Below are 72,089 nucleotides of genomic sequence, written 5' to 3' on the forward strand. Positions count from 1 at the left end.
GCTGCATGGCTAATAAAATGTGAAATTGTTTAAATAATAACACCATACTGTTTAAATAAAAATGTCCCTGCTCAGTATAACGGCAATTGTTTGACTCAAATGCTAGGGGAAGTAATCTGTCTCCACCTATTGTGTTTTGAAGAGGGAGAAATGGATGGATAGGAGGTGGACGGGGAACAGGGAGGGTTGGAAGGGGGAAGAAGGTGCAGATATGAGAGGGAGGGGCAGGCGGATGATGACCAAATATTTTGGTTTTTCCAACGCTCCCTTCAAGCGTTATTCTGTCATCGAGCTGCTGTTTGGTGTAAATAGGAACTCTAGGTCGTGCAGTGCCACTACCATTACTACTGCACCCTATGAAGATTGCCACCTTGACCCAGTCTGCTTACCTTAGGCAAACCCTATTCAGATGCCACTACAAAGTCACTTTTGTTAAGCCTGTTGCATACAGGCGACATTGAAATTTACAGAAGTGTCTGTTTTTCAGCTATAATTGGAGCATTTTGGATTTTTCAAGCAAATAACGGATCCTGTCCACTAAAATTCATTTATAAGGGGCGTTAAAAAAGAAACGACCTACAGTCTGGAATGCGAAAACCGGTGACAGGATGGTGGCGTGTGTAACGAGGTGTGGTTCCGACCAGAGCGTGGAAGTTCACAGCCTGTCGCTAGAGGTTCAAATGGAGTTGACTATCGTCATTCAGCGGTTCCTGGTCCATCAAATGGTTCAAATTCCTCTGAGTACTATGAGACTTAGCATCTGAGGTCATCAGTCCCCTAGACTTAGAACTACTTAAACCTAACTAATCTAAAGACATCACACACATCCATGCTCGAGGCAGGATACTAACCTGAGACCGTGGCAGCAGCGCGGTTCAGGACTAAAGCGTCTAGAACCGCTCGGCCACAGCGGCCGGCTGTCGCTAGAGCGCACATGTGCATGTCACGTGACTATACAGAGCTAGCAGCAGCATCCATAAATCGTCCAACGCTGTCAGTCGCAACTCAAACAGTTACATGGCGACGTCTACAGAAGAGCAAAGAGGTGTTGTTCGTTTTCTGACAGCGGATGGAGTAGGAGGAACAGATATTTATCGACGAATGTCACAAGTGTACAGTGAACACTGCATGTCCCTTGCAAGGGTCAAGGTGTGTCACAAGCGCTTCAGGGAAGAAAAGGTGTCGTTAGCCGATGGTGCACAGTCTGGAGCACCACACTACATTCCCGATGACGTTGTCCAGCTGGTGGATGCACTCATTACTCAGGACCGCCGAGTTACAGTGAAAGCCATAGCCGCCCTGGTCGGATTGAGTGGCAGAAGTGTTCACACCATCATGAAGGAACGACTGCACATGCGCAAAGTGTGTGCCCAATGCGTGCTCCACAGTCTTCAACCACACCAGGAAGTATGCCGAATAGCCCAATGTCTTGCTCATCTGAAGCACTATGCTCGGGAAGGGAATGCATTCGTGGCATGAGTGGTGGCTGGAGATGAGTCATAGTGTCATCACTTCGAATCAGAATCAAAACGACAAAGTCTCCACAGTGGAATCATCCAGGGTCACCACCACCAAAAAAAGCCAAGGCCATCCACATGAGTGCAGGAAAGGTTATGCTGACATTCTTCTTCGACCAAGATGGCCCCCTTCTGGTTCACTTCCTGTAGCATGGGACAACAGTGAATGCCCAGCGTTGCTCACAAATCTTTACCACCCTTTGCCAAGCGATCAAATCAAAACGACCAGGCAATCTCACCTGTGGGGTCATTTGCTCCACGACAGTGCAAAAGCTCATACGCCCAACACAGTCGCGGCACTCCTGCAGAAATTCAAATGGGAGGTTCTTGGCCATCCTCCATACAGACTGGACCTCTCTCCCTGTGATTACACCATTTTTGGTCCCCTTAAAAAAGCTCTGAGGGGCAAATGATACTCCTCAGACAACGACGTCCAGCTGTACATGCAAAACTGATTAACATCACAGCCCCGGGAATTTTATGAGACAGCCATTCACCACCTTATGTCACAGTGGGACAAGTGTCTCAACAGCCAGGGCCAATACTTCTAACATACAGGTACTGGTTTCTGTAATTATGCCTCTGGCTCCTTTATTTTTGAATGCCCCTTATAGAAACCATAGAAATAATGTTACACCCAAGAATTTAAAAGGACACAGGGTATTTATGGGAAAAATAACGATTTAATACCAATAATTCCACATCCTTAAGCTCCATAAAAGAAGTTTAATACAGTGGTGTTCAATATCGGTAGAGACCAGCTTACGAACATTTTTCTGAACGCTGCTACAGTAATTTACCCTGTTCCCTTCCTTATTCCATACATCCCCAGCAAGCCCTTAGCAGTGGCAACTGATGTTTGATATTGTGTTGTTGGGACAGTTCTCGCTCGCAGATGACAGATGGCATGGAGCATCAGATGGTGTATACATACAATACTTTAAACATCGCCCCATAAATTTACTAACCAACAGAAAAAGATTATTTAATCATGTATGTATGTTTGTATTTATGTATTAAGCCAGGGACCTAGAAACGATGGAGAGGCTTCGTCCCGCTGTAGCCCTCAGCGGTCCACAACCCCGCAACAGGCCACAGCAGTCCACTCACCCCACCGCCGCCCCACACCGAAACCAGGGTTATTGTGCGATTGAGCATCCAATGAACCCTCCTGGGAACGTCTCATACCAGACGAGTGTAACCCCAAATGTTTGCATGGTAGAATAATTATGGTGTACACATACGTGGAAATGATGTTTGCGCAGCAATCACTGACACAGTGTAACTGAGGCAGAATACAGGGAACCAGCCCGCATTCACCGAGGTAGATGAAAAACCGCCTTAAAAAACCATCCACAGACTGGCCGGCACACTGGACCTCGACACTATCCGCCAGGCGGATTTGTGCCAGGGACCGGCACTCCTTCACGCTCGGGAAGCAGTGCGTTATACTATGCGGCTAGCCGGGTGGGCTTCTTTAATCATTATTTATGTGGTTCTGAAATTCCGATTGTGTCTGTGCAGAATGGAATTCCAGTTGGCAACGGGCTGTAGATCTTTGCTGATATTATGGACACTTACACTACTCGTCCTCGCTTCCTGACAACATGCCTACAACATTGGGAACTGTTTCTGTGTTTACTAAATTGTATTGTACAAACACCAGAAGAACATCATACACTTTGCCCTCTTTCAGCCTTTGTACTGGCTTACCCAAGTAGTTACAGCTACAGTTTAAAGCGTCCTCTGAGCCACAGTGCAGCTCGGTTTTATTTGCATCAACAAGTCATTGCCAAAAGCGAATCAAGGGATAAGTGTCAGAAAAAAATTGTAGGAGGGACTAAAGATTGAAATCCATACCAGATATGTAATCTGATTCTTACCCACTGAGCTACCAGCGCACAGTGTAGAATTTGTACAGCTCTGCAGTGATAAATATTAAGGTTGTTACGCAGGTTTCTCTGTGGTATCCTACTTTATGTAGTAATTTTCTTAAATTTTAGCGTCGTGAAACTTCCTCTGATGTTGAATTTCTCTTAAGTCGAGTTTATAAACTTTGCAAAAATATTTCATTATGTTTGTATATTAATGTCAACATAAAAATAATCTAGTAAGCACATGTAGTTTGTCTTAATTTTTAACTAAGTGAAACCTAGAAATTAGAAGAGTATCTTATTTTTATTATTATAGTATGGTATATACTTCTGAGGTTTACATGTCTGTTTATAACAATAGAAAATATTTTTGTTGACTTTCATAGATCTCACTTAGTTGCTACAGTGTATGTACTATGGTTTCTTCTGTGAACTAAGTATTGATTGATCTTTGTTTCTTTTAAGGACCACCCATAATACTGATTAAATGTTTTACGAAAGGAATTTTTGATCATTTCCCTGATGGATTCACGGGGAACTGAGTGTTACACTGAGTTACATGAGATGCATTCATTCAAAATTCTTAAGTTACACACATATATCACTTTACAGTTACAGATAAAATCGTTGTAGCCTAAACTAGGACATAATACTGTCTTCTGTTTCACAAACGTGTGAAGCAGAGGCGAGTAACAGAAAAAGTATGCACTAAACATCTGAAGCCCTGCTAGCAGAGATGACTTACATAGCACGAAGGTGCTGTAAGCAAACACCACATACACACTTATGTGTAAAGTTCTCGGTGCTACACTGCCAGATTGTTACATCTTTTTGGCACAAAATTTCCACACTGTAGCTCGCTGTCATCTTTGGGGTCTGTCTGGCATATTGAGGTGCCATGGGGTCTGGTCTTTCTGATATACCCGGTATATATATAAAAGGAAGGAGTCATTACCATGTTTGAAAGGATGCACGGCAAGATTACACAACAATCAGGCAGCTTACTCACGAGAACATTATACACTGTCAACGCCTTCCAGACATGAGATCGGAGACACATTCATGTCGTATACGAACAGTATTTCATTATGTGATCATAAACTTCGCTGCGATGCCACAGGAAATCAGTAAGTGGCCGCGCATTTCGAGCTTTGCAACCAAATGTGCCTTGCTTTTTACAAGATGAGGAGCCTCAGAGTTTAGTCTGTGGGCCATCCTTGGAGTTGTCCCGAAGTCCGAAGTAGTTTTTTGTTTATTTATTTATTCTTGTGGCTTTTAGTCAATTGACGTACGGGAACGAAACGATCGAGACATTATTTGTCACACCGTTTAGATGCACTAGTGTCGTTCGTCTTTGTACTGCGTCCTTGTGAGGTGACAAATTTTATCAAAGTCGATCGAGTCAGCAGTTGTGGACGAGCAGTTCATCCCAGATGTAACGTTGCGCTCCTGAGAAAACAAAAAACAATGGAGCTTCTGTCAGTCTCGTTCTTATTCGGGAAGTAACTCGTTCCTAATCCATTTCACCGTATCTCGTTCCCGCCTGATCTCGTTCTGTTTCGCGGGTCACTATTCCTCGCTCCAGTTCCACTGTTCCTCATTCGTACTGAGTTGTAGTTCCTTTCGTTCATTGCGTTCCCCTCTCTTAATCAATCCAAATTGTTTTCAGAATCACAACTTGGAGTTCTAAGTGTATGCCGCTCATCATCCAAGAACGGTAATTTATAACTGTGTTGTAGTTATATACTAACAGTAAAACAAGAAATCCCAGATTGCTTAACTCGCTTTTCGGCATACAAGACCGTGTTTTTGAAAACAAAGTGATCATTACCTCCACTTTGGCTTTCACAAATAATGTTTATCAATGGAAATGTTTCAGTTTGTAAATACAAGGTTATTAACGAGAATCTCCAGGGTTTCAGAAGACGACTGCACGATAACCGCAAACCATACATAAAAAGGACACACATCAATGGATGGAGAAGCTCTCCAAGTTTCGATTCGTAATACCCCCCGCAGCATACCTGCACCAGGAGCAGGTATGTCAGAACATGTTGGCAAATCATCCGTTTCGCATTACCGCACTGAATTAGTTCGTGCATACGGAAAGGACAACCAATGAACAGATTTCCAAAGCAAGCTACTGTCGTGTCTTCTCGGGCAACTCGTGTCAGCAGATTCAATATATTGCACACACGTATTGACTTTTGCCACGACTCAAACGGTGCCCATATTGGGCATCTGTCATGTGAGTTAGAAACTTGGAGGGATGCTCTGTCTATTGGCACGTATCTATTTTCTGCAGATCTTGAAGTTTCACACAGTTGTCTCCTGAAAACCCAGTGGCATTTATGTGCTTCTGAGGCACAGCTGACAATCACTGGAAGGGATTAAAGTGTAATCGTGCTCCCTAGTGACCATTCTCACCTCAGTTTTGTTCGCTCATGCCATCAACATTTTTAATTCGAATTTTGAAAGTTTTTGATCCCTCTTGTTCTTGACATAAAAACGATATTCGTCAAAATATTTCAATTTTTAAAATTACAACTTTTTTAGTTGCTTATATTTACTTGATAGTTGGAGTAGAATGCGTGTCACAAAAGAAAGAGATTTTTTCTTGACGTAGATGAATTTTATTTTAAAAAATTCTGCATGAGAGTACCTAGCGATGGTCAGGGATAATGAGGGAATTGTGTGTGGTTCCCCACCCTTAATAACATCTAACTACCGCCATGCACTGCCACGCAGACAGATGTACAATAGCCCGCATCTCGTGGTCGTGCGGTAGCGTTCTCGCTTCCCACGCCCGGGTTCCCGGGTTCGATTCCCGGCGGGGTCAGGGATTTTCTCTGCCTCGTGATGGCTGGGTGTTGTGTGCTGTCCTTAGGTTAGTTAGGTTCAAGTAGTTCTAAGTTCTAGGGGACTGATGACCATAGATGTTAAGTCCCATAGTGCTCAGAGCCAGTTGAACCAGATGTACAATATAAATCCAGTACGAGTTAGAAGGTAGAATATGTAAGCAAGGATATGCAGAAACATTGATTGTGAAATCTCAAAACTATTTCGTCGCTCACAGCGAAATTAATGATTTACACCCTGCCCCTCCCACCCGACTCACGTGCTGCATGCGCTGTTATTGCTGGGTACAGGACTTTTCCACTCCGCCTGTTTCAAAATCTATACAACATCCCACAATTACATAAAAAATGAACGGTGAACGGCAAAAATGAACAGGTGCCTAAAACTACCTATCACGAAAGAAGTAGTTCCCCAAAATCAACTAGTTTGTGCATCTCTAATATAGACGCGTGTGGTCTCAAAAGGTTCCTACTATAAAGGTGACCTCCACTAATAAAAAAGAACACAAATTTTCGATATCTATCTCATTCGTTTTCCGTCACATTTCGTGCAGAGCTTTCGCGTTGGAGAGCCAGAACTGACTTGGTCAGCTTTGATGAAACTTGTCACAGCATAAGGGTACTATTCAAAGACAAAAAACCCTCGTACAAGAGCACATTACATTAAGTGACTCCTTAGTAATTCTAGCAGTCTCATTTCCTATGTATTGAGTACTGAGTAACCTGAATTTCTACCCTGAATAGATAACAGATTTCTTAACACAATGTAATATCACATATAATAACTTCCATATGAGAAGTGAACAACTGGAATCACAAATATTCATAGACCTTCAACATATACAAGCTTCAAATTAAGAAAAAGTTTTAAACATGTATATAAATAATTTTTAAACTTATTTTAGAGCGCTAGTAATAGTACAACATATAAGATAGATCTGTGTGCTGATATAATTTACATGATAACATTTCATAACATAAAATAGTATAATGATTAAAATTTTGTTAAGCTTATGTTACTTTCAGATAAGAGCATGGAAGGAGGTCTGTACACCTTGTATTTGCAGTTTGGTGAAAGGATATCATTGATAAAGTTACCCTATGACATTGTAGTACTTAGAGAAAGTCAGGATGAATTACAAGCCTCACTGATTAGACCGAAAAGTTCAATAAACACACAATATGGATAGAGTAAACCAAAGAAGGAAGAAAGTCATTAGGAATAGCAGGAACGAAATTTATGATAAACTTAACACCAAAATCAGGTACTACGTAATAGATGAAGTGAAGGAGGAAGAAGATACAAGAAGAAGACTAGCAGTGGAAAATGGAGTAGTACTTGTCAAAATAGCGCTGCTAATATCAGACATAGACATGGAGAAAGATATTTTTATGAATGTACATACTGGGCACAGCATTGGCGGTGGAAATACAGAAAAATAAGAAGACCATTACGTTTGAGACATAGTGTTACAGGGGATGTTGAAAATTACATGAACAAATATGATCAGAAATGAGGTGGTACTCAAGAGTTTCCACAGAATCAGCGATAGAAGGAATATTTGGAAAACACTGAATTAAAGAAGGGACAGGATGATAGTACAGGTGTTAAGGCATTCACGCTACTAGTGTTAGATATTAGAACATATGTAACAAATAATTCAGGACGTTTGATGAAGGTGCTAATCTGAGATAAAGAGATTGACGCTGGAGAGGATACTGTGTCGGCCCCGACAAACCAGTCAGATGACTGACTACACAAACGAAACACATACACCTTGCATCGATGTAGAGAGCTTAACAAATATTTTTTTCTGTCTTTGGTTTAATGTTAATAAAATAAATTACGTGCAATTTTAATTTCCAACTGAATTTTAGTTGCACTCGGACAAATCTGAGTTCTTTATTTGAGCCAGAGTCAGAAAAATGGCTACTTTGTCTCTTCGCCTTCTTCGCCCTCGAAGTGCCGTGTGATTTCGATGAAGGTGCGGCCCCTGGTCTCAGGCAGGAAGAAGAAGGTGAAGACGAGGCCGGCGAATGCGCTGGCCATAAAGAGGAAGAAGGCGGTGTACATGCCCGTGGCATCGCTGATCACCTGGAAGAGCTTGCTGAGCACTGCGAAAAGGACGGATTGCAACACCGACACGATTGCTATGGCCATACCCTTCACATCTGACTGGAAGACCTCGCCCACGATGGCCCACGGCAGTGGGCCCACCCCTAGGATGTTGAACACCTGTGCAGGCAAAGACTCTCATCAGTCAGAGCCGTGTTGGACCGTAGAAATTAATGCGAGGAAGGAGAAAGGGGGGAGCAATATCCTACTGTTATCATTTCTTTAAATAACTGAATCGTTCGGCTTGAAAATGTATTACAGAACTGCGTTTAATAGGAAGAATGAGAAATGTAGGTGACATACCCAATCAATGTTTTAAGATAGATTATTTTCATACTTAAATGGCATAAATATTTCAATAGTGTGAGCAATGCACATCTTTCCTATTATTAAGGGAGATAGTACGTCAAATGGGCCGACTTGGTGTAGGAGAGGCACCACAGGACATTTTAATTTCCAGTGTCAATACTTTACAAATAAATTCATAAAACTTTCTCAGAATGACCAAGAAGGATTTATGATTCACATCATACCAGTGGAAGTTCAAAAACATAACAAAATAAATTTTTTTACATGCGAAATTTCATCATTTTTTTCACTTACTATTGGCTGCATTTGTTGCTATAGGTACACATTTTTTCATAAGTAAGAGAGATTCTTGGATGAATTTTGCACAGCATACAAAACGTACAGGTGTACAAAACTCTAAAATTTTCCAAATCTGTTAAAAAATGAGGTAAAAAATGAGATAAAAAACTATAAAATTTTAGTTTTTCTAAACATGAAGTTTAAAATGTAACAGCTCAGTCATTTTTTCATGAATTAAATAAATTCTAGAGTTTAACAAACCTGTAACTATGGCTTGTATGCTGTGCAAAATTCATCAAAGAACCTCTCATACTTATGAAGAAAAGAGTACCTGTAGCAACAAATGCAGCCAATATTAAGTGAAAAAAATGATGAAACTTCAAATGTAAAAAAAATATTTTGTTACGTTTTCGAACTTCCACTGCTATCAGTGTGAATCGTGAACCCTGCCTGGTCATGCTGACAAAGTTTTATGAATTTATTTTTAAAAGTAAAGACGGTGGAAATTAAAATGTCTTGTGGTGCCTCTCCTGCTCCAAGTCAGCCCGTTTGACGTCCTACCCCCCTTAATGCAAACATGAATGCAATCTTTTTGATTCAACAATTTAGAATTGTAAGTTTCCTTTAATTTACGTCTAAGGTCACAAACTTTTTGTTATCAGATTACCGGTTTCGGTCTATAATGACCATCATCAGAACTGTTTTATAAAAACTAAGTCCTAATGTACTGCAGCCATAATGGTATCGTCAAATGTTAAATGAAAAATCAGCACCAGCATCGTCAAATATATATATATATATATATATATATATATATATATATATATATATATATATATATATATATATATATATATATATATCATCTGTTAACAAAACGTTTGTGACCATAGACGTAAATGACTAGTTATTTGCAAAAAATATTTTATACATATACTAACATTTTAGATTGACACTGAAAACAACAAAAAAATACACAGAATGAGAAAATACTATTGGTTAGCGATAGAAATAACCAGCAAACAGGTGACACATTATTACAGTTAAAGTGGAAAAATATGAAGACAGCAATATGAGTTCACTATCGCACACCGCAAATCACAGTAGCACAATTCTGGCCTTATGATACGAACCATTATCCTGGTGGATGATGCCATCGCCTTCAGGAAAGAAACGAGCGGTGTGCTACATTAAACTAGAGCCTGCACCAGCTTTGTATTCTGTCGCTAGTTTTGCCATAGATGGCTACACATCCACCTTTATAGAGTGGACAACTCTCCAACCTTCATGTTCTGTGATGACACGTGGTCTTTCAACACCTCCTTGCATACTCATGGTTTCATCGCCCTTCAATTATTTTCCATATATACTTACGGCCGTAGCACGAGACAGTCATTCCCAGGTGTCTGACTCTATCTGCCATTTGCCAAAGCCGCTAATGTCAGCGGATTTCCGTATTTGCAGCCCCTGTCGTTGCTAGAACGATTTCCCATTCGTCTTGGCACCGCATATATACATGGTGCCGTCACATGTGATACCGTGTCAAAAAACTAAATAAGAACCTTTTGCAGCACAGACATGCAGTAAGGGAGTGAGCCAGATTCTGACAGGGATGTGCAGCCATTGCGGTTCCAGTGCTGTGACCTGCTGCGGTAGATTTCTCGGTTGAGGATCCATGGCACGAAAAACCCAATCAAGGTGGTCCTTTAGATCCTCGACTGGATTTAAATACAGAGAGTTTGGAGACAGGGAAGTACAGTAAGCTCAGCCTGGTGCTTTTCAAACGACGAACGTATACTGCGAGCTATGTTATAAGTTGTATTGTCCTGTTGGTAGATGCAATCATGCTGAGGAAATACAAACTGCACGCAGGGGTGCAGATTGTCCCCGAGGATAGATGCATACTTGTGTTGATCAATTGTGCCTTCCAGGATGACAAGATCACCCAAAGAAAGCCACGAAAATATTCCCCAGACCACAATGCTCCCTCCTTCAGCCTGGATGCTTCCGATGGTTGCTGCAGTGCTTTACACGCAAACGGCCATCTGTCCCATGGAGCCTTAAACGTGAGTCGTCCGAAAATGGCCACCTCTGTCACCACTCAATGAACGTGCAGTTGCAGTATTGCCGTACCAGTTCTAGCCTTCGTAGCCAGTGAACAGCAGTCAGGATGAGTACATGAATCAGGTGCCTGCTCCAGTGGTCAATAGAGCAGCATTAACTGAACAGTCATTGAAGATACATTGTTGGTAGCCACTTCGTTCGTCGCGTGCGGGGGGGGGGGGGGGGGGGGGTCAGTTGCTTAATAGGTGCACTTCTATTTACCCGTTTACATCTCTGTAACCATCATTCACCCCTGTCATCTATGGACCATGGTGCAGTTGCCTCAGCGGCGGTTCTGGATACCACAATTTTACCATTCATGTTGTACTTAAACACGGCAGCATGCGAAAAATCTACAATCGTAGCTATTGGTTCGACAGCTAATTTTCATGCCCTTTTGGACATCAGACAAATCGTTCCATTTCTGCAATATGACAACACTATTTTCCACATCCCCCCCGACACGCTTTACATACCCTTCACAGCTAGTCCTGACACCTGCCGTCAGTGATTGATTATTGCACATTGACATCAAGCATAGGTGGTGGCCACATTACTGTGACTCGACCGTGTACTTCCAATACTGCAGTACCACCAACAGGTGGTATTCAGTCTGTCGGTGGGTAGTGGTCATAGCGGGCAGTCTCATCAGTATATACTGTATAACATGTCCTTGTTCTTCAGAATATACTAAAGGAGCTCTGACATGTAAGTCATAATGTGGATTCAGATAGCCATCAGTGGATGAACGGTAGACTACTGCTGTGATTAACTTGTACAGTAGGGGGGAAGTTGTGGGAAATGGGAACGGATGTCGGGCGGATGAAGTCCAGCTACGTTTATGTTGTGCTGGCAATTGCTGCCGCAAACAGCGCGAGAGCTGTCCCAGTCATTTTCTGCGGCTCAATAACGGCTGTACCAGCAAAGTAAGAGTTTGGTGATTTTATTCCGACTTTGCTCTGCAAGGATTTGCATCTGCCATAACGGCCGTTGCACCAAGGAGACGACATAATTTCCCGTGAAGAGCTTGACAACCAAACAAGCCCAAGCTACGAGGGCTATCTACAAAGTACATTACGTTTTGGAATTAAAAATAAATAAAGTATTGGAAAATTTGTTATTATATACAGATGAAAGCCACACTTAAATACTACTTTTCTACATAGTTGCCATTTAAATTAAGGCACTTATCGTAGCGATGGACGAGCTTGGAAATTCCTTCGTCGTAAAATTCGGCCGCCTGCGCCTTCAACCACGTTGTTACCTCTTCTTGAAGCTGTGCGTCGTCATCTAAACGCTGCATAGCCAACCACTTCTTCATTGCCGGGAATAAGTGGAAGTCGCTCGGTGCCAGGTCGGGACTGTACGGCGGATGAGGAAATAACTCCCACTTAAAAGATTCGAGAACTTCACGAGTGGCATTTGCCGTGTGGCCCGGGCGTTGTCGTGAATCGGCAAGATCTTTGAGCCCAACTTTCCCCTGAGCTTGTTTTGTATTGCTCTTCTGAGGTTGTGCAGAGTTTGGCAATACCTTTAAGAGTTTATTGTAGTGAATATTTCCAGGAAATCCACAAAAATCACACCTTTTCGGTCCCAAAAGACAGTCGCCACGTGGTTGAAGGCGCAGGCTTCCGAATTTTACGACGAAGGAATTTCCAAGCTCGTCCATCGCTACGATAAGTGCCTTAATTTAAATGGCAACTATGTAGAAAAGTAGTATTTAAGTGTTAATAAAAAAAAATTCCAATACTTTATTTATTTTTAATTCCAAAACGTAATGTACTTTGTGGATAGCCCTCGTATATACCGATTGCCAAAACCACAGTATTTCACCGCACTAGGCAATGCTAAATTTGTATTATTTTTGGAAACATTACTGGAGAAAGTCAGTGGTTACAATGTAATATTTGAAATTTATCATCCAACAGTTTAGATCGTAAAGCACCTTTAAATGGAACAATGGAACGACATCTACTATCTCCATAGAAAGCATCAACATCGTAATAATTTTTTTAGCGTGCCCGTAGGGGGCAACCTATATACAATGAATGTCATATTTATTTGTTTCTTTTACAGTCCTTAGAATTTTTATTAGACGATAGCTACATTAACTAGCTTTTTCTTCTTCGTCACAAAATTATTCTACGTAATTTTGACGTTCTGTTTGCTAATAAGTACATATTTTTTTTAAGAAAGAGTTTTACTGCTCTCTCTAGCAGTTGACTATCGTCATTCAGCGGTTCCTGACCCGTGCAGGACCATTGATCATCAATATGGGTATATCTGTGATTTGTAATTTTATAACTAATTTTAAATTCTTTTGATGTATATCTCTAACTTATATCCTGTATACAGGCCTGAAGATGATCATGATCATGTGATGATCAAAACTGGTGCCCTATTTATAAAGGTGCTTTGTGACCTAGACTATTTTAAATTAATATCAGCTAAATTCGTAGTGTACTAGAAATGTGTGAAAAATTTCTGGTGTATAAAAGGTTCATATTTCAGATTCCACGAGGATTCAAATGTCATATATTTGCCATTTGTCAACCCCTCCCCCTTGCTCACGCCTATGACGACTCTGAAACATAACACATTATTAGTGACTATGTAGAGAGCAGCTAGAGAAAACCCAGTCCTAATGTCACTATCATCAGCAAGACTACCTAGGTTCTTTGTTTAGGGATATCTTTCAACTCTCATTTAAATTACCTGTTATGTGACGTTTGTTGCGTGATGCTGTAGCATTTCCATATCTGCTGTCATCTGGGCCCAGTTTAAGGTTCCACTAGCAACCAGATTGCCAGCATGGGCAGAGAGCGTTTTTTCCCTCTACAACCAATACAAGTAAATGGGCTACCGGCAAGGTACGACCACTCATGACGCCTGTGCACCGTGCTACTTAAACATTGGCCTATTTTGTGGAGTATTTGCAGTTCCAGAGATTTAACTTTGGGTGATAAGAGCTCCGACTGGAGTGACTAAGTCCCATGGCATGAACTGTCAACTAACAAGTATTAATTTGGCCGTCTTAATGGCCGTTGAGCTCTGTAGTTGTGAATTGAATTACTTGTACAAATAGGGCCGAATGCTGCGCTGCATAATTGCAGCTAAAAGTATTAATGCTACGCATATAAAGCTGGAAAAAGAAACCACAAACTGCAGGATAAAAGGCAGCTGTTCCGTTCAAAATGCAAATCGTAAAAACGCTATACTCACGAAGGTAACAATGTATAACACTCATTGAAGGTGGGTGAAGGTCCTAAACGCGTCTTGGCGTAAATAAAACTCACAAAAAAGTGACATATTGCTGAACACCATTTGATCAAAATTACACGGTCACCTATTACTAGACATTAATTGGAGTGTGTCCACCCTTCGCCTTTATGATGTCTTGAACTCTCTCTCTGCTGGGGAAACTTTTAATGACGTGTCTGAGTACCTGGGGGGAAATGGCAGCCCATTCTCCATCAAGAGCCAAAACCAGAGACTATAATGCAATACGGAGACAGTTAAATACGGACTAGATGTTTTCGATTGCAACACTTTTAAATTTCTATAGAGTATTTCTATACAGTATATCTAGGTACATGACCATGTTGTACCTTCGAACAGTTTTTCGAATTTGGAAAAACCTTACTTTTCTGGAGTAAATTTTGTAACTTCAGAAAAGGACTGCAGCACACATAAAGTGAATAATATTTATCATAAATACAATGTACTTGGTTTATTATGTAAATCTTTAGGTACTATGTGTTAACTAGAAATATGAGATGTTCTGTAACCTGCATGAATAATTTTTTGTAATGATTTATTTACTCTGGGTTAATGTAGTTAGGGAAAGTTAGGAAAAGCGAAATCATTGGCAGAGAGTAAAGGTCTGTGGACGCGAGTGTGATGTCAGAGCAGAGCTTAGGAGACATACGACTACTTGTTTGTGAGATGTACAAGTGAGCACACGCAAGTGGATTGCACTGGGCCTGTGTGAAGTGCAGTTTTATTACCGAAGTACCAAGAGCATAACGAGTGTGGGCAAATGTAAGAGGCTCCAGTAACAGCAAGATCCCGTTCCATATTTGGTCACTGTGGATCAAAGTATGCCCGCGATATTGCCTGGAGTAGTAGCAGCATTGTAACAACAACAAAGATGACAGCTTAACATCAGTAACGAGCTGTGAGGTGGTTTTATTTGCGTTCACGTTAAAAACTTTGTGATACATAACCCAGTGACATTCTCAATGAATTTTACATCACTTAATAAGTCTTATACGTAAAAACTGCAGGTACTTGGTCTTGTCAGTAGTGCGGTAATGGGGCTCCGACGCCAATTTTGATACCTAATTAATTGATCAATTAGTTACTTCCACCCCCAGATGACGTCATGGGTCTTCCCCAGCTGGCATGTGGGTCCCCACCCTTTCGCCCTTCCCTTCCCTCCCCTTCCTCCATCTGCTCTATCAGCGGTAATTTCGAATTTTTGCGATAAATACAAAAGATTGTGGGAACTTAAAAAATGATGGGAATTTCTTCATCCCAAGTCTTTGCTGATGTCCTACCCACTGCCTCCACCCAAGAACTGGTGACAAATTAAAAAAGAGAGGTTGCCTTCCCTGAACTCGAATCGCAGTCCTTCTGGGTGGAAAGACCAAGTGCAACACCCTGCACAGAGGAACAGTCGAACTGCAGGAGTGGGAGCTTAGGTTAGTGTATTTTATTTATTTTGGGTAGGAAACTGAAGTAAAGATCAGTCCTAATTACACATCTATATGCATAGTGCTACACAAGGAGCACATAAATCAGCAATACAGCTCAAAAACTGGCGATATCTTACAGCTGGTGTTATCCTGCTGCGAAAAAAGTTCAGAATACCACTCGAGACTAGTAGCAGACATAGGATGATTCGTTCACCTACAAGCTGGCGGGAAAGAGGCTGGAGTGGAAGCTACTGTCTTTATTTTTGGCGGGAAATGTGTAGAACTGATGAGATGTTGATGTAGGACAGAGAGTAGTTTAAAAAGTGTATTACCTGTAAGCATATAGCCGAGGACTGTGTCTATTGCTGTTTGACATCGAAATTCGCTACAGACGCCTCCCACTGCATTGCTCAACGAACATCCCGGTGCTAGAAATTCAAATAAACAGTGCTCTCTTTATTTTTCGAGAACTTCATCCTGTGCCATTGCCCCCGAGAGGCCACTATGGTATAGCTGCTATGTAACTTGTACATAGTAAGAAGAGATAGGGCAGCAAACCGTCACTGAAGTGTCGATAGGCCACACAACCACAGTTGTTGGAAAATGCTTCACTGTTCTGATTAGACATAGAAATTGTCGTGGAAAAAGTTAGCACTCTTAAACAAAGGGTCATAATGCAATACATGCACTGGGAGATTGAGAAAAAATCATTGTAATAACTACCGCAAAAACAGACCCCTAAAGATCGCACCAGGACAGAAGGGCGGTAGCTGCACATGGGTTCAGGGCAATGTGCGCTCATGGACTAACCAGCTTAGAGCCAGTCTTACCTCACCACCCCTCCCCCCCCCACAACACCTCATCCCCCATCTCCTCACCATAGGTGAGGATGCAGGCCTGTTCTTCCCTGTTGCTCATGGTCTACAAAGAGATCCATCCGGTGGCACTGATATACTGTCTTCAGTCTGCGGAAATCAGTCACAGATGCCTCCTGCAAGCTGTTAAATACATTTCTCAGAAAGACTGCCCCCCTCCCTTGGAACAAAACGTAATTCTGAGAACTCTCCTGAATGTTTTTCTAATGTCCGCTGATTGGTAAACGGGGACCCTTTTACCGCCTCTGCTGGCGCTGCTATACCTAGGAGCACGGTCTTCAGACCACTGCATCTCCAGGAGAACCTGTGGCTGGGGGTGGTCAACACCATCAATGTCGACAAAAGCTACACATACAAAATAGGTTGTGATGCCAGTGAGCCACAGAACAAAGCGAGATAAATGACAACTATCCCGACCATTTGTTACTTGTCTAACAAGTAAGTGCAGCTGCGGCAGCACCCCTCTGCCGGACCTGGCTGCTTCCGGTGGCGTCCACCATTCGGCAAGAAACAATTCACTGTAACATCTGTATTGAATGTCAACGCACCTCTTATGAGCGAATGTCTATTTAAAAAAACACAACTGTGATCACAATAAAAAAAATAGTTTTGTTTCAACGAAAATAGGAGCAATCCATTTTCTTTTAGTTTTATCAGCAAAATTGGTACATTAGACAGCATTCCTCATGTTCAAATTATAAATTGTCATGCACAGGGGCATTACATTCATTTCAGACAGTTGTCTTATCAATGTTGAACGGCATCTATACAGTCATTCTTTTACATTCGAATACAAGATACAGTTTACATCTCTCTCTCTCCCCCGCCACCGCATATCTCTCTCTCTCTCTCCCTCTCCCTCTCTCTCTTTCCCCCCACCTCCCGTTATTTTGTGACATCAAACTACGCGAAAAAAAAGCTACTGCACTGCCTTCAATACAGATGAGTAAACAGCAACGGTCAGAGCTCTACAACAATGCATGTGACAGATGTATTAACTTAGCTCTCATCTGCTACACATGTCCCCTCTGTGTGAAATCGAAAAAAATATCACTATTTTGCTGCAGAAACTACCGATCACTGCAGAATGTCCTCATCATTTCGAAACTTTCATTGGAGTAAAGAAAACGAGCATTTAAACTCAGAAGAAAAAAATACATATACAGTCTAACGAAATGTCTATGCTAAGTGATTTCTTTCAGTTCGATGGACCGAATTACATACTTTGGGAACTTCACTGGCGTTTAAATCAGTGTCTGTAAATAAACTGCCATGCATATCAGACACACGAAATAACATTTCAGAATACAGTCCTTCACGTTATCTGCTCACATGTTGGAAAAACAATTATTTTACGTTCAGCAACTGCAAGCTATAATTCAAAAGTATGTCGTTGTTTCATACACTATGGCATGTCCTGTTTTACCAAGGCAATGGTATACCGTCCTGGCGTTTACGAACTGTGAAAAATAAATCATGAGAGCATGCCTTGTGATGGAACCACCTAACATCACAAAGTAGAAAATCCTATAATGCTCCACCGATACATCAAAAACAAATACCACCTGTGTGCTGACATCTGACATTTTTGCTCCACAACTCGCCTCTACCGACATGTGAGTAAGATTTCTGTCACCCAGCAGATTATAATTCGCAATAGGAGCATATTCTTGTGTTGTAGTTTCGTAAGCAATATGGTCATCACAGAACAGCCCATTTCGCGCAATCTAATAACATGTCGTGAAAAACACTATCATTTCTACGTTCTACAATGAGCTATAATTAACTGATGGCTACCTTATAATTATAGGTTATAAAATATGAAGTAACACAGGAACACAGGTCGTGCAATCATACATATTTTTAAAAATATAATCATGAGAATAATTATAAAACAGTCATGATTCTGTGAGAATAGATACAGTCGATTTCTATTAGTTTTATGAGGAAAATGGGTGAAGTTTGAGAGTATTCTGCATGCTCAAAATACAATTTCTCGTGCACAAGGGCAATATATTCATTTAAGATGTATGAAATACCGATACTTATCAGCATCTACACAGTCATTTGTTACGTTCAAGAGCACTAATAATCATTATTTTGTAACATTTAGAGTAGTTAAAAAAAGGAACTACAAACTATCTGTACTCAAACTTTAACTAGTCATACCACTCCTTGTAATAGGATCTCCCATAACATTTTACTGCATCTCTCTCTTCTGATATATTGAAAGACAAATACCGTCTGCATGCTGACATTGCCCATATCTCATATACACGTATTGGTCCACTGGAGCAAGTGGCCAGTGGTCAAAGTCACTTGCACAGACCGTTGTAAAGTTTTTTCGCCTGTACTGGCGCCAAAGAAAGCAAGTGTTGACAGATGTGAAAATTACCGAACTATCAGTTTAATAAGTCACAGCTGCAAAATACTAATGCGAATTCTTTGCAGACGAATGGAAAAACTGATACAAGCCAACCTCGGGGAAGATCAATTTGGATTCCGTAGAAATGTTGGAACATGTGAGGCAATACTGACCTTACGACTTATCTTCGAAGAAAGATTAAGGAAAGGCAAACCTACGTTTGTAGAATTTTTAGACTTAGAGAAAGCTTTTGACAATGTTGACTGGAATACTCTCTTTCAAATTCTAAAGGGGGTAGGGGTAAAATACAGGGAGCGAAAGGCTATTTACAATTTGTACAGAAACCAGATGGCAGTTATAAGAGTCGAGGGGCATGAAAGGGAAGCAGTGGTTGGGAAGGGAGTGAGACAGGGTTGCAACCTCTCCCCGATGTTATTCAATCTGTATATTGAGCAAGCAGTAGAGGAAACAAATAAAAAAATCGGAGTAGGTATTAAAATTCATGGAGAAGAAATAAAAACTTTGAGGTTCGCCGATGACATTGTAATTCTATCAGAGACAGCAAAGGACTTGGAAGAGCAGTTGAACGGAATGGACAGTGTCTTGAAAGAAGGATATAAGATGAACATCAACAAAAGCAAAGCAAGGATAATGGAAAGTAGTCGAATTAAGTCGGGTGATGCTGAGGGAATTAGATTAGGAAATGAGGCACTTAAAGTAGTAAAGGAGTTTTGCTATTTGGGGAGCAAAATAACTGATGATGGTCGAAGTAGAGAAGGTATCAAATGTGGACTGGCAATGGCAATAAAATCGTTTCTGAAGAACAGAAATTTGTTAACGTCGAGTATAGATTTAAGTGTCAGGAAGTCGTTTCTGAAAGTGTTTGTATGGAGTGTAGACATGTATGCAAGTGAAACATGGACGATAAATAGTTTGGACAAGAAGAGAATAGAAGCTTTCGAAATGTGGTGCTACAGAAGAATGCTGAAGATTAGATGGGTAGATCACATAACTAATGATGAAGTATTGAAAAATAAATGGAAATGTCGTGTGGCTAGGGCCTCCCATCGGGTAGACCGTTCGCTTGGTGCAGGTCTTTCGATTTGACGCCACTTCAGCGACCTGCGCGTCGGTGGGGATGAAATGATGATGATTAGGACAACACAACACCCAGTCCCTGAGCGGAGAAAATTTCCGACCCAGCCGGGAATCGAACCCGGGCCCTTACGATTGACAGTCTGTCACGCTGACCACTTTCTTTTTTGTTGCGTTATTTTTTTTATTGTTCTCGTTTTGTTCGATTCATTTGTTCGGTGCGGATGTCCCATGACACCCGTTCAAGTTCAGTGTTGAGCCGTTGATTCAGTTTTTTTTATTACAGAGGGCAGCTAACCCTCTGACCGAGCACGCTGAGCTACCGTGCCGGTAACCACTCAGCTATCGGGGCCGGACATGAAGTATTGAATAGAATTAGGGAGAAGAGGAGTATGAGGCACAACTTGACAAAAAGAAGGGACCGGTTAGTAGGGCATGTTCTGAGGCATCAAGGGATCACAAATTTAGCATTGGAGGGCAGTGTGGAGGGTAAAAATCGTAGAGGGAGACCAAGAGATGAATACACTAAGCAGATTCAGAAGGATGTGGGTTGCAATAAGTACTGGGAGATGAAGAAGCTTGCACAGGATAGGGTAGCATGGAGAGCTGCATCAAACCAGTCTCAGGACTGAAGACCACAACAACAACAACAGCAACAACAACTGGAGGAAGGTCGCATCCCACAGACTATCAGTCACAAGAGAGGCTACCTGTGTTGTTCTGTCATAAGCAGTTTGATACGTTGTTTTTCGGCTGTAACACATCCAAGCAGTGTACGACTACAGCTTTGTACTTTGTTTTTCTACCATGACTTCGAGAGCTGTGTCAGGTGCTAAATTGGATATCATATGGTGTAAACTATGGTGCTCCCACACCACACAGGATGGTAGAAATAAAACACAGGTTATTGACAAACATGTTGAAGACATTGCAACATATGGTAACTGGAAGAGTTTTAGGGGTTGTGCAGCATTTCCAAACAGCTGTCTGAAGATCATGACCTCTACATTTAATCTCATCTTCCACAGTGATCGGATAGCAGATCTCTTGGTGTTCCATTTCGAAGAGCATTGTTTCCTTACACTGTAGCCATGCATATGATATTGTTCCAAAGTTGACAACCCCTGGAAGGTGCTGTTCACAACATGCATGGGTAGTAGAAATAAAGTGGTATTGTTATCTTGTTGGCAAAAAAAAAAAAATAATAATTTGGCGGGCATCACAGCATATGGAAATACGATGAGTCTGTAGCATTGAGAAACATCTCCAAAAAGCTGTCCAGAAATGATGACCTCTACATTTAATCCCATATGCCACAGTGACAAGTGGTAGATGTCCAGTGTTCTGCCAAGACTCGCTCCATGTCAAACAAGTGGTGTCAGTCAGTCATTAGGTGGTAACCAACAGTGTACAAGTGGACAGATGGCATTGTAAAGACACTGTTGATGTGGGATGAGGTACAGTAATAAGCACCGCAGTTGATAGTGCGATCAATTTTACCAGTTTTTCCATAATTTCAATGTCAGCCAATGACACAGCAGAATGCATCCCAATTCCCATATCTCCACTAAACCACCCCTAAACTACCTCACGAGTACCATATACTACCCTATGACTCTCGATAAATGAATGTGCAGTATGCCCATCGGTTCACAAACACCAAAGTATATCAGAGAGCATCCTATACCAGCGCAGTTAGGTGATCTGGCTCTGAGCACTATGGGACTTAACATCTATGGTCATCAGTCCCCTAGAACTTAGAACTACTTAAACCTAACTAACCTAAGGACAGCACACAACACCCAGTCATCACGAGGCAGAGAAAATCCCTGACCCCGCCGGGAATCGAACCCGGGCGTGGGAAGCGAGAACGCTACCGCACGACCACGAGCTGCGGACCTTAGGTGATCTACATATTTCTAGAACATGACCAGGGGGTCACAGAGTACTCTCGTGTTCATAGCACAAAGCTGGAGATTGAAAGATCTCCCTGCATTGTCCTTAACCAACCCTCCCTGCAACACTGTCGCCATGTAACTGACAAGACGTAGGAGCATACTATACCAGCTACCTTCCACGTCTCGTGAAGAAACAGAGGAAACTTATGCACCAATCTTACTTACAGCACCCAACAAGTGCACAAGATCTCTCCAGAAGTGTGCATGTCAAGGAGATTACCACACCTTATTGGTATATACTGGACATGAGTGTCGCGAGGCAGTGCCAAGAAAGTACCAGCACGAGAGAAATGATCGCCTTGGGCTACATGGTTCTGCACCTAAAAATGCTGTATTGTGAAAGCCATATGGTTTCTGAAGTATTAGTCGTGTGGACTGCAACACTCTTAATACTCTAATGCAGGACATACATGTCCATATCTGACGTATGAGCACATGTTTTCTATCCCAATCACTATGGCGACAAACTTCAAGATGGTAAAACTACTTCCTTCTACACTATTCAGGGGTCCTAGGAAGTGATGGAGCTGTTGGTGTATATCCACCGCTCGAACTGCTTATAAACCAACTAGAATCAAGTCAGGATACTGCTGATCTGCCTCTTAAGAAGCTGACAGATTTTATAAGTCTTTTTAAGTCGCGAAGGTACATACCGTCAATCACATTTCCCGTGTAAACCGTGCTTATTCGTAGTAGTAGGGGTTTTGGCGGATACAGCCATGCCTCACTAGGAAATAGAGTGTGAAAAACGATATGAATAGTCAATACATTGAGTTATCACCCACGCCCTGCTGCATGAAAATGCACATAAAGAAACAGCGACATCTTACAAGGGAGTAAGCAGGACAATCTACAGCAAGAGGAGATGTAACAGTCTTATTGTTTTTTACAGTAGCATAACCACGGCCCTTGTAGCTTTCCTCTTGCAGCAAACACATTGCATTAAGCTATTATTAAAGAAATGGCTATCTAATACTATCTTTACATTGGCCTGTGTACATCGTAAGCTGGTATTTTCTGGAACTTTCTCAAATCTCTCTGAAAGTGAAGGATCATGACAAGAACTTGGGCGTGATTGTCTGCAACATTGTCGATGTCCTGGACAAACATAAACCGAATCATTGCTGCCATCATGCGAGATATTATGGTGCACTGCAAGAGCATGCGCAGGTTCTGAGCTGACTCAATTAGTTTGTCAGTGGTGTGACGAAATAGTTTTGATTTTTGCAGCGATTATTTTGTATTAGTGCCATGGAGAGCAGTTGCCGAGTATGCCCTTCGAGCGCAGTCTGTGTGTATTGTGAAGGGACTCACGAGAAATGCGACTGTGGCGGCGAGGGGCAGCCACTGCACAGCGGTGAGGTCTGTGCGCACCACGTCCTTCAGGTAGAAACAGGTGCCGAGCACGGCCATGGTGGCGCTGCAGCCGGCGAGTGAGAGCAGCATCAGCGGCCGGCGGCCGGCGCGGTCTACCAGCAGCGACGTGGCAACGCTGGTCATCGTCTGCACTGCTGCCACGATTATAGCACACAGGTCTGCATCAAGCGTCACGCCCGACTGCCGGAAGATGTCTGTGGCGTAGGCCAAGAGCACAGACAGCCCCGCGAACACCTGCGTCACGATCAGCACCACGCACACCACCAGCGCACGCCGGCTGCCACGCCGAAGCACCAGCTGGCGCAGCAGCTCCAGTTGCGACCGCCTGGACTCTGACCCAACAATGCACTGTCAGCTCCCACTCAGCTGCACTACTGTCACAAAATTTCACTATTCGACAAAGTTAAAGGATCACTTTCTCGAAAGCCTGCAATTGTCTTCCATTGTGATAAATAAGTTTGAAATTTGTCTCAAAAGTGCCTACAATCTCCCTCTGTGATGTTGCACAAGCGAGGCAGCCCACGAGCTCCACGATGGTTCAAACAGCAATGTGTCAATACACACCAGAAAAAGGTCACATCTCAGAAGTTCATGTTAGCTGTAAGGTAGGTTAATTATATCACTTTGGCACCAAATTTCACCAAAATTCTCCCCAAAGCCACCGTGTATGTATCAAACACCATCGAAAGGTCGTTACAGTTCATCTTATCCACATTTCACCCCTTTGACGCCTCTGCAATGGAGTTCACAACCATGACACCCAGCTTTGAAATCACACGATGTTCTTATAGGTGGCCGCGAAAAACATTTTAGGCACGGAAAGGCCTCAGGGAGTGGCATAAAGGGCGTCAATGAGACCACCAAAGCCCCTGGCGCTGACTCCCTCACATTTCACAGTCTAAAACGACAGTTCGCAGTGTGATAAGCAATGGGAAGACATTCTTGATTACCTTTGATACTGCAGACTCCCTTGGATGTTGCAATCGTTCTGTAAGGACATTTTGGAGCTACATCTCCATTGAATGTGTTCGCACTCCTTTCGAGTGCAGTGCGATGGAAATTTTTGCTCTCTTGCACAGGTTGTAACTACTAGACGAAAGCATTCGACGAAACTTAAACATGATATGAAGCACCAAAGTGTACTTAAGCTTTCTTGTCTCTCCTGTTTCACGCTCACCTGTGGTGGGATCATGGTGAAGTCCAACATTAACATGTGCGTGAATAAAATAACAGAGTCCATCCCTTAGTATGGCAACACCTTCAGTGTGCCAACCATGCACCTTTGTTGAGTATGTTGCAAATGTACCTGTCACAGAATTCGACACCAATTCTGCCTTGTGACTGCTCTAGCGCCTGAAGGCAAATTCCGCCTAAGGGGTGCCGAAGGGGTTGCCTAACTATCAGGTGCTAGAGTAGTCACAAGGGTGAATCGGTATCGAAATTTCTGTCAGGTATATTTGTAATTGGGGGGGGGGGGAGTTATAGAGAGACCCTTTGCAGTTTTATTCATGCACTTATTAATGTTGCACTATTCCCCCGTGGTCATGCCACAGGAGGGCAGAAAACAGAAGGACTGAAAAGCGTAAGTAATCTTTGCTGCTTCAGGTCACGTTCAGATTTCTTCAAATGATTTTGAGCGGTCTCTAACGGTTCCCCTCTGTAAACAAGACCAAAAATTTCGATTACACTGCACTCTAAATGGTTGCAATCATGTTCAATGGGGAGGCAGCTCCACAGTATCCTTACAGAAGGGTGAAAACATCTGAGGATGTCAGCGGTTGGTTGGTCATCGCACTGCGAACTGTCGCTTTCGATGCGAAATCTGTGGGAATCAATGCCCCAAGACTTCTACCTCACCATCTACAATCATCCTATCTGATTAACAAAAACATTGAAATACCTTGAACTAACCCTCGAATGTAAACTAACATACAAGCTACACCTACTAACCACTCAACATAAATCCGACAATAAGCTGAGATTAATAAAACTACTAAATGACTGAACATGGAGACTGCATACTTCCACTATCCTTCACACATACAAAGCATTAGTCCAACCAATCCTCTCTTACGCCAACATCACAAGGATTTCTGCTACACATAAACTTTATCAGTCTCTCTGAATCTTGAAATGCTGTGTACTGCTTTGGCCTTCCTTACCCATCTAATATCTACCAGCGTAATTCTGTATGAACATTCTAATGTCCGCTCTCTCCTCTCCCAGAATGAACTATACCTCTTAAGCATTTCATATATATCCTACGATGGACTGAAACTACTGAAACGCCTTAATGGCTTATTCCTCTTTGTCCTCTCCCACGATGAACACCTCTGGGTTTCCTGTATTTACCACTACCACCACACTCCACACAGAATACCTTGATCAGACTAACCCCCCTTATATCAATGTCACAAGGGTTTTCGAATTACATAAACCGTACCAGTCCCTCCAGATCTTCAAACGCCGTGCACTCCTCTTACCTTCCTTGCTCGATTATCACCCCCACCCCCTACGGTGATCCCATGTGAGATTCTTAATTTCCCCTCTGTCCTCTCCTAAACTGAATTACACCTAGTACAGATTCAACTTAAATCCTACAGTGATTGATACTATTGAAATAACGAAGTACACTACTGGCCATTAAAATTGCTACACCAAGATGAAATGCAGATGATAAACCGGTATTCATTGGAGAAATATATTATATTAGAACTGAGACGTGATTACATTTTCACGCAATTGGGTACATGGATCCTGAGACATCAGTACCCAGAACAACCACCTTTGGCTGTAATAACGGCCTTGATACACCTGGGCATTGAGCCAAACAGAGCTTGGATGGCGTGTACAGGTACAGCTGCCCATGCAGCTTCAACACCATACCACAGTTCATCAAGAGTAGTGACTGGCGTATTGTGACGAGCCAGTTGCTTGGCCACCATTGACCACACGTTTTCTGTTGGTGAGATATCTGGAGAATGTGCTGGCCAGTGCAGCAGAAAGGCCCACACAGGACCTGCAACATGCGCTCGTGCATTATCCTGCCGAAATGCCGGGTTTCGCAGGGATCAAATGAAGGGTAGAGCCACGGGTCGTAACACATCTGAAATGTAACGTCCACTGTTCAAAGTGCCGTCAATGCGAACAAGAGGTGACCGAGACGTGTAACCAATGGTACCCCATACCATCACGCCGGGTGATACGGCAGTATGGCGATGACGAATACACGCTTCCAATGTGCGTTCACCGCGATGTCGCCAAACAAGGACGCGACCATCATGGTGCTGTAAACAGAACCAGGATTCATCCTAAAAAATGACATTTTGCCATTCGTGCACCCAGGTTCGCCGTTGAGTACACCATCGCAGGCGCTCCTGTCTGTGATGCAGCGTCAAGGGTAACCGCAGCCATGGTCTCCGAGCTGATAGCCCATGCTGCTGCAAACATCGTCGAACTGTTCGTGCAGATGGTTGTTGTCTTGCAAACGTCCCCATGTGTTGACTCAGGGATCGAGAGGTGGCTGCATGATGCGTTACAGCCATGCGGATAAGATGCCTGCTATCTCGACTGCTAGTGATACCAGGCCATTGGGATCCAGCACGGCGTTCCGTATTACCCTCCTGATCTCGACCAACGCGAGCAGCAATGTCGCGATACGATAAACCGCAATCGCGATAGGCTACAATCCGACCTTTATCAAAGTCGGAAACGTGATGGTACGTATTTGTCCTCCTTGCACAAGGCACCACAACAACGTTTCACCCGGCAACCTTGTGTGAATGCTCTGAAAAGCTAATAATTTGCATATCACAGCATCTTCTTCTTGTCGGTTAAATTTCGCATATGTAGCACGTCATCTTCATAGTGTAGCAATTTTAACGGCCAGTAGTATAGTTGCACATGAGGGCTGCATTCCTCCAACATACTCCTTAATCCAACCCGTCCTTTCTTAAGCCAATGTTACAAGAATTTCTGCTGCGTATAAATTTCATCATTCCTTTCAAACCCTCAGATTCCATGCACTCCACCTCACCAAGGAGGTGATTCCAAGTGGGCTTATTCCCCTCTCTCCTCTCCCACAATGAATGCCTTCAGGTTTACCATATTTACTCCAAACTTTATACCAGAAACGGTGTCATTTCATTCCTGTTGTTAACCCTCTAACTCTATTATACCAACGAATCTCCCCAACTTTACATCTTCACCCTCTCCACGTCTTGTACCCACAAAAATTTAATTGTTTACCCCTACCATACCCTAAAATTTGCCCAGAGATCTACCCATCCTTCTGGCTCTGACAGAACTCTCCTATTCTTCTCCATTTCTCCATTTCTTCGTCTTCTCCACCATTTTCCGAACTCCCTTTACAACACTTGGACCAGGCTTCCCCTCCCCAATTCTTCCAACCCACATCCTTTCTAAAGCACACGCTCTCTGACAATTCCCCTCACCCTCAACTCACTTCCCGCAATCCAGTCCAGTAAAATGAGGTGCTTTATCTTTTTGTAGATAATTTTTAATAATTTTAAAGATCATATATATAATTTTGAATGGAAAGGGTCTCAGTTGCAGAACTATTTTTATTAATAACAATTGTAAGGCATCATCAGATTATGTAATGATGCCTTATAAGGCTAAAAAGCGTAAGTATTATTAATAAAAACAATTCTGGAACAGAGACCGTTTTCGTTCAAAAATATTCATAACCAATTGCTGCATCAATCAGAATGGAGTGGAACCAATATCACGTATATACTTTACATTTAAAATTTTTTCAGAAGCTCTCCATAGTTTATTAACATTTTCGCTGCCACCTCAGCCTCAGCCTGATGAGCGAAGGAATGAAATAACGAAAAGGAAATGAATTATGTCTGATTACACCACTTTCCTAGTCCTCAACATCACATTACAGAAGTCCTAACAATTCCTCCAACTCCCTCTTAATCAAGTTACATCCTGATGAAACCAGTGGTTCCTCAAGATTTGTCCTTCCAAAATCCGGGTAATAATTAGAGCACACGCCACTCGCAGCTTCTGTTTTGGAGAAAGGCTATTGAGAAAATTTAGAGACCCGGCATTTGAAGCCAACTGCCGAACGATTTTACTGCCGCCAGCATACATTTCGCATAAGGACACGACGATACGAGAAATTAGGACTCATACAGAGACGTACAGACAGTCGTTTTTCCCTCGCCCTGTTTGCGAGTGGAACAAGAAAGGAAATGACAAATAGTGGTACAGGGTACCCTCCGCCACGCACCGTACGGTGGCTTGCGGAGTATCTATGTAGATATAGACGTAGATGTAGATGACTTCTACATAAACATTTATGACTGCCTATTTTATTAATTAACACACTAAAAACTTCAAACTAACACTACACCATAAACTAACATGAAAATCCCATCTCTTATTCATTCAACAGAAAGACCATAACAATCTATAATTGCTGACTGGTCATGTTGACTGTATCCCTTCCCTTTCACGATCTCCGTACCTATTAAACCTAAATGCAATGGACGTTCAAAAAGGTTTGCATAGTCGTCTCTATTTTTTTTTTATTTTTTGCAGTAGGAGAATGAAATTTTTTGTGAACATACTTTGAACATTTAGCTATAAGTTGGTATATAAAATTACTTTCTTTTACGTACATGTGGACCATAATGGACCATGTCAGGGTGCTACAACGGTCGGTGATGGAGTTCCTCTTCAAGACCGGCGATGACTGTCACATCGATTCACAGGAAAAAATGGTTCAAATGGCTCTGAGCACTATGACTTAACATCTGAGATCATCAGTCCCCTATAACTTAGAACTACTTAAACCTAACTAACCTAAGAACATCACATACATCCATGCCCGAGGCAGGATTCGAACCTGCGACCGTAGCAGTCGCACGGTTCCGGACTGAAGCGCCTATAACCGCTGGGACTGGACCTGGTAACAATACTAACTGCCGTCAACCTCCCTCTATCCTTATGTCAAGAGTTGTAATCCACTGGTCCACTTGGCTTTATACTGATACACTAAGCACTACAAAATGTCTAATGTTTCCTCTCCTATCTCTACCCACAGGAAGTCTATCAATTTCAATTGAGTATGTGGAGTTCCTTCTACTTTCTTACAGCAGTATCCAGCGGTGATTGCAGAGGTTAAAAGAGAGTGATTTCTCTCTACTGGACAATCCAAGATGCAGTAGACCATCGACGACAGTGAGTAATGTGAATAAGGAGACCATTGATCAAATCATCGAAAATGACAGATGTGTGACGACACGACATCTTGCTGAAATGACTCTTTTGTCATTGGGTAGTGTGGTATCACTGGTACAGTCACTAGTGTACATAAAAATCTGTGCACGTTGGGTGCCTAGATTATTGACAAGAGGAATGAAAACAGTGAGGAAGAAGGTGTGCGAGGGTCTCATGAAGACCAATCCATGGCGTGGCGTCATCCGGGTTCCCCTCGGAAGAAGAAACCAAGACTATCACGAACAGCAGGCCGAAAGGTGATGGCAGTGTGGTGTCATTTTCACTGACTTTTTGGAACCTGGCTCCACAGTTAACCATAACCGTTACTGTTTCTCATTAGACAAGCTGCGACGTGCCACCAAGACCAACAGACCACAACATCAGGGTCAGCTCATCAGACTACACCATGACAGTGCCAAACTCCATACAGCCCTTATGACGCAGAAGAAAATCAGGAAAGTGGATTGGAAAATTGTTCCTTATCCTCCCTACAGTCCGGACTTGGCTCCATCTCGTTTTTGCCTCTTTGGTCATCTGAAGGCCCACCTGTGCGGTGAAACATTTGTTAGTGAGAAAGACATTATTTCCTGTGTCAAACGATGGTGTAAAAGTCAGTCCCCAGAATTTTACCAAAGTGCATTTACGTCATGGAAAGAACGTTGGGCCAGATGCGTCACAGCTGATGGAGGCTACATTGAGTAGGCTCAATGTATAGCTAAATGTTCCAAGTATGTTCACAAAAAAATTCACTCTTCTCCTACAAAAAATAAAAAAATTAGAGACGACTGTGCAAAACTTTTTGAATGCCCTTTGTATCACCAATCTTACTCCTTCCCAAAATTGTCTGGATATCTGCTCCGCCAAAGTTTCATCACTCCTTCCAAATCCTTGAACCAAAATTATCCTGTGTTGCAGATAGCATCTATTTATCTTCCCCCTCATGAATCCCTTAGCATCTCATCAAATTCCTATCACCTCACTCACATCGAATAGCTCTGTGTACTACCTACGATCTCGACTCCAACAAGTGCATTGTTTCCCCTCTAACTTCCAATCCTGGTTTCTTTTCGCTCCTGTTCTGGCACATATTACCAGTCCTACATCTACACACACTTTGTATATCGTCTTTCAAAATTCAACTGCCTCCCTCTCTTAGACAATGGAAACCATACCAATACTTCTTCATGGTAACACCTCTCTTCCCTCCACACCCTACGAGGCTCAGGGTACACACTTCTCTCTCCATCCTTCCCTTCTACTTTCTTCTTCGATCATAGCCGATCAAACACCTTAGTCCCCTGTTCCATTTCTGTCGCCGGCCACGGTGGCCGAGCGGTTCTAGGCGCTTCAGTCCGGAACCGCGCAACTGCTACGGTCGCAGGTTCGAATCCTGCCTCGGGCATGGATGTGTGTGATGTCCTTAGGTTAGTTAGGTTTAAGTAGTTCTAAGTTCTAGGGGACTAATGACCTCAGATGTTAAGTCCCATAGTGCTCAGAGCCATTTGAACCATTTCTGTCTCCTGCCGTCAACCTCCCTCTATCCTTATGTCAAGAGTTGTAATCCACTGGTCCACTTGGCTTTATACTGATACACTAAGCACTACAAAATGTCTAATGTTTCCTCTCCTATCTCTACCCACAGGAAGTCTATCAATTTCAATTGAGTATGTGGAGTTCCTTTTTAAGATCTTTACCTTTCTGCACCATGGCCACTATATGTCTTAATACCATCTAGAACAATATATCTCATTAGTGTTAAAATCCTATGTAAATGCCTTACTTGTTTTAGTTACACTGCCTGCCAAAAGTAGAGTTGCACTCAGAAGGGGAAGAGAAAATGATATAAAACTTCATAGGTTCAAAGTCTATATGAAATTATTTCAGTGATTATAAAACCGAGTCAGATATACAAAAAAACTTGGCAGAATGATTCAGCTTTTCAGTATGACATTTCATCCCCTTTGGCCTGGATGCATGCCCGCAACTGATATAACAAGCGCTTGAGATCCTGGAAATTGGCACTGGCACAGAGTTGGTGCTCCATCTGGTCATACACCTACCTATCAGGAACTCGTTTGGTGATCTCGCTGACCATGGGAGTGCCTCAACATCACGCAGACAGTTCATATATACAAGTATTGTCATTTTGAAAAATGGAACCACGATACTGCCACGTAGATGTAACTGTTGCCTTTGTGCCTTCAGAGTTCCCTCAATCGCTAGCACCCGTGTCCTGAAGTCATACCCGATGTTGTAGGCAGTCTGTTACTTGTTCTCAGATGACAGGTGCAGATGTGAAAGGGTTACATGTGCTTGGTGCACAGCACAGCCATCCTACCTTGTGGTGGTCAGACATGGGCGACCAGAGCCTTGACGTGGAGTATGGCTGCCCTCACATTCTCATGCAGTCCAATTTCAGGCCACTGTCACATCCGAATTCTCCATAAACCCGGGTAGTGTACGATTCGAACAGCCTGTGAAATGGAGAGCCACAACGAGGTCCCTTTCAAACGCTATCAGGTGATGATAATTCTGTCCCTCACGAGGACGTGGCACCTCCATGATCTTCACGGTGATAACTCAACACATGCCGCTGTTCATGCCCTACTGGACCTGGTAACAATACTAAACACGAACGACTGTAATCCAGTCTCGGTACCATTCTACCTGTAACAGAGAACTGCACTCTGATCATTTACATTCCTACTGATGGTCCACTTGTGTACAAAGTTACATTGACATCAGAACATGTCATCTGGATATTTAACTTTATTCTCAGGCAGTGTACGTTGCACCAACTGTGTGTATTATAATACCAATTTAGATGAAGATCATGATCCTTGTACCACTGACAGCCCATCATCCCACCTATGTAGATAAGGGGGATAGTCAAAAATAAAGATATCTATCTACAAGGAAGTTCGTGTTATATGTCACATGAGCAGTGGAAACGACCTACCTGAGCTGCAAAACGAATTGTCATTGCTTTATAATTTCAATGGGATCGTATTTATGAAAGTGACAAGACTAAAAAAAACTCTACAGTTAAAGCTTTCGAGAGATGTAACAACTGACCATCTCTTGTGACTGGAAAAAGGAATGGATTATTCTATCTCTTTAAAAAGGATCATAGGACACATTTACAAAGCCTCGAATCTATCATCTAACTGTTGTCAGTTTGGTTTATAGCTATGAAACGTATTTTTTTGTTCATGTATAAACATTTTTTGGTTGCAAATAATTCGAAAGCAGCGAATCGAAATAGTTTACTATAAACACCGAAATTTAAATTGATACTCTTCACTCTGGATAACAGATCATTAATTACTTCCTCACTACTTGGAAAGCAAAGACTGTTGATTTTCCTGACGCAAACAGAAATTCCACCATCACAGTTATCCAATGCACTCCCGGTGACATACTCCACATACATGTTATATAGATGAGGTGACATTATACAACCTTGTCTGATTCCATTAGTTACATCGAGAAACTCCCGAGTATTCCTCATCCACCTTTTCTGTCGCAGAATGAATCTTATATGATCTTATCCCTGATTTCTCTTATTGCGATGTTGATTTCTACACATGTAGGTGGGAATGGACAAAATATTTGCACGTTTGGAGAAGAAAGTTGGTGATTGAAATTTCGTGAAAAGATATCACTGCTACAGAAAACGCCTTTGTTTCAATAATTGACACCCAAACTCACGTGTCATACACGTAACAGTCTCTCCCCTATTTTGCGCTAGTAGAAAAGAAGTTACCCTTCTTTGAACTCTTTCGATATCCTCCGTCAGTACTATAACGTAAGGATATCGCAACCTTAAATCAACACTCCAGAACAGAATAGACAAGTGTATTGTGGGCAGTCTCTTTAGCAAAGTAATTAATTTTTTAATGGATAACAATCATCAATTCACCCCTGATACAAAATACATCAATTTTATGGAAATAAAAGCAGTTACAATAAATTTCAATGAAATTCACACAGCTGGAATACTAAATCCCTTTATTGATTATTGATTAAAAATTCCAACTAAAATTTATTACTTACAATTAGCAAACACAGTTAACATAAATAAGTTTACCGCAGCTGGATACAAAGACAATAGTCCTTCATAATTATTAAGATCCTCAGGGTAAGCAGATATGACAAAACTGTTCCACACGGTATGTAGGAAACGTACGACGCGCGAAACACCCTTGGACTTCAAGAAGATTGTAATAATGTCAATACTAAACACAGGTGCTGAAAGGGGTGTTCTTAATAGTCATGGTTCCTAAATACCAATACGAATAGTTATCTACAAAAGAATGTAACAAGTGATAGAGGCTGATACAGGGGAAAATCCATTTGGATTTGAGAGAAATGTAGGAACATGTAAAGCAATATTTCCTATATGACTTATCTGAGAAGATAGATTCAAGAGGGGCTAACTCATATTTACAGTGTTTGTATAAGAGCAAAAATTCCTTTTGACAGTGTTGGTAATGCAGTCTTGCAAATTCTTAAGTTATACAGTATAAAATAAAGAAACCAGACTGCAGTTAGGACATGATGAGAATGAGACACGTTTGAAGCTAATCCTCCATACAGTATAAAATAAAGAAACCAGACTGCAGTTAGGACATGATGAGAATGAGACACGTTTGAAGCTAATCCTCCATGTTATTCATTAATTTAGGAATTAAATTTGAGTAAGAAGAATTCAGTTTCTCGAAGGCATAATAATTCTGCAAGAGATGGCAAAGTATAGGTTAACAGAGTAAAGTAGCAAAACTTCTGTTGACGGTGTTGACTGGAATACAGTCTTTCCAATTCTGAAGATATGAAGTATAAAATACAGAAATCAGACTGCGGTTAGGACATGATGAGCGTGAAAGAGAGACATTAGTGGCAAAGAAATGGGACAGGTTTTCAGTTTATCAACCATGTTATTCAGTTTCTATATTGAGCAAGCCGTAAAGAATACCAGGTGAAATTTATGTGGGGGGGGGGGGGGGGAGAAGAAGTAAAACAAGATTAGACTTTGCCAATGACATTAAGGAATGAGACATATTTTCAGTTTATCAACCATGTTATTCAGTTCCTATATTGAGCAAGCTGTAAAGAATACTAATGTGATATTTGGGCGGAAGAAGAAGTAAAACAAGATTAGACTTTGCCATTGACATTATAATTGTGCAAGAGATGGCTAATAATTTTATTATCCCTTGAATTGAATGGAAAATGCCTTGAACATAGATTAAGAGGTAGACATTAACAAAACTGAAACGAGGATGATGGAGTGTAATCGAAATAAATCATGCAAGGAATGGGACATATTTCAGTTTATCAACCATGTTATTCAGTTCCTATATTGAGCAAGCCGTAAAGAATACTAAGGTGATATTCGGGAGGAAGAGGAAGTAAAACAAGATTAGACTTTGCCAATGACATTATAATTGTGCAAAAGATGGCAAATAATTTGATTATCCCTTGAATTGAATAGAAAGTGCCTTGAACATAGGTTAAGAGATAGACATCAACAAAACTGAGACGAGGATGATGGAGTGTAATCGAATTAAATCATGCGCTATTGAAGGAACTGCGCTAGGAACAGAGGCACGGAAAGTAATGGACGAGTTATGCTATTTTAGAAGCAAAATAACTAATAATTGAAAAAGTAAAGAGGATGTAAAATACAGACTTGCGACAGCAACAAAAGCGTTCCTGAAAAAGAGACATTTGTTAATATCTAATACAAATGTGCATGTTAGAAAGTGTTTTCTGAAAATATATGTCTGGTGAGTAGCTTTGTATGGAAGTAGAATGCGAACGAAGGTTTTGAAATGTGATGTTCCAGAAAACTGCTGAAGGTTAGATGAATATCTTGGGTATTAATAACCGCTTCAGCTGTATTTGGTTCTATATTATTGTACCAGTACCGGTTTCGTGGCGCTAAAGTCACATCTTCAGGTAACGTATAATTAAAACATTAGAGCGGAAAAGCTCGGAATATTTTTTCCCAACGTTCGTTGTCTGTCAAAACAAGACACCATAAAAGACGGTATGTCATGGATTAAAAACTGCCAGATCCCAATATAGTGGACGGGTCCAAAAAAAATCGTACCATAGTGATCGCTTCTCCGAATTCGATCAAGCCCGCGCATCATCAGGCCATGCGCGAGGCGCCTGCAGGCAAGCTTTTTATTTTCTTGTCGTCAGTATGACAGAGCACGCGGACGCGTCCCCTGTATGCGGTTCCATATAGATTGGAGAAGTGAGCACTATGGTACTATTTGGTTTGGACCCACCCACTATATGGAATCTGGCAGTTTTTAATCCATGACATACCGTCTTTTACCAATGTTTTGTTTTGACGGACAATGATTGTTGGGAAAAAAGATTCTGAGCTTCTCCGCTCTAATGTTTTAATCATATGTCACCTGAAGATGTGACTTTAGCGCCACGAAACCTGTAGTGGTACAGTAATAAAGGACCAAATACAGCTGAAGCTGTTGTTAATACCCGAGATGAATACTCATAGCTGTGATTGCACCACCTAAAAGGTAGTCTGCAGTTATATGAATAGATCAGATAGCTAATGACGTGGTAGTGAATCGAATACGGGAGAAAAGAAATGTATCTCTCATCTTGAATAAAAGTACGGATCAGTTGATGGAACACATCCAGGGACATCAAGCAATCCTCAGATCTTGATTCGAGATAAGTGTATGTGTTTGGGGGCGGGGAGGAGGGCGCGGAGAGTAAAATTTGTATAGGGAGATCAAGTATGGATTACAATAAATATGTTTAAGTGACTGTGACTGTTGCAATAATTAAGCAGGGAAAAGTAGGCTTGCACAGGATGGGCCAGCCTGAAGAACTGTTACAAACCAGTCTTTGAATCAGAGACTCAAAAACAACACAGTTTGATGGGGTATAAAACTTAACTTTATGAATAATCCCCATCGTATATTCAGGCAATGGCATCACATAATTATGTACTAAGAAGCGAGATATCCGTTATAAGTACAGCTGTCTGACGCAAGATGTGAAGTAATCTGCAGCCACTCACCTCGCTGCTCCTTGACGTACTTCTGCACAATGTCGAGCTCCTCCTGGATGGCTTCCTCAGACACGGCACCTCGTAACCGCCTCAACACACTCTCAGCTTCCTCGTTCCTGGAACGCAGCGCCAGGAAGTATGGTGACTCGGGCATCCAGAGAAAGCCCAGCATGAAGATGACAGGTACTGCAGCCGACACGATGGCCACGGCCGAGTAGGACATGTAGGGGCCCATGCAGTAGGAGGCGAGCCCACCCGCGCTCAATGCGAACTGGAAGACGGTGCCCAGCATACCTCGTATCTTGGTTTCGGCAATCTCCGCTACGTACATCGCTACCAGGGACAAACAGGAACCTGTACCCAGACCAGCCACCAGGCGCGATGCTATCAGCACGCCTGCTGAGTCGGCAAACAGCACCTGTCGGCCAACAGCACATTTCTGTCACTTCTGGCTACCTTTAGCCAAATTGGAAAAACGATTGCTGCCAGGCTGCATGTGGGCCAAGTGACAGCTGTCTGGTGATGTCTTTCTGTTAAAAATTTACAATTTCATTTCCAGAACTTTTTATACAAGATGTCCCAGGAGGACTTGGCAGTATTCAGGGGTACGACAGGAAAGATCTCTTGAAACAAAACACTGTGCATGGACATATGCCCTAATCCGAATGGTTTCTGAGATAGATGACACGTAGTGTACATTTGCTTTTGGGCTAGCAGCGTGCACGTATGTATTTTACGCACCAAACCTCTTTTACGTTTTATTCTAGCCAAACCTACCTTATCGCCTTCAAACTCTTTGCTCAGGATGTCTTTCTGCCAGTAAACTAGCCCATTCAACAAGCAGTTGTCCATGAAGTGTTGGGAATGATGTAGTGTGAGGGACTGAGAGAGTATCGAATAAAAGCATCAGTTAACTGTATTGGTACACGCGCTGGCTAAAAAGACCCACATCTAATCCAAAGAAGAATATGTAGATTTGATGTATATTTATGGGTTCAGTTATGGCACTGCTCCTACTACTTTAGGAAAACATCATTGGTGCTTTCCGATACATCAAAGTTCTGGTTGTACGAGGGGCGTTTGAAAAGTCTGTGCAAAAATATAAAACTACTTACGTGCTTTTTTTTTCGATATAGTCTCCTTCTAGACTTATACACTTCGTCCAACGCTGTTCTAATTTGTTGATACCTTCCGAATAATAGGAATTGTCCAAGTCTGCAAAATAGCTATTAGTTGCTGCAATCACTTCCTCGTTTGAATAAAATCTTTCTCCCACCAGCCATTTCTTCAAATTGAGGAACAAATAGCAGTCTGAGAGAGCCAAGTCTGGAGAATAGGGTGGATGTGAAACGAGTTGGAATCCTACTTCCATTAATTTTGCGACCACAACTGCTGAGGTGTGTACTGGTGCAGAGTCGTGATGGAAAAGGACTTTTTTGCATTCCAATCGCCGGCATTTTTCTTGCAGTCGGTTTTCAATCAAACGGCCCAATAACGATGAATAATATTCACTTGTAACTGTTTTATCCTTTTCCGGATAGTCGATGAAGGTTATCCCTTGCGAATCCGAAAAAACAATCGCCATAAACATTTCAGCCGAAGGAAGGGTCTTAGCCTTTTTTGGTGCAGATTCTCCCTTGCTAAGCCATTGTTTACATTAATCTTTGGTCTCAGGACTAGAGTAATGTATCCATGTTTCATCCACAGTGACGAAACGACGCTTAAAGTCCTGCGGCTTCTTCCTGAACAGTTGCAAACCATCCTTGTAACACTTCACACGATTCTGTTTTTCGTCAAGCTTGAGCAATCCGGAACCCATCTAGCGGATAGCTTTCTCATGTCCAAATGTTTATGCAAAATATTATGTACCCGTTCATTTGAGATGTCCACAGCACTAGCAATCTCACGCACCTTACCTCTTCTGTCATCGATCACCATATCATGGATTTTATCAATGATTTCTGGAGTCGTAACCTCCACAGGGCTTCCAGACCGTTCAGCATTACTTGTGCCCATATGGCCACTCCGAAAATTATGAAACCACTTATAAACTGTTCTAATCGAAGGTGCAGAGTCACCGTAATGTTTATCAAGCTTCTCTTTAGTCTCCTGAGGCGTTTTGCCTTCCATAAAGTAATGTTTAATCACCACACGAAATACTTTTTCGTCCATTTTTGACAATGACTCGACTTCCTTGATTCACACGAGGGCCAAACACAAAGAAATAGACCAATATGGTTGAAACGTGGTGTGCATTCTTTCCAAAGATGTTACTAACTAAACATGACCTCGATACGCACCGGTGGTGCCATCTCTCGGACTTTGCACGGACTTTTCATACGCCCCTCATAGAGTGTTTTCAGCACATTGCGTGAAACAGGTATTCTGCCACGTTTCTATTATCCTTCTGAACGTTTTGTTGAACAACCTGCACAGGAACTGCAACATGTTGTTGAAATGGTGCAGCGTACTGACAAGCATGATAAATAATTCTTACAGGTGAATGTGTTAAAATCTCATTTTACAATTTGTACTTTGTGTAATGCATGTTGTGGTGTTTACTAATTGCTGTACATGTGTGCATGAGTAAACCTGACAACATACTGAATAGTACAGAAAATAAATAACAGTGTTTAGTAGGTGTGTTCTGTCTCAGAAGCCATTCGGAATTGGGCAGCTGTCCATATGAATTTTTTTTGCCCCAAATGATCGTTCCTGTCATATCTCTGAATATGGACCACCGTCTGTTCAGCAACTTGTGTCCCACATGCTTTCTATTTCATAAATGAATATAGTTTTCAGGTGCATTTTTTTCTATTCTTTGGATTAGTAGCTGAATTTAATGGTTATTCAGTGCCTCCGTAACAGTCGCCAAAGTTTCAGGTAACGGAGACTAGACCGTAATCTAACTAATGAAACTACAACAGATACCACACTTGTCTCTTCCTGCAACATATTGACCTTAGTGCTACTCACTTGTTGGCACCCCCGTCCTTGATGATCCCTAATATTGTGCTGTGGATTTCTCTTGCCATTTTTCTTCCACCTGGAACTTCGTATATTGTTCAACAGTTCAGATCGCATATTCCACACTGAATTCGGGTTATAATAGTAGAGATACAAAAAGGCTGTAGTAATACTCGGAGAACGTCGTCATTTTATTTCAACTGTGTAAAAGACCTTCTTCCCTCTCTCAGTGACCATTTCGAAAGAAATTCGATATTTTTTACGACCTTTCTTCTGTGCCACAATAAAGATTTTAAACCATGAAACAAACGAAATTTTCAAATTGTTTGGGTTAAAGAAGTATTTGATAGCTTGACTTACTTGAACAGGAAGATAAATATAGAGGATTGAATTCAATAATTTATTTTCCCATTCACAACCTGCAAGGAAATAAAGAATTATGTTGTACTTCAATATTGGATTTATGTTAGTACCGTTTATTTTTACGGTATTGGAAAAGACAGATCTTTGTCATCTTGCCACACTAATTGGATTCCTTTTTAAAACAAGTTGTCCATTGTTCTGCTATGTGAGACAGCTTTTGAAAGTGCATGTTTCTTTAACAGCATTTCGTTTTTCACACAAGCCCATCAAATTAATGGCAAATGATTTTTGGGTCTCAGAATAAAGGAACTGAGGTAAACGTTACGCAGCATTGAATGACGCACCATATAGGCTTAGCATACTAAACTGCCTTCTGAATGGAGTTCATGAAGCAGGCACCGAAAATCAGGCAGCAATTTAATTGTATGAGCTAGGGCTAAATGAAAGTCAGGTGGTCTTGCGTGGTATCACTGTGCACTTTTATAGAATTACTATGTGAATTCTTGTGGCACATTGACACTGCAATATGAGGACAGGTCTCTGGGCAAAAGTGCTGTCTCTGGTAATCTTTGTACTTTAAAATGACTCATCGACCACATCTCATGAACTGACTTATATCTTCAGTGTGCAGTTTGATATTGAAGGGAGTCTACTTAACTCTTCTCTTTCCATCACCTCTCAAGTTTTTCCATCTTGTGCAAATTGCCACTTGATAAATTCGCTCTTCTGAACTTGTGGCAAATAGGTAATTGGTGCACCAAATTCTTTGCTGCAATAGTGTTACAGGGTGATGAGGTTACCTCTGTGTTCGCTTCAGCTGTAAACTCTAACAGGAACTAGCTTCGCCCACTATGCACAGCCGTTGAGTGCTATAGACTGGCAAATGTCGCGCAGAAGTCTGATTCACTATGTTCCTTTCGTTCCTTCCAATCATTCATATTGCCAGTTTTCATGAAAATTATAAATCGAAAACCTTGGCATTACAGTGGAATGATCAGAGCAACATTATGAAAGGGAGAAAAATATTAATGTCAATAATACTTTCAGGATTTAAACATTCAGTTATTAAACCATAAAATTAATATCAAAGCAACACAGGACCGTCACGCCATTTCAGTACAGCTTATACATATTTTTTCTTATTGTTGGCACTTAAATGCTTCTGTTTGATTGTACGTATTGTGGACTCCAGGTTACACTACCTCAGGTGCTAATTTTCTTTGTCAAATTAAAGTGTACGTACTCTTCTTGCTATTTTAATATTTCGATGCAGATGACTTCCCTCATGAAATTTTCATGTGATACGACTTTAAAATCTGAGTCAGTTTTCAAAAAGCATCAGATGGAGCGTCAGAGATAAAAGGAAGATATCTCGTTCTGAGTTCTAGCACATCAACAATATTGATCAGGCAACAAAATACATATGAGGCTTTCTTCGATCTACGGAAAACGAATTATACATGCATTATTACATTTGAAAGTCTTTAGCTTACAGTACTGCTACATATATTACTCAAAATTTAACTTCCAAAAAAATATCGGCAGAAGTTTCTTCGCTTCATAACATGGAATGATGCAAAATGAACTGAAAAAAGAATGATTCAGAATTAACTGAACAGTAATTAATTGTTATTAAGTAGATCCCTCTACAACACAATTTTATGTGCAGTTAAACTCCACAAAGAATATTCTTGTTAAAACATGTACTCCTGCCATTGTGCACATCAGGCGAAGAAAGGCATTAAATTAAGTACAGACCATAAGCCAGGAAGCAAACACCGGAAGCCCAGATGTGATCAGCAGCATCTTGCGACCGACGATGTCAACGATTATTGGCACACCTATGATGGGTATCACGGACGAGATAGTCGTGCAGAAGACGATCCAGGAGGCCTCGTCTGCTGTCAGTGGCAGCCATGAACCCGGCTCCTGGAGGCGTGGCAGGATGGGTGACAACCAGCCGGAGACCATGCCGCTCATCACACATGTCAATGACGCTGTTGAAACACCACACTTTCACACCTCTAAGGAAGATTAGGAGTTCAATGTCCCATTCAAAATGGTATTATTAGAGATGGAGCACAAGCTCGATTAGGGGAAAGGTGGGGATGGAAAACAGGCACACCCTTTCAGGGAGCCATTCGAAGGCATTAATTTTCAGCATGCCAACATAGTTTCCCTATTTTCTTAAATATTAAACAATTCTAATATATTAATGAAGTTACAGGTGATTTGTAAACACCTCAGAGGCAATATCAGTCACATTAACTAAATTAAATTAGTATGAAATCAATCTTCATTAACAGTATTTCACCATCAGAAAAATTTAACCAGAAATATGGTGCATGTGCAACAGAGCTGTGATGGCCAGACCAGTATTAGTCATTGTCAGTACTGCTGCAGCAGTGGTACAAAATGGTACCTCTCATTCTTTCTACTGCTGACTCCAAGGTTCAAACCGTAATAAAATTTTTTAATTAACGAAATACACCGCAGATCGAGGGGCCATTGGTGCATTTTTCCAGTATCCACACATGTTGACACTGCAGTTGACAGACAATTCAAGATGTGTTGGTGGTAAATTAAAAAATGCAGCATGACAGTGACTGGAAATTTAAAAAAAATGCAAGATACAGGTGGTGAGAAAATTGGAAATGCAATATGGTGGGGGTGGGAAATTTAAAAAAAAAGTAAAATGATAAGAAATTTAAAAATTCAGAGTGGTGAAACTAACCTGTTTGCGCTTCCTACATGTTCCAAATTCTGTATTCCTGTATTCTTGTATCAAAACGAGTAATTGATGCACAAAATATGTAGAATCTATTAGTAGTAGTAGTAGTAGTAGTAGTATGTAGTGCATGTTGTACTTCCGTGTTCTGAAAAAGTGCTTATAGCGACTATGACGATGTTGATAATGATGACGTCTTCGATGGTGCAGCAGCAACGACAAAGCTTTTGTAGTTATTCTTCTTGCTTTTATAACACGCCACAATACTGAGCCAGTAGGCAAAAATGTGATTGCTAAGCATTAATCGGCAAGTTCTTTCTTGTTGACGTAACCATCGTATTTCGGGTTTTCCACATTCACAAATAACATGATCTTTAAGAAATACAAGCTCCCTAATACCCACATAATCAAGGAAACTCAACCTCTCTAATAGCGAACAGATTAGCGCACTCAAGGGACTGTGTATCTGAGCAACAATTCAGCAATAAAAATTATTTTCGTTTTTTAAATCATGCATAATAATCTGGGTGCATCTCACAACACTCGTCAGAGCTTGCAGATGTCTGCTGCGATAAGATGCTGCTCAGCTGAAGGCTGTCTCAAGATGCTCTTATAATATTTCTGGCTTTACAGCCATCATATTCGGTTACAAGAAGCTCTCTTTAGAGCAGTGGAGAAGGCAGCAGTAGGAAGATCTACATCTACATCTACATCCATACTCCGCAAGCCACCTGACGGTGTGTGGCGGAGGGTACCTTCAGCACCTCTATCGGTTCTCCCTTCTATTCCAGTCTCGTATTGTTCGTGGAAAGAAGGATTGTCGGTATGCCTCTGTGTGGGCTCTAATCTCTCTGATTTTATCCTCATGGTCTCTTCGCGAGATATACGTAGGAGGGAGCAATATACTGCTTGACTCTTCGGTGAAGGTATGTTCTCGAAACTTTGACAAAAGCCCGTACCGAGCTACTGAGCGTCTCTCCTGCAGAGTCTTCCACTGGAGTTTATCTATCATCTCCGTAACGCTTTCGCGATTACTAAATGATCCTGTAACGAAGCGCGCTGCTCTCCGTTGGATCTTCTCTATGTTTTATATCAACCCTATCTGGTACGGATCCCACACTGCTGAGCAGTATTCAAGCAGTGGGCGAACAAGCGTACTGTAATCTACTTCCGTTGTTTTCGGATTGCATTTCCTTAGGATTCTTCCAATGAACCTCAGTCTGGCATCTGCTTTACCGACAATCAACATTATATGATCATTCCATTTTAAATCACTCCTAATGCGTACTCCCAGATAATTTACGGTACTAACTGCTTCCAGTTGCTGACCCGCTATTTTGTAGCTAAATGATAAAGGATCTATCTTTCTGTGTATTCGCAGCACATTACACTTGTCTACATTGAGATTCAGTTGCCATTCCCTGCACCATGCGTCAATTCGCTGCAGATCCTCCTGCATTTCAGTACAATTTTCCATTGTTACAACCTCTCGATACACCACAGCATCATCTGCAAAAAGCCTCAGTGAACTTCCGATGTCATCCACCAGGTCATTTATGTATATTGTGAATAGCAACGGTCCTATGACACTCCCCTGCGGCACACCTGAAATTACTCCTACTTCGGAAGACTTCTCTCCATTGAGAATAACATGCTGCGTCCTGTTATCTAGGAACTCCTCAATCCAATCACACAATTGGTCTGATAGTCCATATGCTCTTACTTTGTTCAATAAACGACTGTGGGGAACTGTATCGAACGCCTTGCGGAAGTCAAGAAACACGGCATCTACCTGTGAACCCGTGTCTATGGCCCTCTGAGTCTCATGGACGAATAGCGCGAGCTGGGTTTCACATGACCGTCTTTTTCGAAACCCATGCTGATTCCTACAGAGTAGATTTCTAGTCTCCAGAAAAGTCATTATACTCGAACACAATACGTGTTCCAAAATTCTACAACTGATCGACGTTAGAGATATAGGTCTATAGTTCTGCACATCTGTTCTACGTCCCTTCTTGAAAACGGGGATGACCTGTGCCCTTTTCCAATCCTTTGGAACGCTACGCTCTTCTAGAGACCTACGGTACACCGCTGCAAGAAGAGGGGCAAGTTCCTTCGCGTACTCTGTGTAAAATTGAACTGGTATCCCATCAGGTCCAGAGGCCTTTCCTCTTTTGAGCGATTTTAATTGTTTCTCTATCCCTCTGTCGTCTATTTCGATATCTACCATTTTGTCATCTGTGCGAGAATCTAGAGAAGGAACTACAGTGCAATCTTCCTCTGTGAAACAACTTTGGAAAAAGACATTAATACGATATGAGATACCAATGAGAGATGGTATGTTCGGTATGGGTGTTGTGAGAAAGACCGCTTAAACTGTCGTCCTTCTCCGTGATTGGCTGCTGCGTTCGGAAGCTGCGCGCCAAAGTGATAATCTTCTGTTATTAATATTTACAGCGCATTTACTTGCATTTCAAATGAAAGCATCACTCAGCAGCGTGCTATCACTCCATTATTCCACAAGTATTATTCACCAGCAGAATAACAAACAACTGCTAAACAAAAAGGCAGACGAAGCACTTCGGTGATCTTCGAATTGGGGCTAACTTGGATGAGGAGTGAAATGGTTCGGCATTCAGATTATAGCTGTTTTGGCAGCCTCGAAGAACAGACATGTTGTCTGCCGCGGTTGCTGTCAGTTAAGCCATTATTAGCATTTTCTGGTTATTTGGACATGTAATTGAGAACACTGTGATACTAATTACCGAAGAAGGCAGTTCATTATTTTGTTGAAGACAGGAAATTTTTTTGTGACTCTAAAGTGGAATGAAATTGTGCCGTTTTTCCCGTACTGCTAATAAAAAGCGAGTGGCATCCAGTATGTTGTTGTTGTTGTGGTCTTCAGTCCAGACACTGGTTGATGCAGCTCTCCATGCTACTCTATCCTGTGCAAGCTTCTTCATCTCCCAGTACCTACTGCAACCTACAGCCTTCTGAATCTGCTTAGTGTATTCATTTCTTGGTCTCCCTCTACGATTTTTACCCTCTACGCTGCCCTCCAATACTAAATTGGTGATTCCTTGATGCTCAGAACATGCCCTAACAACCGATCCCTTCTTCTAGTCAAGTTGTGCTACAAATTCCTCTTCTCGCTAATTCTGTTCTGTACTCCTCATTAGTTACGTGATCTACCCATCTAATCTTCAGCATTCTTCTGTAGCACCACATATCTAAACCTTCTATTCTCTTCTTATCTAAGCTATTTATCGGCTATCTTCCACTTCCATACATGGCTACACTCCATACAAATACTTTTAGAAAAGACTTCCTGACACTTAAATCTATACTCGATGTTAACAAACTTCTCTTCTTCAGAAACGCTTTCCTTGCCATTGCCAGTCTACATTTTATATCCTCTCTACTTCGACCATCATCAGTCTTTTTGCTTCCCAAATAGCAAAACTCATTTACTCCTTTAAGTGTCTCATTTCCTAATCTAATTCCCTCAGCACCACCTGACTTAATTTGACTACATTCCATTACCTTCGTTTTGCTTTCGTTGATGTTCATCTTATATCCTCCTTTCAAGACGTTGTCCATTCCGTTCAACTGTTCTTCCAGATCCTTTGCTGTCTCCAACAGATTTACAATGTCATTGGCAAACCTCAAAGTTTTTGTTTCTTCTCCATAGATTTTAATTCCTACTCCAAATTTTTCTTTAGTTTCCTTTACTGCTTCTCAGTATACAGACTGAATAACATCTGGGATAGGCTACAACCCTATCTCACTCCCTCCTTATAACTGCCATCTTCTTTACAAATTGTAAATAGCCTTTCTCTCCCTGGCTCAAATGGCTCTGAGCACTATGGGACTTAACATCTCAGGTCATTAGTCCCCTAGAACTTAGAACTAGTTTAACCTAACTAACCTATGGACATCACACACATTCATGCCTGAGACAGGATTCGAACCTGCGACCTTAGCAGCAGCGGAGCTCCAGACCGAAGCGCCTACAACCACTTGGCCACACCGGCCAGGTTTCTCTTCATGTATTTTACCCCTGTCACCTTCAGAATTTGAAAGAAGGTGGCATCTAGTATAAACAAACTAATTGCAAATTAAATTATTTTTAAAATATTCGTTCGTAGTAAGAGTTTAATACAGCCTCAAGCTAACGGATTCACGACCTACGCGCTGTTTTCTATGTGGGGGGCAACTATAGAAGACTGCAGGTTGGTGAACATTTATTAGAACTTATTCATTCCACTCATGGCGTTGGAAGCAGAGAGGCACCTCACGTGTTCTGCAATCTTAGTACAAATGACATCAGTGACACGTCATCTGTGATAACACAGAGGCAGTATGAAGGAGAGAAATTTTCGAGGGAAGAGGTTTATCATACGCTCGTATATATCACCCTCTCTCTCTCTCTCTCTCTCTTTCTCTCTCTTTGTCTCTCTCTCTTTGTCTCTTTGTCTCTCTCTCACTCTTTTTCATCTTGCCATACATAGCATCCCTTGCAGGGATGATCGTTGAAGTCCATATGCTTTGGAATTATGAGGTTAGATTTTATTGGCGAGAACTGTGAACTGTAACCGATCAGGAAACTGTGTAAGGATTGTGATACATGTGAAATGTGAATGACCAGAGAACTGCATGAGAACTGTGATAAGTAGCTTTGAAGTGTCTTTCAACTGTTTTTGAACTTTAGTTGAACTATACTATCTGATGCTGAAAAATCAAATTTTCGGTTACAATGAAAGTTCGGGGGTGAGTCAAATGAAAACCTTAAATATTTTTTAGAATATTATTTATTGTTCAAAAGTGGTACAAAGCTGTATCATATTTCAACACAATCTCCCCCACGCTAAATGCAAATTCTCCAGCGCTTACAAAGTGCATAAATTCCTTTAGAAAAAAATTCTTTTGGTAGTCCGCGCAACCACTCATGCACCGCGTGGCGTACCTCTTCATCAGAACGGAACTTCTTTCCTCCCATTGTGTCTTTGAGTGGTCCAAACATATGGAAATCACTTGGGGCAAGGTCTGGTGAGTATGCTGGATGAGGAAGACACTCAAAAAGCATGGCCTGTTATTGTTGCAACTGTTGTACGGGCAGTGTGGGGCTTTGCATTGTCATGTTGCAAAAGGACAACTGCTGACAGCAATCTACGTCGCTTTGATTTGATTGCAGGCCGCAGATGATTTTTAGGAGATCTGTGTAAGATGCACTGGTAACAGTGCCCCTCTAGGCATGTAATGTTCCAAAATAACGCCATTTTCGTCCCAAAAGAGAGTCAGCATAACCTTCCCTGGTTCTATGCGAAACTTCTTTGGTTTTGGTGATGAGGAATGGCGCCATTCCTTGTTCGCGCTCTTTGTTTCCGGTTGGTGGAAGTGAACCCATGTTTTGCCCCCAGTAATGATTCTTGCAAGGAAGCTTTCACCTTCACTATCGCTTCAACTGCTGCAGTGTTCTGTAGAGTCACAACTCGCTGTGCCTGACCTGGACGAGGAGCATCTTCCACTGAAGTCACACCATTTGCGAACTTGCTACTCCATTCGTAGACTTGCTGCTGTGACAAACATGCATCACCGTACTGAACCTATACTCGTCGATGAATTTCACTACCCAAAAACCGAATAAGAGAACGCTGTTTTTCCCTGGTGCAAGTCGCAAGTGGGACGACCATCTTTATACTGATACTGCGACGGTATGTGTACATTTGCACTATGCTACCACCTACAGGCCATTCCGCACGCTGTTTGTAGCACGCTTACCAACTTACAGGATAACGGCGCGAAATTTCGATTTGTTATTACAAATTTAAAGTTTTCATTTGACTCACCCTCGTAGTATCGGTAACTGAGAAATAGGAAATGCCGAATTGCTATGAGAATAGAAGTGAGCGGTCCATGGCATTACGCTATTAGTCATCACTTCTAGATTCTTAATGTTACGAGACGGCGCAGCGTATGGAGCAGCGTGAGGCAGCCACAGACAATTGATGCGGCGGCGGCAAGCAGCGGACGGCGCAGCTAGCGGTACAGGCCGCGCTGGAAGTGCCAGCTTCAGCACCCCACAATTAGCGGAGCTGCCACCAGCGGTGCAGCCCACAGCTTCGGAGGCTCAGAGGCAGTACGTCGAGGAAGAAAAGTAGGCCTAGTGTAAGTGTTGGATCTCATATAGCTGTCTAAGATTTGTAATTATAACACCAGCATACCATAAGATAGATACTGCCTACAGGAAAGTTAAAGAGACCTTTGGAGATAAGAGAACCATTTGTATGAACATCAAGAGCTCAGATGGAAACCCAGTTCTAAGCAAAGAAGGGAAAGCAGAAAGGTGGAAGGAGTATATAGAGGGTCTATACGAGGGCGATGTACTTAAGGACAATATTATGGAAATGGATGAGGATGTAGATGAAGATGAAATGGGAGATACGATACTGCATGAAGAGTTTGACAGAGCACTGAAACACCTGAGTCGAAACAAGGCCCCCGGAGTAGACAACATTCCATTAGAACTACTGATGGCCTTGGGAGAGCCAGTCCTGACAAAACTCTACCATCTGGTGAGCAAGATGTATGAGACAGGTGAAATACCCTCAGACTTCAAGAAGAATATAATAATTCCAATCCCAAAGAAAGCAGGTGTTGACAGATGTGAAAATTACCGAACAATCAGCTTAATAAGCCACAGCTGCAAAGTACTAACACGAATTCTTTACAGACGAATGGAAAAACTAGTAGAAGCCGACCTCGGGGAAGATCAGTTTGGATTCCGTAGAAATACTGGAACACGTGAGGCAATACTGACCTTACGACTTATCTTAGAAGAAAGATTAAGGAAAGGCAAACCTACGTTTCTAGCATTTGTAGACTTAGAGAAAGCTTTTGACAATGTTGACTGGAATACTCTATTTCAAATTCTAAAGGTGGCAGGGGTAAAATACAGGGAGCGAAAGGCTATATACAATTTGTACAGAAACCAGATGGCAGTTATAAGAGTCGAGGGACATGAAAGGGAAGCAGCGGTGGGGAAGGGAGTAAGACAGGGTTGTAGCCTCTCCCCGATGTTATTCAATCTGTATATTGAGCAAGCAGTAAAGGAAACAAAAGAAAAATTCGGAGTAGGTATTAAAATCCATGGAGAAGAAATAAAAACTTTGAGGTTCGCCGATGACATTGTAATTCTGTCAGAGACAGCAAAGGACTTAGAAGAGCAGTTGAACGGAATGGATGGTATCTTGAAGGGAGGATATAAGATGAACATCAACAAAAGCAAAACGAGGATAATGGAATGTAGTCGAATTAAGTCGGGTGATGCTGAGGGAATTAGATTAGGAAATGAGACACTTAAAGTAGTAAAGGAGTTTTGCTATTTGGGGAGCAAAATAACTGATGATGGTCGAAGTAGAGAGGATATAAAATGTAGACTGGCAATGGCAAGGAAAGCGTTTCTCAAGAAGAAAAATTTGTTATCATCGAGTATGGATTTAAGTACCAGGAAGTCATTTCTGAAAGTATTTGTATGGAGTGTAGCCATGTATGGAAGTGAAACATGGACGGTAAATAGTTTGGACAAGAAGAGAATAGAAGCTTTCGAAATGTGGTGCTACAGAAGAATGCTGAAGATTAGATGGGTAGATCACATAACTAATGAGGAAGTATTGAATAGGATTGGGGAGAAGAGAAGTTTGTGGCACAACTTGACCAGAAGAAGAGATCGGTTGGTAAGACATGTTCTGAGGCATCAAGGGATCACCAATTTAGTATTGGAGGGCAGCGTGGAGGGTAAAAATCGTAGGGGGAGACCAAGAGATGAATACACTAAGCAGATTCTGAAGGATGTAGGTTGCAGTAGGTACTGGGAGATGAAGAAGCTTGCACAGGATAGAGTAGCATGGAAAGCTGCATCAAACCAGTCTCAGGACTGAAGACCACAACAACAACAACAACACCAGCATTAGTAAAATGTAGGAAGTAAGATACTCTCTCAGAAGTAGAGGAGTTCAGTCTCACCGTATTACTGACGACCAGGTACAAAATAAATGGTAGTGAAGTCAGGTATGGGTTTACTGATACGTCACATGTACTAACAAATAACCCAAATGAAAATGTAAATTCAAACTTCGGTGATGAATCAGGAATACTAAATTCATTAACCAAGAATCTCATTGAGAATTCTGAAGTAGCCATTAATGGCTTCACAAGAAATGTAGAGTTAATGATGAAGACAGTGAAAATGTAGATTTAGTGGCAAACACTTATCATGTAAACCAATGATAGTTAATGCCCAGTCAATATGAAATGACTGATTGGAATGACAACGCCGGAGAAAATGACTCCGATGTCGAGATTGCTAATGAGCCAATAGATGAGTTACGTACATTAAGTCATGGTACAGTATCAGCTGACACTTTACCAACTCAAGATGATGATCAGGATCTGAAGTCTATACTAAAATTAATTTTGCGAGCACAAAAAGTAGCACAAACAGAGCATAAAGAGGAATCAAGAAAATAGATAAGGAATTAAGTAATAAAGTAGATGAGGGCTTAAAAGAAATTACTCTAAGAATAGCTCAAATTAACGGTAAATTCGATGCTTTGGAAGAAAAGGCTACAAATCTTGAAGTTATAAATGAGGGATGTAGTAAGGAAATAAATTATGAAACAACTAAATGGAGTAAAAGACTAAAAGTTTGTAAGTCAGATAGAAATCAAAAGGTTAACCATGAAATCAAAACGTTAAAAAAGAATTTGCAGGATCAAACAATAATTAATAAAATTAGTAATATAGGGTATAAGGCAAGAGCAAAGCAAGGCTATCGAAGAATTCAGTGGAATAATTTACAAAGTATCAAAAACGGCTATGAAATACTTAATCTTAATATTTCACATGTAGAATCATCTTGTAAAGGCAACACAATTGCGATTAAGGGTAAACAATGATAAACAGAGTAAAAAGTGCTTCCTGAGATGCTAAACAAAACAGTCAATTAAGTTAAACAAAAAGTAGAAATTTGGTATGAATGAGGAAGAAAGAAAGGTGTTGTTCACGTAAGTAACGTAGGAAATGACGGTAATTATCATAAATTTGATCATATCTCTAGTAACGAAACCATGCACCCAGTAGCCTTCACTGAACAGTTTGAGAGCGTCACTCCTGAAAACAAGACTGAACAACAGAAAACTGAATTCGTGGTAAGTAGGTTAGAAGGAGAAGCAAAATCATTGGGAAAAAGGATCAGAAATACATGTAAAACATATAAAGAATTTGTTAAAGCATTCTTGAATCAAGACTGGTCCTGCATCACAAAAAAACAGCGAAAGGTGAGATATTTATGGACAAAAGGTTTGCTGGTGAAAAATTCATTCTACCAAAAATGGATAGGAGTTAAGTACTAGAAGGCCCCACATCAATGTACAATGGCTTCAAGATGTCAATAAACATGGACTTGAAAGCCAGCTTCTGTCAGAGGCCGTCAGCAAATAATGGTGAAATATGTTCTGTATTTGTCTATGGGAGACAAAATTATCAAATCAGTTCTAAGAAGCATTATATAGGGGTAGATTACGTGGTTTAATTTGAGAAAGTTTTGAATGAAGTGCCTCATTCTGCAACGGAAATACCACAAGAACAATTGTTAGATGAAATGCCAATCAATTGCGTGAAAAAATATTATGAATACTAACCTCAAGGGGCAATAATGTTCTTTGTATTCCTAGGTAACTGACAATTACCACATGCTCGAGTTAACTGACAGCACACTTCACCTTCTTTTCCTGCTGTTAGTTCTTCCCCTTATTTCATCCAGAACTATATCTCTCTTCGCAAACATCCTTCACTATCAAGGTTAAGACGAGCAAATTTTCTTACACTAAATGTGACAAGATAGAAACAAGCTATGACACAAACAAAGTAACCCACCGGAATAAACATCTGCATAGCATGGGTGAAAAACAGACATGTATTGGAGTTAGGTGGACAGGCTCGAATATACGAAGTATAGGATTACAGGTACACCAGCAAGAGCACACAGCATATAGTTACAAATGGAATATTAATGCACAGAAGAAAAAACATAAAGCTTGTAGAGGAACAAGGTTTTTGAATATTTCAACAACGGCAAACAAACTTTATATCTGAAAACATTTTAAGAGTAGGAAAACAAGACGAGGGCTACTATATATAACATAGATGAAATAGCGCATAAAAATAATCTGAAGGTTGCAGAAGAAGTGGACGACGCTAAACCAGGTTAATGAATATGACAATGTACAATAGTAGAAATTCTGGTGTATAAAATAATGGGAATCATTGTCTTGAGATGATGTTCAGATTGTGTCAGAAAAAGACATATCGTTACTCTTTAGTATGAATTGCAATGACGAAGTGGCTTCCGCTGTAATGAATTATGATACACTGATAAACGACTGATAAGTCAGCTAATTATTTACGAAGAGAGAAAAGACGTAAATTGAGAGTTATATATTACGAAAAGTCGTCCAATTATTTTCATAGAGACAGAAACGAGAAGTATGGTCTCTGGCGACAGGAAAGTCGGCCAATCATTAATGAAGAGTGAGGGACGAAAGGCAAAATCTCTCTCTCCATCCGAACAGGCCTTGACCCGACGGTACCGACCGGCCGCCGTGTCATCCTCAACCCAAAGGCGTCACTGGATACGGATATGGAGGGGTATGTGCTTTTAAATATGAAAGGAATTTGGAATAAAAGTCTAGCTATGAATAAGGTGATTAGCCCCAGCATATTACAAAGTCACACAATGTTCGTATATGAGACTCAATGGAAAATACACATTCATTACATGAATAGAGTTCCACTATTTGTAGCAACAATGACACTCAAATGCAGAAAGAATGATTCATCATACTGTGGAATGAAGCAAAGATTTGATAAATCAGTGTTTGTGCATTATGTTCAAAGCAAGATTCTAAACAGTTCTCTCACTGTATCTGTGAATTGCAATTGTAAGCCTCCGAAGGTAAGATTTAAAGAGTATAGCTGTATGTAGCTACAGCTGTGACCAAAACAAGAACATCTATGAACCGCTGTCGTAGTACGATGTAAATAGTGGCACTATTTGTAAACACCCAAAAACAAAACATTATGTATTATGCATTTACAGTGTAATAGTGTACAAAAACCTGTTTACTTAAAATTTGTTTAAAATTATTACGAAACTATTTTAAGGCATTTTGTATTGTTTCACGGAGTTGTAGGGGACCTGTGTGCGGAGTCTGTAGATGGGAGAATGAACTGACTGTTGTTGAACCCAACAGCAGTTGGGGAAAGTGTGGAACTTCACAATGGAAGACCACATCGTGGGCATCAGAATAGTTAATATGTGTTGCTTTTGTGGGCTGCTTGTGTGTGATGTGGTAATAGTTGGGAGTGCAATGTTCTTCTGTCTCCATAAGTTTGTGAAGTTTAAAGGTGTTGTCTTTGTTTTATTTGTAACCATGTGACGTGGACGTCTTTATGGCGCATTCAGATATAAATAAGCGTAGAACGGCGTGGTGCCGACATAACACTGAGATAGGTTTCATCGAGTTGAAAGGACGGCAATTTGCCGATAGTAGTGGTATAGCAGTTGGTCTGTCTGAAGAACAGCAATACGCCGAAAGTGAATAACACCGTAAATTCTTCACGAGAAATATTTTGTTGGATTTAATGGACTGTAATGCTCCGATAGTAGCCTAACAGCAGTATAAAATTCTGTGGTTGAGAGTTATCTAGGAGACAGTGGACTTCTATAGAGTATTCTATCAAAAATGGTTGAGTGTAATTTGACAAAAGACAACCAACATCATAAAGATGCAAAATAATACTGCTTCTAAAATCTTTACTATTAAAAGAATAACGTAATTAGTTAGAAACTGTTAGATAAAGATTAATAATTTTGGGATATAAGGATGTACACGAATTATTGAGGGTAATACTCAGTTTTTTCTAATCACAAAATAATTAACTTTACGATTAATAAGTAAATTAATACTCTGTGAATGAAAAAATATAAACTTTTGAAAACCAATAAGATATTACAAGTGTAATGGAATGGAATGGTATGGCTCTTGAGAGATAATAGTTCAAAAATTTAAAACACTTGAGTAAAAATTTGTTCATTTCCAAAATTGATTGTTGTTTGTGAAAACATCCCAATTTCTTTAAATATCAAGGGGAGGGGGATGTGTAATATTTCTGGCTTTACAGCCATCATATTCGCCTACAAGAAGCTCTCCTTAGAGCAGTTGAGAAGGCAGCAGTGGGAAGACGACGTAATGTAACGTGAGGTATCAATTACAGACGGTTTGTTCGGTACAGGTATCGTCAGGAAGACCGCCTAAATTATGTTTCTTCTCTGTGATTGGCTGCTGCGTTCGGAATTTGTGCGCCAAAATGTTATTAGTATTAAAACCGTATTTATTTGCATTTCAAATTAAATCACCCTTCAATAGCGTGCTATCTTTCCATTATTTCACAAGTATTAATCACCTGCAGAATAATAAACAAATGCTAAATGAAAAGGCAGACGAAGCACTTCGGAGACCTTTGGATTGCCCCTAACTTGGATGGTGGGCGAAGTGGTTGGGCTGTAAGATTATATCTGTTTCTGCAGCCTCAGAGAACAAACATGTTATCTGCTCTGGGTGGTGTCAGTTAAGGCTTTATTAGAATTTTCTGGTTAATTGGACATGCAGCTGGCAACAGTGTGACAGTAATTACCAAAGTACGAAGTTCATTATTTTGTTGAAGACTGAAAATTTTTTGTGACTCTAAAGTGGAATGAAATTCTCGTGTTCTGCAAATAAAAAGCGAGTGGCATCCCGTATAAACAAACTAATTGGAAATTAAATTATTTCTAAAATATCTGTTCCTTGCTAAGCGTTTATTACAGCCTCAAGATAACGGATTTACCATTAGATTAGATTAGGTGAGTACTTGTTCCACACATCATGAATACGGCACTTCGTAGTGATGCGGAATGTGTCAGGTTCATAAAAGGTGCCTATACAGGATACTACATTACACAAAATATTACATGACACTTAATAATTTTTGGTTTGGGGGTTGGGAAATTACCCACTCACTATATCCAGAAATTCATGTAATGAGTAGAAGGAGTTGCCATTAAGAAATTCTTTTAATTTCCTTTTAAATGCTATATGGCTATCTGTCAGACTTTTGATGCTATTAGGTAAGTGACCAAAGACTTTAGTAGCAGCATAATTTACCCCCTTCTTAGCCAAAGTTAGATTTAACCTTGAGTAGTGAAGATCATCCTTTCTCCTAGTGTTATAGCCATGTACAAAATGGCTCTGAGCACTATGGGACTTAACATCTGTGGTCATCAGTCCCCTAGAACTTAGAACTACTCAAACCTAACTAACCTAAGGACATCACACACATCCATGTCCGAGGCAGGATTCGAACGTGCGACCATAGCAGTCGCTCGGTTCCGGACTGGGCGCCTAGAACCGCTCGGCTACCGGGGCGGGTAGGCATGTACTCTGCTATTACTTTTGAATTCGTTCGGATTGTTAATAACTAATTTCGTAAGTGAATATATATATTGTGAGGCTACAGTGAAGATCTTTAGCTCTTTAAATAAGTGTCTGCAGGATGATCTTGGATGAGCTCCAGCAATTATTCTGATTACTCGCTTTTGTGCAATGGACACTCTTTTACTCAATGATGAGTTACCCTAGAATATGATGCTATACGAAAGCAGAGAATGAAAATAGGCGTGGTAAGCTAATTTGCGGAGATGAATATCGCCAAAATTTGCAATGACCCTAATAGCATAAGTAGTTGAACTCAAACGTTTCAGCAGATCCTCAGTGTGTTTTTCCAGTTCAACCCCTCATCAATGCATACACCTAGAAATTTTGAATATTTTACCTTAGCTACCGTTTTCTGATCGAAGTCTATATTTATTAATGGTGTCAATCCATTTACTGTGTGGAACTGTATGTACCGTGTTTTGTCAAAGTTTATTGAGGGCCTATTTGCAGATAACCACTTAATGATTTTCTGAAAAACATCATTTACAATTTCACCAGTTAATTCTTGTCTGTTGGGTGTGATAGCTATACTTGTAGCATCGGCAAAAACTACCAGCTTTGCATCTTTGTGAATATAGATGGTAAGTCATTAATATATATTACGAACAGCAGAGGACCCAAGACCAAACCTTGTGGCACCCCATTCTTGACTGTTCCCCAGTTTGAGAAATCACCAGTTTTTTGCGTGTTATGTGAACTGCTTATTTCAACTTTCTGCACTCTTCCAGTTATTTATAATATAAACCATTTGAGCGCTGTCCCATTCATACCACAGTCCTTGAGCTTATCTAGAAGTATTCTATGACCTACACAATCAAAAGCTTTTGAGAGATCACAAAAAATCCCAACGGATGACTTCCGGTTACTCAGAGCATTTAATATTTCATTAGTGAAAGTATATATAGCATTTTCTGTTGAAAAACCTTTCTGGAAACCAAACAGACATACTGTTAAAACTTTATTTTTACAAAGGTGTGAAGCTACTCTACAATACATAACTTTTTCAAGAATTTTGGATAAGGCAGTCAGAAAAAAATGTCTCTGAGCACTATGGGACTTTACTTCTGAGGACATCAGTCCCCTACAACTTAGAACTACTTAACCTAACTAACCTAAGGAGATCACATACATCCATGCCCGAGGCAGGATTCGAACCTCCGACCGGAGCGGTCGCGCGGTTCAAGACTGTAGCGCCTAGATCCGCTCAGCTACACTGGCTGGCAAGGCAGTCAGAAGAGAGGTAGTTGTTGACATCAGACATATCCCCTTTTTTATGCAGTGGTTTAACAATGGCATACTTTGTTTGGGAAAATACCCTGATTCAGAGAGCTATTACATATTTGGCTAAGAATCCCACTTATCTCTTGGGAACAAGATTTTATTATCCTGCTGGAAACGCCATCAATTCCATGTGAGCTTTTATTCTTGAGAGAGTTTATTATCTTTCTCTCCCAAAAGGAGGGGTGGGTGAAATTTCAATTGTATCAAATGGTGTGCGTAAGGCCTTTTCCATTAACTGCCCAGCCTCTTCTAATGGACATTTAGATCTATTTTCTCTACAACATTTAAAAATGATTATTCAAAAGGTTTTCGACTTCTGGCTTATTGTTTGTCAAGTTTCCATTTGTTTTGATGGTAATGCCGTCATCCTGTACTCTTTGTTGCCCTGTCACCTTTGTAATAATATTCCAAATTGTTTTGATTTTGTTATCAGAGGTATTAATCTCAGACATGATGCACTTGCTTCTGGACTTTTTAATAACCTTTCTTAATGTAGCACAGTAGTTTTATAATATTTGGCTTTTTCTGGGACATTAATCTTTCTTGTTGTTAGATACAGTTCCCTTATGTGGTTACAAGATATTTTTATTCCTTTAGTAAGCCAAGGTTTTTGCATGGTTTTGTATAATTAGATTTAACTTATTTCTTGGGGAAACAGTTTTCAAATTCTCTTACAAGTGTATCATGAAATAAGTTATATTTTAAATTAGTATCGAGTTCCTTGTACACCTCATCCCAGTCTATTGCTGAAGATTTTCTCTGAAATTTCTAATTGTTGAGTCATTAATTGCACAACTTTGGAGGGTAGTTTTGAATTACTGAATGGAGCTATGTCATATACTGTAACTAGCTGAGCACCATGGTCAGAAAGGCCAATCTCAGCAGGGCAAGAATATATGTTTTTAAACTTATCTTGGACTATAAAATGTGCTGCTGTCCCTTACTACCTGAGTAGGAAAATTAATGACAGATGTCAAATTGAAAGAACCAAGCAAGACTTCCATGTCATTCTTCCTATTACACTCTTTCAGTGAATCAACATTGAAGTCCCCACAAATAATAATTTGCTTTCCCCTATCTGACAGATAGCACAACAAGGCATCCAAGTTTTCCAAGAATGAATGAAAGTTTCCTGAAGGGGACCTATATACTGTTACAAATACAAAAGATCCCTCCTTCAGTTTAAGTTGGCAGGCACATGCTTCTGTATATTTCTCTAGACAAAACTTTTTTATATCTAAGCTTTTTACACCGTGATAACTTTTGACATACATAGCAACTCCTCCTCTCATCTTCTTCTCTCTACTCATATGTGCAGCTAGTTTAAAACCACTGATATTTACCTTTTCCATATCAGACACAATGTGATTCTCAGACAGCCATAGTATATTTATTACGTTATCAGATACAATGTCATCTAAAAAAATCAGGAGCTCATCAACTTTATTCTTCAATCCTGGAATATTTTGGTTAAATATGGTAACATTATTATTTACTTTTCTGTTGCGATAATTTTGTGAGTTTTGGACCTCTTTAGCACCTGCCTGCCTGAACTTCTCATTTGACACTGATGTTAGTCTAAAAAAGAGGTACATCCATGAGTACTAGTGTCCCCCCTTATGGATTTCGCTAACTACCCTGCCAGTTTACCCTTCCCTTTCCTATTGAGGTGTAGGCCATGCCTAGTGTAATCCCCCCCCCCCCCCCCCCCTGTAAATAGCATCGACAGGAACCAATCCAATGTCTGACAGAGTTTTTTTTTTTTTTTTTTTCTTTTTAGGGCGCAAAACTTCTATGGTCATTAGCGCAAAGTGTCTGACAGAGTGGCCACCCTACGCAACTGATCCAACTCCATATTTACCCTTCTGACAGAGTGGTTCAACTAGGGCTGATCATGCCACACGAAAGCAGGCACCAGCCCAACATTGGTATGGGTCGTTGCAGAGGCTATTTTCACCAGGTCACACTCAATACTGTAGCCCTGATCCCTATCAGTACTGTTTCCCACTCTAACCACCATCATCACATGATCCTGCTTTGTGAAACCCTTGCACAAGGAACCTATATCCTCTACCACCTGGCTAAGACATGCACTTGGCTTGAAAAAGTTTGTGACTGGTTCTTGTCACCTAATTTTTCCTGCAAAATTTGGCCCACACCTCTTCCATGGCTGCTACCTAGCAACAGAACTTTCCTCTTACTTTCTACTTTTTTTGAAACAGTTGGTTTCCTAGTGACATTCTGTTGCATCTTAACTACATCTACTTCTGCTGGAGCCTCTTCCTTTCTTAACTGTGGTAGCAAGGCAAATCTATTGGTTGTGCCAATTGGGAAACTGTCAGACACTGTCCTCTTTTGTGGCCCCTGTTCCCAGCTATCACTTCCCACAGCTGTTTACCCTCCTCCCCCCTTAACCTCTTCAGTTCCTCCCTCGCTCTGCCCAAATCAGCCTGAAGGGCTCTAATTTTCTCCTCCAGTTATAATCTTGCCTCTTGAGCAAACCCTGCAAAAGAATGGAAGAGTCTCGTTTGCTACTTGCTGTTTTCTGTGCAGGGGACAACAACTATGGAAGACTCTAGGTTGGTGAACATTTATTAGAACTTATTCATTCCACTCATGGCATTGGAAGCAGAGAGGCACCTCACGTGTTCTACAGTCTTAGTACAAATGAGATCAGTGACACGTCAGGCAGCAGTCAGGCAGCAGTGACAGTCAGGCAGCAGTAGCCGACCGCAACAGACGCAGCAACAGATAAGTAAACGCTTTTGTGTCATTTACGAGTTCCTAACCAGGAGCGAATTTTATTGTATCATCTGTGTACTTTAATAGTTTTGTTTCTTGTGTTTCTGCGTATAAATTTAACATCTAATAGCCACAGTTCTCGCGTTTTCGTTTGCGTCAGAAAGTAAACCGATTTTGTGACATATTAAAAGTCCCTAATCAGCGGAAAATTATTTAGTTTCACTTGAGTGCTTCGGTAGTTAGGTTTTTGAATATCTGCGTATTACTAGACACAGTTCGTCAGGGTCTACAGTAGAGCTGCGCAGCACGTGCCGATAGTCAGTTTATCTGAATAGTTTAGTTTTCCACGGTCTTTAGTATGGACAGGGACTCCGATTGTTGTGTGTGGATGCGAGCCGAGTTGGTGACACTTCGCTCTCAGCATCAGGCTGTGATGGCTTCGGTTACACAGCTTTAGGATGCAGTGGATGGGCGCCACTGTTGTGGGCCGGCCGTGGGGATCCAACGGACGTCCAGCATGTCAGAGTCCCCCCATCGGTCCTCACCGGTGGCAAACCCAGTTACTGCTCGCACTGAGGCCGACCCCTCACCTATGGTCGAGTGGGAGGTCGCCTTGGGGCGAAGCAGGTGGCGAAAGACTTCCCAGGCGGCCGCACGTAAGGCCTCCCCGGTTTGTCTGACAAACAGGTTCCAGGTGCTGACTGTGGCTGACACTGTCGCTGAGCCAGATGCTGTCGCCAGTCCTGTTTTAGAAATGGCTCTGAGCACTACAGGACTTAACAGCTGAGGTCATCAGTCCCCTAGAACCTAACTAAGCTAAGGACATCACACATGTCCATGCCCGAGGCAGGATTCGAACCTGCGACCGCAGTGGCACCATCGGTTCCAGACTGAAGCTCGGCCACTCTGGCAGGCCCTGTTTTAGAGGAAACCACTCAGCCTGCAAGATCCGGGCAATTGCAGAGGGTGGTATTATTGGTAGGTGGGAGCTCCAACGTTAGGTTCGTTATGGGGCCCCTTAGGGACTTGGCTGACAAGGAGGGTAAGAAAACTACTGTGCACTCCGTGTGCATACCGGGTGGAGTCATTCCAGATGTGGAAAGGGTCCTCCTGGATGCCATGAAGAGCACAGGGTGCAGCCAACTGCAGGTGGTTGCTCACGTCGGTACCAATGATGTGTGTCACTTTGGATCAAAAGAGATTCTCTCTGGTTTCGAGCGGCTAACAGAAGTGGCAAGGGCTGCCAGTCTTTCTTGTAAGATGAAAGCAGAGCTGAACATTTGCAGCGTAGTCGACAGAACCTCTGGTACAGAACTGACTGGAGGGTCTGAATCAGAGGATCAGAGGATCAAACGGTTCTGCGACCGTGTAGGCTGCAGATTCCTCGGCTTGCGCCAAAGGGTGGTTGGGTTTCGGGTTCCGCTGAATAGGTCGGGTGTCCACTATACGCAGGAGGCGGCTACACGGGTAGCAGGGGCTGTGTGGCGTGGACTGGGCGGTTTTTTAGTTTAGAGGGTCTGGGGAAAACACAAGAAGGGCTTCAGTCACAAAGAGTGCAGGCTGAGCACAGCAAGAGCGTATATACAGGAACCATTGGTATAACAGTTGTAAATTGTCGTAGCTGTGTTGGGAAGTACCAGAGCTCTAAGCGCTAATAGAAAGCACTGATGTTCAAATCATTATAGGCACTGAAAGCTGGCTAAAGCCAGATATAAGCTCAGTCGAAATTTTTGCGAAGAACCTAACCGTGTTCAGAAAAGATAGGCTAAACTCGGTTGGCGGTAGCGTGTTTGTTGCTGTCACAACTAGTTTAACTTGTTGCGAAATTGAGGTAGATACTTCCTATGAGTTAATATTGGCAGAGGTCATTGTTGGCAACCGGAATAAAATAATAATGGGATCCGTTTACCGACCTCTCAGTTCAGATAATACAGTTGCTGAAATGTTCAAAAAAAACTTGAGTTTGATTTCAAACTCGTACCCGACTCATACGATAATAGTTTGTGGTGATTTTAATTTACCCTCGATATGTTGGAAAAAATACATGTTTAATTCCGGAGGTACGCATAAAAAATCATCCGAAATTGTGCTAAATGCATTATCTGAAAATTATTTCGAGCAGTTAGTTCATGAGCCTACGCGAATAGTAAACGGTTGTGAAATCACACTTGACCTCATAGCAACAAATAATCCTGAGTTAATAACGAGCATCAAAACCTATATAGGGATTAGTGAACACAGGGTTGTCGTAGCGAGACTGAATATTGTAATCCCCAAATCTTCGGAAAATAAGCGAAAAGTATACCTGTCCAAAAAAGTAGATAAAAATTCACTTGACGCCTTCCTGAGAGACAATCTCCACTCATTCCAAATTAATAATATAAGTGTAGACCAGATGTGGTTTAAATTCAAAGAAATAGTATCGGCAGCAATCGAGAGATTTATACCAAATAAATTAACAAACGACGGAGCTGATCCTCCTTGGTACACAAAACGGGTTAGAACACTGTTGCAGAAACAACGAAACAAACATGCCAAATTTAAACAGACGCAAAATCCCCAAGATTGGCGATCCTTTACACAAGCTCGAAATTTAGCGCTGAGTTCAATGCGAGATGCTTATAACAGTTTCCATATCGAAACTTTGTCTAGAAACCTGGCAGAAAATCCAAAGAGATTCTGGTCGTATGTGAATATGTTAGCGGCAAGAAACAATCAATGCCTTCTCTGCACGATAGCAGTGGAGATACTATTGAAGACAGTGCTGCCAAAGCAGAGTTACTAAACACAGCCTTCCAAAATGCCTTCACAAAAGAAGACGAAGTAAATATTTCAGAATTCGAATCGAGAACAGTTGCCAACATGAGTAACGTAGAAGTAAATATTCTCGGAGTAGTGAAGCAGCTCAAATCAATTAATAAAAGAAGTCTTCTAGTCCAGACTGTATACCAATTAGGTTCCTTGCCGAGTATGCTGATGCATTAGCTCCACACTTAACGATCATATACAACCGTTCGCTCGACGAAAGATCCGTACCCAAAGACTGGAAAGTTACACAGGTCATACCAGTATTCAAGAAAGGTAGTAGGAATAATCCACTAAATTACAGGCCCATATCGTTAACGTCGATATGCAGCAGGATTCTGGAACATATATTATGTTCGAACATTATGAATTACCTCGAAGGAAACGGTCTATTGACAAACAGTAAACATGGGTTTAGAAAACATCGTTCCTGTGAAACACAACTAGCTCTTTATTCGCATGGTGTGTTGAGTGCTATTGACAAAAGATTTCAGATCGATTCCGTATTCCTAGATTTCCGGAAGGCTTTTGACACAATACCACACAAGCGGCTCGTAGTGAAATTGCGTGCTGATGGAATATCGTATCAGTTATGTGACTAGATATGCGATTTCCTGTCAGAGAGGTCACAGTTCGTAGTAATTGACGGAAAGTCATCGAGTAAAACAGAAGTAATTTCAGGCGTTCCCCAAGGTAGTGTTATAGGCCCTTTGCTGTTCCTTATCTATATAAACGATTTGGGAGACAATCTGGGCAGCCGTCTTTGGTTGTTTGCAGATGACGCTGTCGTTTATCGACTAATAAAGTCATCAGAAGATCAAAACAAACTGCAAAACGATTTAGAAAAAATATCTGAATGGTGCGAAAAGTGGCAGTTGACCCTCAGTAACGAAAAGTGGGAGGTCATCCACATGTGTGCTAAAAGGAACTCGTTAAACTTCGGTTACACGATAACTCAGTCTAATCTAAAAGCCGTAAATTCAACTAAATACCTAGGTATTACAATTACGAACAACTTAAATTGGAAGGAACACATAGAAAATGTTGTGGGGAAGGCTAACCAAAGACTGCGTTTTATTGGCAGGACACTTAGAAAATGTAACAGACCTACTAAGGAGACTGCCTACACTACGCTTGTCCGTCCTCTTTTAGAATACTGCCGCGCGGTGTGGGATCCTTACCAGATAGGACTTATGTAGTACATCGAAAAAGTTCAAAGAAAGGCAGCAAGTTTTGTATTATCGCGAAATATGGGAGAGAGTGTCACAGAAATGATGCAGTATTTAGGCTGGAAATCATTAAAAGAAAGGCGTTTTTCGTTGCGACGGAATCTTCTCCCGAAATTCGAGTGACCAAATTTCTCCTCCGAATGCGAAAATATTTTGTTGAGACCGACCTATATAGGGAGAAACGATCACCATGATAAAATAAGAGAAATCAGAGCTCGTACGGAAAGATATAGGTGTTCATTCCTTCCGCGCGCTATACGAGACTGGAATAATAGAGACCTGTGAAGGTGGTTCGATGAACCCTCTGCCAGGCACTTAAATGTGATTTGCAGAGTATCCATGTAGACGTATATGTAGATGTAGATGTCATCTGTGGGAACACAGAGGAGGTATGAAGGAGAGAAATTTTCAAGGAAAGAGTTTTATCATACGCACATATATATATATATATATATATATATATATATATATATATATATATATATATATATCACCCTCTCTCCCTCCCTCTCTTTTTCAACTTGTATTCTGTTATGTTGCAGTTATGTGAACTGTTTCCACACATGTTGCACCAATCTGTTTCAAGTACAGGAATGTTCTCAAATGCAACAGCAACTAAGTCAATTACAGCGTAAAGTCAGCGCCGGCACACCGGTCGGGAACGATAGAGAAGAGACGGCTGTGAGAAGAGGTGAACCAGTCACATGCTGACCAAGCTCCCTCCAGGACGACAACGCGAAAGTAGCGGTCCCTAGCGCCACACCCAACTGGTGGCACCCATTTCAATAGCAGCTTCAACGTTATCCACTTCGTTAGCTATTGCATCGTAGGCTCTATCATTAGCAATCTCTGCATGGTACAGACTTGTGTTTGTCTATTCCGAAGAAGACCGATTATTTTGTATGTCGCCCTTTGCTTGCGATACTTCTATCAAAGTTAAGTATTTGTACTCGTCTTGTTATAATAAAACTCATTAATACTAGTTTTTGATAGTTTGTCTAGCAAACCGAGTGTGCAGGATTCCTAGACACAACAACATGTTCAAACAATATGGTGCCGACAATATAGGAGCAATAACGAAGCGACAACATGTTAACGTATCGAACTCAGAGCCACAAGCTGCCACAGATTATCTTTGCTTTATTTTGTTGTGGGCTTTTGTTTTTTGCTGGTGCATTACTTCTACCTTGTCTTTTCTATGCAGGGGCTTGTGTACATGTTTTAACAGTGTCTCTCATAGTGTTTTTTCGATTCAGTGTTTTCAGGCGGGCGTTGCAGAAAACTTCTTTGCTTGTGCTTACTTTTATTGCTTGCATTGTCTGTTTATTGCAATTGCCTATTCCAAAACGAACAACCCACCTCTTCCGCCCCTAGCTCAGGCGCCGCAGCTGCAAGCGATAGATGCCAAGCAGCTAACACAGATGTATGCACTTTCAGATGTATCACTTTCAGACCCCTTCTAAACACAATACAGCAGTTACTAGCCAACCAAGCAACAAACGCACCACAACCAACCGACCAACATGCAACAACTGTAGCTCCAAGTGCCATTCCGCCTTTTCGCCAGTTTAACAAAAAAGAAGAGGAATGGCTTGAATGGTTGCAACAATATGAAGCACACATCATTGCTCACCAAACATCAGGCACTGTTATAACTACATAACTTATTGCCAATGCTAGGAAGTGCAATCTTTCGCATCATTCATAAATTGTTCCCTAATGCCACTCTGAGTGAACTTTCCTATTATCAGGTTGTAGGTTCTCTAGCTAACTATTATGACCAAGAAGTGAATGTGGTGGCAGATAGGTACCAATTCTTTCATTGCAGGAAAGGTCAGAACAAACTTATCGCGAGTGGGTAACAAATTTGCAGGGTATGACGAGGAAATGCAAATTCAGATGTGCTTGTGGTGCTTTATATTCAGATGTTATGTTGCATGATGCGATCGTACACATGATGTCAAACTTAGAGAACAGATTTTGAAACAGTCAGATCTATCATTTCATCACAGCTGATGGCTCACGTCTGTAGAAGTAAGTTTACAGTTCATTGTTCCCGTCTTTGTAAGTCTTTTCATTGTTCTAGAGCTCATTTTTCTCCTAAATCCACATTTTCCTTTCTGTTTGGCTTGTACTAGCCACCTTTCTGCACTGGAACTTCGATTCTGCTGACAATTTTCTGTGATATTCTCATTCTGTCAGCATTTTATTGCTGTGTACAACGATTTTCAGCAAGAAATGCTACCACAGCCGTAACTTTCAGAGGTGAAACATCTTTTGTCTTCCCCATAACCTCACTTTCTTTGGAAACACCAAGATTTATTCCTATAGCTAAAAACATGCAAGTTCACAAGCTATATAATGTTTGTTAATGTAACAAGAAGTTGATACAATAAATAACAAGCTGAAGTACACCACACAAACATAAAACACTATCGTAAACACACTTCAAAGCATGTACACAGACAATGAACATTAACACGATTTGGAGGGAAAATGACAAGTGTTACCAACTGTGAAAAATTCAGCGATCTGTAAGTTACTTGAAAGGGAAATTTCGTGGCATAAATCAAACCATTAAAATAATTCAATTATTACACTTTTCTCTCCTATTTTTACGCCAGAAAACTTAAGAGTATCAAAATAATCGTTTAGTCTAATAATTTGGACACGTCTGTAGAGAAGAAGGATGAATGTTCATGATGTTGACAACAGTGGGCATACGTCTGTAGTTAACAGCTAACTCATACTGAAAATTGACAAAAAAATTCTTGAAGATCAGCGTTTCACTATATTTCAAATGTCCGACAAGTTTCCACAGATTTGTAAAGTATTTTTCATGAGATCGTGACCAAACAGTTAGGGAACTGCAAGTTGCGTGCTAACTAGATTTCAAAACTATTTCTGAGAACGACTGAACACAATGGAAGACTGCTGCTCTGGACTTTCCTTTTCGTTGCGATGCGGAAGGACGAAATCGTGAGCTGTGACCGGAGGCAGGCTCCTGCGCTAACTTGGAGACGAAACAGACTCAGTATTGTGGAGTCATTCCGCCTAGCGCAAGATACTAAATAAAGCGAGATATAGGTTAAGGCTTCAAAATTATCTAACTGAATAAAAATATAATTTGAAGGACTCTGTTTCTTATTGTAAGCGATGAGCTGTAATAATAATTGAACTGACATAATGAAACGTGTACTTTCCTAATGTGAAAGCAAAGCTGCACTGTAATAATAATTAATCGTCGTAATGAAAAGAGAAGTCTTTCATACTGTAAAAGATAGCAATCTGATTGCAAAAATTTTGAACAGTATAACAGCCTGAATAATTAACTGGGATATGAAACCTAGAGTAATTGGTTTTGCAAAATTGATCACAATAGCTTTCTCTGGATAAGCTGGCCTAGATTGAATAAATTAAAAAAATCAAAATATGCGCTCCCATATGCTTAAGTTGCAAATCACTGTATTTACATAGAGAAACTCGAGAGGTGCAATGAGTTCTCTGTTAATTGCAAAACGAACTGTCTTTCGAACACACTTGCTTGGATAATCCATTAAAAAGAATTGTAAATGAAAGTTTGGTAAGTAAATGAAATATGCGCATAAATGACGACACTAAGTTTTTTGTATAATGTGAAAAAGTGTTCAAGGCAGACTTTAAATTTAATGAACTTCTTAACATCCAATCAAAACACTTCCCCATGTCTAAAATCTAACAACTTTTAGTACAATAACCAAGATAGTTCGATGACGCAGCAATAGTAAAAAAAAAGTAACATCATTATTGTATTTACCTTGGACATTGTATTAGACTTCCTCTGTCACATGTTGATTGAACAAATTGATCAAATGAAACTTTCAATTTAAAATATAATTTATTCCATTGTTTCCTCACCTTAACACAGCTTAACATTGTCTGTTTCCTAACTCAAACACAGCTAAACATAGTCAGCCTAACTTCTAACATAGTTGCACGTTGACTGCTCTCTCTCTCAAAGCTAAACTTTGTCAGCTCCACTGCGCGCTCACGCAGCTCAGAGAATACTAGCTTATCTTCTGCGATTCAGCTTACAACATCGCTGCCCACTCACAATCGATTCAGATACCAATATTATACATGACACCTATCATGCTGTCGTTTTATAGGGACCTAAAAGAATCCTATTTGTGTATTTTATAGAATGTGGAAGCACGAGAAAATTGAAATACTTTAAAAATGAATTAAAAAGAGTCTTGACAACAATAAAATAGAGAGACAAATGAGTTTTTACCGAACATAAAATTCTTTGAATAAATTTTCGCTGCATTACTAGTATCACTTATAGTGAGGAGCGCAGCTCCTGTTCACTTGAGCTAACAAAACAACAGTGACTGAAGACAGGTTGAACAGTATGTGTGACATTTTCGATCGCCGAGTCATATCTGGCAGCCTATAACGTGTCGAACTTTGCAAAAAAATTGTCAGCCAGGAGATTTTCTAAGCGTTAAATAAAGAAAAGAAAATTTTGTTTGCTTTTTTAGTGTTTACCCTGGTGAAGGCTACCCTCAGCCATGTCAAGTCCCTTCCAAACAAAAATCCTGGATGTGCCACTATCAAAAAACTACTTTAGCCGAGCATGCTCTAGAAAACGGTGACACTTCTGTCGTCCGTCGTTCACACTACCGGATTAAGGGGCAATGTAATTTAAGAATTCATTAAAATAAAATTTGCTGACTACACGCTTAATAGAGATGGAGGGCTACAGTTCAGCGCGGCGTGTGATCCAGCAATCAGGAGACTGAAGCGGGTGCAAGTCTTTATAAGCCGATACTGCGGGCACCTGTGACGTCACAGCTGGCAACTGGAGTGTAATAACATTTTGTTGAAATATTGTTTGTGTAAGAAAAAGGGATTAGAAAATATAAAATGTTAGATTTAATGCAAAGATGTACAAATGTAATGATGTTAGCAGCCTAGGCCAGAAATTGAATCAAAAATCTATTAAAACCTGCAAGAAGCTTTCTTACAGTGAGGAACCAACTTCCAAAGCTTTTACTCCACAAGCGAAACGAGAAGCGTAGGGAGAACTGTGACTCCAGGGTATCGAACAGAAAGACGCTGTTGGACAGTAACCAGATGCACGCTCCACATAGCACGCCATAACGACGCTGGAAAGATTGTATAACTAAGTATTACATTTAACTCTGAATTGACTGCAAGAGGACTACTTGCCCAAGCAATAAGGGAGATAACAGGTACTGTCAAAATGGTGTTTAGTTTTAGGATGCGTCATAGTTAGTGATCGGACAGAGAATTATCCAATCATCTTGACTTCTTATGTGCACAGAGTAGCTGCTGCACTTGTGCGTTGTCGTAGACGGACAATGAATTGTCAATCACCATTGTGTCGGCGAACAGCCAAGTACCGGCAAATTCACTGAAATTGTATATAACTTGTAACATTCCCGTCTTCCTGATCTGCAAAATTCCAACCAAGTGATCAGATCGCCAGAACAATAGCCAGACATTCCAAATTTCGCAAGAAACCTTTTAATTGGTTTGGGGCGATGCAATAAAAAATTTATGACTCCTCAAGATGTACATTTTGATTACAGAGTTTCATTTGTTGAAGGTTAGATAGCATCGAAATCGATCCACGTATGGATTTGTAACAACTGAGTATAGCAGCAATGTTGAAAGACACCCTTGAGTCAGCAGATTGCAGATTGTATTTGGTGAGCCGACATCCAAGTGAGTGCTTTATACAAGTCAGTGGATGCAGTGATGAATACAGACACTTTCCCCCGGGTGGGATATATAGCTTGACGGGGGAGGGGAGAGAGGACAAAGTTATAGACTTAAAATTTAAGTGATAGCGTTCTAAAGACGTAGCAACGCTATTAATATTTAAAAATTTTCATGAATAGCTGATATATAGTTAAATAATATGTAGGTTAAGTACTAAGCTGTTAGGTTAACCCTAAGATAATTATATTAAATAATAAAATAATTTTATTGCATGCAAAAAAACTCACCTTTACATCAAACTAATACGTCGAGGCTTTTTTACAGCATATCTCTCGATGACGTCATCAATCAAACTTTCTGTTGGCTCGTCGTCCCCTTCAGTTGAAATCTTCGCACAAGCTTGCAGCGTTTCCTGACCAATCCTATTCCTTAATTTTGTCATCACTCTGTTCATTGTACTAAATGACCTTTCCACACATCAAGTCGAAACGGGAATGCACAGTACACATTCAGCGAATGCAAGTCTGCAATAACAGCGTCGACGTTTGTCCCAAAATCAAGCACAGTTCTTTACAATCATTATCACTAAACTCTAGAAATTTTTTAAAACTTTCAAAATATGCACTTAGTTCTGTCACTTTTATTGCCTTCTCATGAAACTGTTGCTCAATTTCATCAATCATACTTTTAACATATTTCCTTGCACTTTCCGTAGCTTGAATCTGCTCCTTCACGTTCGTGAATAGCACACCTTTAATTTCTGTTACGTCCTCTTGCACTTTTTTAAGTTAATTAAGAGTTTAATTTTCTGCACTATGTCCATCGCAGTCACAGAGACAATCGATGTGCCTTAGATGTTCCAGAGTTCCAGAAACAAGTAGAGGGATTTGCGAAATTTTAAGTGATTGTCTCTGCAAAACTTTACATAAGTTTGAGACTGCATTTAACGTGTCGTCTAAAATCACTAAACCTACAATGAAACTGGAATTCATCATTTCTAACAAGATTCCTGCAGCTAAACTTGTTAAATCTGCGCCGTCCTTGTGTATATGTTCACATGCCATTATAATGGACTTGTAGGTTAGGAGAATAGCATGAACTGTGCGATAGGTACTTAACCATCGGATGTCAACAGCTTCGGGTATTTTTAAAACAGGTTGCTCTAAACCACACTGAAATTCATGCAAAACATTTTCTCGTTTGGAAGAACCATGAAAAAGTTTGTAAATGTCTTTAACAACATGTAATATGCGTTTTATAATGGGGTGTTTATTCCTAGAGTTGGTGGCAGCAATTGACAAAACATGTGCTCTACAGTGAATGTATGGCAGCTTATGGCCCTTCCTTTCTGACAACCGAAAGCGGACTCCTGAGATAGAACCACTAAAATTAGCAGCACCGTCGAAAGAACAAGATAATAATCTATCATAAGAAAGTTTTCTTTTCTTTAGTTCAGTATCAATTGTTGTAAATATGGATTCAGCTGAAGTGCTTTTCAACTCAACGAGACATAAACACCTTTCCTTCACTTCAAACGATGGAGACAGATATCGAACTACTAAAGACAGTTCACTTTGGTTGGAAACATTTGTAGATTCGTCTGCCATTAGTGAAAAATATTTGTCATGGAGAAGTGTTTCATCTTGAATGTCTAAAGACTCTCCTAAACAAGTCAACAATTTTGACGCAGTATACTTACTAAGATATATAGACCTCTCGCTCTGAAATTTTAACCACTTTTCAAGATTAATGTCTCTTTTCAGTACTACCTTACAAATTAGAGGTTCATATTTTGTTGTGTGGGGTATTTCTTCCTTACTAAGGAAATACAGACTTCGAATTAACGATGACAATGCTTGGCGGTTTAAAGCTTTTTCATTTTGTTTAAATATCTATGTATGAATTGGAGCGTTTAAT

At 40.9% G+C, this 72,089-nt stretch overlaps 1 protein-coding gene across 1 annotated transcript; it reads right to left on the reverse strand.

Annotated features, from left to right (window-relative positions):
• Positions 1 to 8,179: 8,179 nt before the first annotated feature.
• Positions 8,180 to 42,033, reverse strand: LOC126188688 (facilitated trehalose transporter Tret1-like). The gene is made up of 4 exons (XM_049930294.1): positions 41,821 to 42,033; positions 36,742 to 37,150; positions 23,361 to 23,755; positions 8,180 to 8,485 (listed from the first exon to the last, which is right to left on the reverse strand). The coding sequence occupies exons 1-4, from the start codon at positions 42,031 to 42,033 to the stop codon at positions 8,180 to 8,182; spliced, it is 1,323 nt and encodes a 440-aa protein (XP_049786251.1).
• Between the last annotated feature and the right edge of the window lie 30,056 nt (positions 42,034 to 72,089).

The sequence above is a fragment of the Schistocerca cancellata genome, chromosome 5 (genome assembly GCF_023864275.1).
Source record: "Schistocerca cancellata isolate TAMUIC-IGC-003103 chromosome 5, iqSchCanc2.1, whole genome shotgun sequence".
Lineage (NCBI taxonomy): Eukaryota > Metazoa > Arthropoda > Insecta > Orthoptera > Acrididae > Schistocerca > Schistocerca cancellata.

What these genes read in the sequence shown, in the direction of transcription:
- LOC126188688 (XM_049930294.1), bottom strand. Translation starts at nt 42,033, where the DNA reads ATGGTCTCCGGCTGGTTGTCACCCATCCTGCCACGCCTCCAGGAGCCG. An exon ending in TGTTTGCTTCCTGGCTTATG is followed by an intron (nt 37,151 to 41,820) that starts GTCTGTACTTAA and finishes GTTGGCCGACAG; the next exon opens with GTGCTGTTTGCCGACTCAGC. An exon ending in CCGCCACAGTCGCATTTCTC is followed by an intron (nt 8,486 to 23,360) that starts GTGAGTCCCTTC and finishes TTGCCTGCACAG; the next exon opens with GTGTTCAACATCCTAGGGGT.